This window comes from Rhincodon typus, chromosome 4 (genome assembly GCF_021869965.1).
Source record: "Rhincodon typus isolate 14 chromosome 4, sRhiTyp1.1, whole genome shotgun sequence".
Taxonomy (NCBI): Eukaryota; Metazoa; Chordata; class Chondrichthyes; order Orectolobiformes; family Rhincodontidae; genus Rhincodon; species Rhincodon typus.
The window spans coordinates 2565348-2626295 of record NC_063335.1 but is presented as its reverse complement, the minus strand read 5'-3'; the positions used below and the strand labels follow the sequence as shown (position 1 = coordinate 2626295).

At 39.6% G+C, this 60948-nt stretch overlaps 1 protein-coding gene across 1 annotated transcript; it reads left to right on the top strand.

Annotated features, from left to right (window-relative positions):
- The first annotated feature begins 495 nt into the window (after positions 1 to 495).
- On the top strand, positions 496 to 18902 carry epdr1 (ependymin related 1). Its single transcript, XM_020530586.2, has 3 exons — positions 496 to 811; positions 12618 to 12826; positions 17631 to 18902. The coding sequence occupies exons 1-3, from the start codon at positions 567 to 569 to the stop codon at positions 17837 to 17839; spliced, it is 663 nt and encodes a 220-aa protein (XP_020386175.2). The 5' UTR covers positions 496 to 566; the 3' UTR covers positions 17840 to 18902.
- Positions 18903 to 60948: the final 42046 nt, after the last annotated feature.

Sequence of the window (60948 nt, the reverse complement as noted above, 5' to 3'; positions counted from 1 at the left end):
GTAAGAACGTGTTATGAGGACTGATTGAAGAAGTTGGGACTGTTCGACTTGGAGAGAGAGAAGAAGGCTAAGAGGAGCTCTGACGAAGATTTTCAAAGTCATATGTGGGCTGGATTGAGTAGACAGGGAGAAACTTTCCCACTGTAAAAGGAAGAAGAACTAGAGGGCGTAGGAACTGCCGATGCTGGAGTCTGAGATAACAAGGTATCCAGCTCCACACCTTGTTATCAAGAACTAGAGGGCATAGATTTGAAATGACGTGCAGTAGAAGCAAGGGTAAAGTGAGAAAAACACTTGGAAATGTGGTGGAGGCAGATTCGATTGAGGCATGAGGCGATGATTTGGGGCAAAAGGGTCAAGGGTATGGGGGGGGTGAGAAATAAAGCAGGAGATGGGCACTACTCACTTGACGAGCAAGCAGCAATGGGCAGAAGAGCCTCGTTCAGCACCGGACCATTTGAGTGACCACCTGGCCCGCGCGTGGCGCTGGTCACGCGGACGGTGACGTGAGGGTCACGCGAGGCGGCGGTTAGACTCCAAATCGTGGAGAACGTCCGAGCTCGGTGATGGCACGCGCAGGTTTGGTGATGGAGCGGTTCGTGTCGCTGCTCTGCTGCCTCGGCCTGGCCCTCTGCATCCCCCGAACTGACGTGCAGCCCAAGCCGTGCCAGGCCCCGGAGCAATGGGAAGGCAGGGCCGTCGTTTACGACCACAACACGGGCAGGAACAATCGGGTACTTCTTTCATACGATGGCAAAAACCAGCGCGTCCGCGTCCTGGAGGAAAGGAAAGGCCACATCCCCTGCAAAAAGTAGGTTATCGCTTACACCATCCGCGCCAGTTTTTTTTCGGTTGTCAGGTTTCTCCCCATTTTTTTATATGTTTCGCTTGTCCAGAATTACATTCATAGCCGCCCACCCTTCCCTGTGTTCCTAAACCAGCCCACCCGAGCTTCGGAAAGCCCGAAGCGATTGAGAGGCTGATTAGAGAACCGCATTTTCCCAGTCCATGTAGGCCACAACAACTGCCCCAAGTTGACATCTATGCTTCATATGAGTTTACTGATCTCACTCGATCTCCCTTCCCTTTTCTTTTTCTCTCATGTGCTTATTCACTTTGGCCGTTTAGTGCCTTCCAACTTGCTAATACTGTCGAGTAAATGTGATTCCCCCTGGTGAATTTATTAAGGGCATCCACCCCCCCCTCCCCACCTCCTCTACATGACCATGGAGCAAAAACTTATAGTTCCTGAAGAAAGATCACTGGACCCGAAACATTAACTCTCCTTTCTCTCCACAGATGCTGTTAGATCTGCTGACTTTTTCCAGCCGTTTCTATTTTTGTTTCTGTTTCCAACATCTGCAGTTCGTTGGTTTATTGCCCATAGAGGTTGTTTGCTGCTTCACCTTGTCACAGCCTCAACAAGTCACTCCCTGAATAACTCGAGGGATGGAGAGCTATGCATCGTACTTTAGTCGTTGTACAATGACATGTAGTTTAAGGCATAACATTACAGAGATGCTAAAAGATTACTTGAATGGGTAAAGTTATGGAGTTCAGTGTGGCTTCATTCATTTGTGACTAAAAGTGGATAAAATACAAAGCTCTTAGAATGGTGGAAAAACTGATCCAAAGAAGTCTGTGACAGGTGTGCAGGTATTGAGATCATTAAAATGTCATGAACAGATATAGAAAACAAAGTTAGCAAACTGGCTCTTGTAACCAGAGGATCAGAATTCATGGAGGTCTGAGTCATGCTTTTGTTACACTTAGTCCTGGTTAAACTTTGCCTGGAGTACTGTGAGCAGTTCTGACCACCACATTTTTAAAAAGGGTGTTATGGCTTGGAGGATATTAACAGAATGTTACCTAGGCTTCTAAGGGGTTAAATTAAGTTTACACAATAAGGACTTGAAGTCAGAGGTGCTTTGAGTGAAGTTTAGATATTAAGGGGATAGATAAACTATTTTCATAGACTGCCAAGCCTAGGATTGGGGAAGGGGTATAATCACAAAAAACTGACAAACCTTTGGGGAGTTATATTAGTCAGAGTCATTTGTACAATTCTGGTTGCCTGCTATAGGAAGTTTGTTATTAAACTGGAAAGAGTGCAAAAAAGATAAAAAGGATGTTACTGAAACTGGAAGGTCTGAGTTAAATGGAGAGGCAGGAAGGGTAGGATGGGACCTTTCTACCATTAGTGTAGCAGGGTCAAGGGTGAGCTTGTAGAAATTTACAAAATCACAAGGTGTATAGATAGGGTGAATAGCCAAGGTCTTTTCCCAGGGTAGGGAAGTCTAAAACTAGAGGGCATGGGTTTAAGGTGAGAGGTTAAAGATTTAAAAGGGTCCTGAGGGGCATCTCTTTCCACAGAGGGTGGTGTGCGTATGGAATGAGCTGCCAGAGAAATTAGTAAACACTTCTTCGTTGAAGAGATATTAGAAGTTTGCCCCTCTTCAAATGACAATTGAAGCTAGATCCTTTGTTAATTTTTAAACAGATTAATGCAATTAGTTAACAGTCTGAGGCAAAGGTGAGATTGTATGAACTAGGGTTGCAAATCAATTCACTGAACAGCAGAATGGGCTCCTGAAGCCTCATGACCTATTCCTGTTGCTGTGTACTGATTCCCTCAGTAAATCTTGTAGTCTTCACATTGCATCATCCAATACTTTATTAACTAAATCTTGGATTTTTGCCCCCAGTGAGTTATTCCATACATTGATCACTAATGTGTGAGAAAGAAAACTACTTAACTGGCCATTTCAGATCAAATGTTAGTATGAAGATTGATTTTAGACAATTCATGCTAAATTATTTAATTTTCAAAAGATTACAAGAAAAAATCTGAGGACATTTGTCTATTGTTTTGAAAGTATCAGGACAGTTTATCAAAGTAGTGAATAACACTTGGAATCCTTCACCTAAAGCAGAGGTACAGAGTACAAAAGTCAGCAAAGTATCCTAATTCTGTATACAATACTAGTTCCACCCCAGTTGGTGTATTATGTCTAACTTCAATTTAGAAGGAACATGAAGGCTTTGAGAGATGGAGAAGCTAGTCTTTTTCTCCTTGGAGCAGAGAAATGCAAGAGTAAAAGGTAAAATTGCCACAGCCTTGCCAGACCATAGTCCTGACTCTCTCACTTGTGGTGGTTTAACCTGAAAATCACCATGCCTCAGGCAAGAGGAGAGTTTGAGGAGGAGAGTCCTTCATTGCAGCCTCAGCCAGTGCAGAAATTGAACTCAGGCTTTTAGTGTTACTCTGCATTGCAAACCAGCTGTTTAGCCAACTGAGCCATGAGCTAACCAACCCCATGTCCAGGAGTACGTTTGATAACAATGTTGAAAATCATGAATTGTTCAGAAGATTAAAGAAAGTGTATTTACATCAGCTGAAGAGCCAAGATTCCAAGGACAGAGATTTAAAGCATTTGACAAAAGAACCAGAGACAATATGCAGAAAAAAAAACAATTTATTAAAGTGGTTAGGATTTGGAAAGTAAGAACAGGAATTGCTGGAAAAGTTGAGCAGGTCTAGCATCTATGAAGAGAAATCAGAGTTAATGTTTCAGGTTCAGTGACCCTGCAGTTCTTTTGGTTTTTATTTTGGAAAGTACTGCCTGCAAGAGTGGAGTAAACAGATTGGGTAGTCTTCAAATGGAAATTGGATAAACTTAAGAAACATTGCCGGGTTATAGAGAAAAGTGTGAACAAATGGGACTAACTGGTTTGCCATTTGAAAGAGGCAGTTCAGACTCTGGACCAAATAGCTATCTTCCATGCTATACAAATGGTTCCATGAGTTTCTGATCTCTTGTCCTTTTCTCACAGTTGTCAAGTAATATTCTGGATTTACCATGTCCATTCCCTTAACATGCTTTCTGTGAAGATTGACAAGGAATATCTCTTCAACCTGAAAATGTTTTCCGTGAATTTCCTTAACTCATTGTCTCAACGTATGTGACTATCCTATGCCCCAAGTTATATTAGCATAGCAGAGACCTGAGTACAAAAGTGGCCCTCCTTTGAGAGACCTGATGGGTATATACTATTGAAGGATGCCTTCTTTGAAAGAAGAAAGCATTCAGTATTTCTTTTCAAACAATGTACTATTGCCAAAGTTTGGGATGATAACATAAGACAAAAGAATCTAGATTTTCTGTTCATCAGCCAAATAGCATCTCAACCTACACGATAATAACTTGTGAATCTCTGTCTGATGTCCCAAGCAGCGTTTAATTGCACGCTTCCAGGTTTCTTCCGTTTTTAATAAATTGATTTCACCAGTGAGGTTTAGCTGTGGAGTATGTATTCCAGAAGTTAGATATCCAGATGAGAGGAAGGACTTTTCAATTAATTTAGTGCCTGTAACAAAATATTCTAAGTGATTATACTAAATTAAAAAGGAAACTTTTAGGGATGTGCATATCTGCTATATTCCTAGCCTTCTGCTCTAAACTGTTTAGTTTCTTAAATTCTAAGGCTCAAGTGACTCCTTTTTTCTCCTAATAAAAAGCAACTATGTCACACTTAATTACATTCTATTTGCCATTTAAACCATCTATTGTTTGAGTCATTTACATTTTGCTGTATTTTAGTTTAGTCCTTTTGTTCTCCAAATTCAGCACTCTCTGTAGTTCCAGATTTAAAATAATTTATTTTCATGGTCTTTTTTCTTTCACTGAGGGTTGTGTCTTTGGAATTCCCTTCCTCTAAAACACAAGAAGATGCAAAATCCATGTAAATATTTTTAAGGCAGAGGTAGATAGATTTTTGATTAACAAGGGAATGAAAGATTGTTGGGATCTGCAGGAATATAGAACTGAGCTAAAATCAGATAAGCCAAATTCTTACTGAAGGGCAGAGTATGCTTGAAAGGCCCTCGTGTTCTACTCTTGTTCCTGTGTAACCCACTTTGGTGGCAGCACAGATCCTCGTACCTATTGAGAAAGTTTTAAATCCTTTTTCTGCCTCCTTTCAAACTGTTCTGCTAACTACCCATGACTACTTGCTTGCTGATCTTTGCCCTGACTCATATATATGGCACCTTTTACTATGGGTCTTCTGAAAGTCCATCACTACTGTGCCCACAGTATTGCATCTATCTACTCCCTGGAAGAAGACCTAATAAGTTTACTTAAACAAACCTTCCTATTTGAAATTCATGTTGACTACTTTTATTGCTTTTTTTTCACCACTGGGGTATGTAGACTATTGTTTTAGTTTTGTCTCCTCTTACGAAGGTGGGTGTTTAAATCTGTTGTTCTCCAATCCTTTAGCACTTTTATCCTAATATCAATAATGGATAGTAAAATTACATCTATTATAAAACAAAGAACTGTGAATACTGAAAATCTAAAATAAAAAGTTCTGAAGAAGGGTCTCTGGACCCAAAAGGTCAACTCTACTTTTTCTGTACAGAGTGCCAGACCTCCTGAATTTCCCTGGCAATTTCTGTCTTTGTTTGTACTTCTCCTATTGCTTTCTTGGTTCCTTTTTTGAATTTTTGTTGTGCAGTCCATCTGGTCCTGTGTGCTTGTCTCAAGTTTGGCTATTTCTTGAATATGCCATTTTTTATCTGTTGTAATATCTTTCTTGAATTCTGTCATCATTTCCGCTTTATTAGTCTCTTCAGCTGAAAAGTGGAACAAAGTATCTATTTCTGCCATTTTACTATCACATGCATCTATTCTATATCCCTTTTGTTTCGCTATCCTATTAGCCTGGCACATTTTTACAAATATCAAAATTTGCCATTGTCCTAATTTTAACAAAAGGATTGGAAAATGCCTGGAAAAATAGTTAACTGGGCACAAAATAAGTTTTTTTTTTTTAAAAAATGGTCTATTTCAGAAGGTCCAATGCAAATTGCTGCCGGTCAGATATTAAAAGATCTCTGAAACTCACTAATTAATTGTTGAAATAATGGTTGTGATATAAATGATAATCAAAAGCACTCCTGTCTCGCCATTTGTGTTATTTCTTGATTCAAACACCAGAATTGCCAGTTGATCCCCTCTTGAACTTCTATCCAGAAAGAAGGAGGCTTTCATCAGGTTTCTTTAATGAATTCCAAAGAATCTGTTTGTTAAAACCTAAAACATATTCTGAAAAACAAGGGAAAAACACTGGTTAAGATCTAAACTATAATCTGGAAAGATAACTGCATCTCTTTCATAATAAAAACTGATACATTCAACACAAGACACTCTGTGTAGTGTCCTTTGCCCTTTTTCAAAAAAAATACAAAACACACTTGTGTGCCAAGTGACTGAAAACAAAGGATAGAATTTGATTTCTCAGCCCATTAGTTTTATTTTAAATTTCTAATCAACTTATCCAGCAATGCCATCGCATTCTGGAGCAGGTGGGACTTGAGCCCAGGCCTCCACGCCCAGAGGTAGGGACTCCACCAGCCTTCTTGTAGACAAAGTTGAATTGCCAACAGTAGTGGATTGGTGGAAGATCTTCAGTTCAGATTGAAGTCAAGCTGGATCCAAGTCTTTGCAAAGTGGCTACAGTCACCTTTTTAAGGTAGTCAGAAATACTGATATTTGAAATCATTATCAGGTTCTTGGAGAGTGGGACGTGCTCCTGAGGTTTCCTTCTTTACGGACCTTGTGTATCTGAGAAAACCAGAAATTTAATTCCTGAAAGAATTGTTGGGCAATAACCAGCAGACAGACCCCCATGATCTTTTCAAAACCAGATTTTCCAGAAATTAAAGGCCTTTAAACGCCATCTCTTATATCACAAAGCTTTTTTCTTCTCTCAAGTCACTTTTCTTTCCGAAACAGCAGGTAGACCACAGAACACATTAAACTGTTGACTTGATTTCACAAGAAATCAGTTGTACAACCCTACCCAATTTTTGCAAAGTATTTAAACGGTTCTGTTTCTTCTACATTTCCACAATCCTTAAATATAAATGGGTATTTTCAAACACTGTGAAGATGGTACAAGAGTCTATACGTAAAGGACCAAAACAGTTTCAAGTACTATGACTAAATTGAAGATGCTAACATTATGCAAGTGTTTAGGCAATTTAAAAATTAAATTTAATAGATTTTTAATTGTGTAGGGTAATCTATAAAAACATGTTGTTAAATTTGTTTTAAAAAAACTTTCACCATTTTTAAAAAAAGACGTGGCCCTATATTGCATATTGTCTTGAAGTTGCAGAAAATACTTGAATTTACAATGGGCATTTGTTCGTCTTTGAAATCTGCAAAATTTTATTGTATAAAATATAAATATACTTAAAAAAAAAACTAATGTCTCCATTAGTTGCAATTAATTGTTCCTTTCTGTTTGTGAACACAGCACCCACACTTAAATAAAGCACTACATGATATTTTGAAGTGACCACAGGTTACAAGACAATCTACTCAGGTTTCATCCATTAATCTTATCCATCTGTTTTCCACCAGTCTTTGTTTAGTCTGTGTTTTTCATATTTAGAATTCCCTTGCCCATCTGTTTTGGACTTCCATCTTCTCTGACAGTTCAGCTAGGTCCTATAACTATACAACCTAACAATATCTAAATATTCTTGACAAAAAGAAAAATCAAAATTAATGTAGCTGTTATGGTAATTCTAAAAGATGCACTATGTATTTATTTGTCTTTTCAGCAATCAAATAGCTTAAGCTATTCATTGGAATTCAATCTAAACCTATTAGGTAAATTTGCAACTCTTAATGCAATAAGACTTGGATAAAATTGCACTTTACTTGTCTGGAATAATCTCAAGTGATGGCAGTTTCACAGTATACCTTTTATATGAATGCATGAAGAGAAGCAGTAATTGGCAATGAAGAAATACACCACAAATTGAGTGAAATGCATTCTGTGACAGCACATTAGGAGCTTGCAGTCCATCCTCATGGTTAAAACAAAATTGCTGGGTTTGCATTATAAATACAAATGAATTTTGTCACAGACATTTAAGGCTGATATCTCCTTGTAAGTACTCCATAAATTATGATCCGTGATCCTTGCATGCAATTCAACCTTGGAGGTGTAGAGAGGAAATAATAAAACCAGTGTCTCAACTCTCCACGTAGCAAAGTGCCCTTAGAGGTTTTTAATTTTGCACTTTTTTTCTTTTTCACTTTGGCATTTAGTCGATATTCCTTCGAGATCTAGGTGTTGTGTGACCGTTTTCTTTCAGTACATGGTTCCTCTTAAATTTTTCTAACTGTGCATACATGTTATTTATCAGGTTAAAGATCTCCTCTGTACTCGCCAGGCTGCTTTGCAGCCTCACTCTGCACAATTTAGTGGGAACGTTGGTCTCCATCCAATCTGTCTTTCCTTTCTGTCTTGCTTCCTATTTCTAACTTGGTTTTTAATTCACAATTTCCTTCTGTTCACTTTTATCAAAATTAAATTTATTTGGATATCTGGCCTTGCTCTCATATACAGCTAAATATGAAAGTATAAGCATTTTTTTGGCTCGGTTTATAGCCTTCACCTTTGTTCTGCACCAAAGCAACTCTAAGCTGTTACTGTTTGATATTTGATGACAGCAACCCAGTCCAAAAAGGCTGAGACACAATTTTCAAGCTTTCAAAAATCTACTCTTTGCATTATGTGACTTCACTTACCCTTACAGAATCTCTTGAAACAGCATTTGTCATGTTGCTCTTTACTGAAATGAGTAGATTATCGCGCAGCAACTAGATACATTATTGTTGGCTTGAGCATTATTTAACAACATTGCCAAAATGACCGCATGTTCTTCAAAGATGCTTATACATAATCACTTCTGTTTCTATGTAATGAATTACTGTGCCACTTGAGATGGCATTTGCGACGTCAGGGATATATTTAAATAATTCCCTGCATTTTTATATCTTTTGGATGGGCTGACTTGGTTCAAGGTATATAGTACTTTTTTGGAAGCTTCTAACTGGATTAATATTGATTGCAAATAATTAAATTGCCTATCGCCATCACAAAATTGCATGACCAAGATTTGTTTATATATTGTAGACACCAAAGGTTATAATTTGAATGGGAGAGGCCATTCACAAAAGGGTTGTGATTAAAAATATCCTTTTTGTTTCTTACCTGTTGGTTTAAAAACTTTTGACTGATTCATATCAACAACAAATGCTATACTTTATTTTTGTCGTACTTCTAGCAGCATGGGGTAATCTAAAAATGCAGTGACCTTTTTTTCCTTTGCAATGGAAAATTCTCAACAGGGACAATGTTATATTTTTGTAGCAATATTTTAAGTTGTGCCCTTCTTGGTACTGTTTTGCAACTTGTCCTTGAAAGAGAAGATAAAAAAGCATTGCCCATGTCAGTCACAAACATAGTTGAAAGCTTATTTAACAAATAGACTTCCATGAAATAGGCAAATATAGTGGATGTTTGTATGAAAGAACCAACATGTTTTTGGAGAATTTTGTCTCTAATGGCTAAAAATATTTGGTATGAATAATGTCCTAGCAGCTTCATATCAAACAACAGTTTGCATTTATCTAGCTGCTTTGAGACAATTTTCCTGCAAAGCACCTTACAGCATAATCAGACAAATAGAAACTGACTCAAAGAAGTTCTTAACTAAAGAGGTTTTTAAACAGGGCCTAAAATAAGAGAGGAACAGGGTTTTATGGAGAAATCAGAGCAATAGACTAAGGTGGCTGAAGATTTGTATAGCGTGGAAACAGACCCATCAGCCCAACTTATCCATGCTGACCAGATATGCTAAATTAATCTAGTCCCATTTGGCCCATATCCCTCTAAACCCTTCCTATTCATATACCCATCCAGATGCCTTTTAAAAGTTGTAATTGTACCAGCCTCTTCCACTTCCTCCGGCAGTGCATTCCATACAGACACCCATCCTCTGTGTGGAAGAAGTTGCCCCCTCAGGTCCTTTTAAATCTTGCCCCCTCGCCTTAAACCTATGCTCTTGAGTTTTGGACTCCCCTACCGTGGGGGAAAGGACCTTGGCTATTCACCCTATCCATGCCCCTCATGATATTATAAACCTCTATAGGTCACCCCTCACCCTCAGCTCCATGGAAAATAGCCCCAGGCTGTTCAAGTTCACCCTATAGGTCAAACTCTCAGGTCCCTATGATTGGACATATGTTGAGTGAGGAAACACACAAAATGGGAGAACAGCCTTTGTGTCGAGCCTGTCAAGTCTCTTCAAAATTTTTTATGTTTCAGGGAGATTGTTTGTTTGTTTGTTTGTTTGTTTTTGTTTGTTTGTTTCTCATTGTTCCAGTGTGAGTGCATAGGTCCAATTTCCTCAGCCTCTCATTGTAAGATGTCAGAATCTTTGTTGTTCTGCCTTAGTCTCCTTAAAAATAGATATACTAAAACTGTGCACATGTATCTGAGACAAAGTCTCTAATCCCCTTGTGATTTTTTTAAAAATGATATTTGCCTTCTGTTATGATGCCAGTCAAGTTTGAAATCTGGCTTGACAGTTCATGTTTTATTTTGGCTTTAACAAAGAAGCTTGCTGAGATCATCATGCAGTGTTGCAGATTTTATTTTAACAAAAGTTTTTTTTTGTAAAATAAATCAAACTAAAATAAACCAAAGTGTTTTGAATAGTGACTGTATAATTCCATTAATCCCAAAACACTCCTTTACTAGGTTGAGTGGGCAAAAATCTGGGAGATGGAGTATAATGTGGGAAAATGTGAAGTTCTTCACTTTGGCAGGAAGGGAAAAAACAGAATATTACTTGCATGGTGAATGACTATGGAATTTGAAAATGTAGGGGGATCTGTGTGTTCTAGTGTGAGTCACAAATAGTATGCAGATACAGCATGTAATCAAGAAAGCTAATTGGGTGCTGTCCTGAGAAATTGAACACAAAAATAAGGATGTTAATCTTCAGCTGTACAGGCCATTGGTGAGATCAGATCTCATTGTGTGCAGTTTTGGTCTCCTTATTTAAGGGATGTTCAGAGGAGATTTCCTGGAAAGAGGGAGTTGTCTTCTGACAATGGTTTGGGCAGGGTTGAGTTCAGAAGCATGAGGGGTGAGTTGATTGAACTATACAAGATTCTGAAAGATCTTGACAAGTTGTTTCCAAGGAAAAGATATTTCCACTTGGTGAGTCCAGACTACAGGTCATCCTTTTATGTCAGAGAATGGAAATCTTGTTTCGCAAGGTTGAGGCTTTGAGAGACAAGGAAAGTGGGACCATTGAATATTTTTTGACAAAACTAGATCTTGTAGGGCAATGACTTAAAGGTTATTGGGGATAAATCAGAATATGGAATTCAAAACAAACAGCAGCCATGATTTTATTGAATGCCGGAGCAGCCTTAATGGGCCAAATGACCAGCTTCTGCTCCTATTTTGTATAGACTGTAACGTCAGCTCATTTGAAATAGGTGAAGCCCCAACATTGAAACTTGCAACATTCCATTAGCTACTGCCAGCCAAACTAAAGCACTGGACTTGGATCTATATGTACAGAATTAATGAAGATGGCAAGGCAGGTTGCAAAAATACTTGTCAAGCCCAGGATCCCACATTCTTTACGTTATATTAAATCAGTGTACAGTAATGGTTCCTGTCTCAATTGAAGTATTGTGCTAAGCCCTGGGGTTTGATTTAGGTGTGTTGTTCCTTTAGAGAAATGGCACAGAATGATGGATTGAATGGCTTCAATGTACTTCAGCCATTCTACAATCCAATACTACTTTATATTTAGTAAGAACTGCCAATGCTGGAGTCTGAGATAACAGTGTGGAGCTGGAAGAACACAGCAGGCCAGGTAGCATCAGAGGAACAGGAAAGTTGACGTTTCAGGCTGGGACCCTTCTGTTCGGTAAACATTCTTCTATCCATGCCAATATTACTCCATTTTGTGGGCCCTGTGTATTATTATCAAATGCAGTTGGGCTGTGTGGAGTTTACACATTCTACCTGTGTCTGCGTGGTTTCCTCCCACAGTCCAAAGATGTGCAGGTTAGGTAGTTTGGCCATGGCAAAGAGACTAAGGGGATAGGGAGGGGAGCTGAGTCAAGGTGGAATGCTCTTTAGAGGATTAGTGTAGACTCGATGGACCAATTGGCCTCTTGCCGCACTGATTCTTCTATGATTCTACAATTACCCCTCTGTAAAATGTGAATCAGAGATAGTAGGAACTGCAGATGCTGGAGAATCCGAGACAACAAGGTGCAGACCTGGATGAACACAGCAGGCCAAGCAGCATCATAGCTGCACCTATGATGCTGCTTGGCCTGCTGTGTTCATCCAGCTCTGCACCTTGTTGCCTCTGTAAAATGTATTGACTCTGATCTAAGAGGAGAGTCGATCTTTGTCCAGGAGGATTTTAAGGATGGAGAAGCAGGGCACAAGTACAAAAGCAAAATCAAATTTGAAATTGTAACAAATATGCTGGAAAATCCCTTTAATCAGGCAGTATATTGGAGAGAAGCAGAGTCAATCAACATTTCATCAGAACTAAAGATTAAAAGTGCAGAAGTTTTAAGCTGGGGGGTGCAGGTGGGAGAACAAAAGGGAAACTCTGTATTGGTAGAATTGGCACTGCATAAATGAAATCTTTCTTTGTTACAAAGATCTAATGATATTATTTTCCACAATTTTTATTTCATTCCTTCTAGATTTTATGAATACATTTACCTATTTAAAAATCCAGTCCTTTTCAAGATTGAGCAAGTGACAAAGCAGTGCTCCAAGCTACCTCTCACTCAGCCATGGGATCCATACGATATCCCTGAGAACTCCACTTATGAAGATGAATACAGTATTGGTGGGCCAGGAGACCAGATTAAGATCCAAGAATGGTCAGACAGAAAACCTGCTCGTAAATGTAAGTAGCATTCCTTTTCTACAGTTCAGTAAAGTGTCATGATTCAGTCTCTTTGAGACACTGCAGTGTGAAAGGCACAAAAGTTATGTTAGTATAGTGGAAATGTTACAAGTAATAGCGGTGTGGAATAATGACCCAGAGTCATGAGTCCAGGTCTCACTATAGCAGCTGAGGAGTTTGTTCAGTTAGTTAAATAATTATGTACTAAAAACCAAGTATCAGTAATCCATGTGACCGGATTGTTGTAAAATCTCATCTCATTCACTGTCCTTTTTTTAAAGAAGGAAACCTGCTCTGACATGTGACTCTACCATAGAATCCCTACAGTGTGGAAACGGGCCCTTTGGCCCAACAAGTCCACACCGACCCTTGGAGCATCCCACCCAGACCCATCCCCCTAAACACTATGGGCAATTTAGCATGGCCAATCCACCTAGCCTGCACATCTTTGGACTGTGGGAGGAAACCGGAGCAAACCCACGCAGACAATGTGCGGAGTTTGCACAGACAGTCACCCGAGGCTGGAATCGAACCCGGGTCCCTGGCGCTGTGAGGCTGCAGTGCTAACCACTGAGCCACCATGCCTGCAACAACATTGTTACTCTTACTGCCCTCTGAAATATCACAGTAAGACACTTGATTGTGTTCAAAAATGCAGCTCACGATCTTTTTCTGAAAGATAAAAGATGGGCACAAATGCTAACTTACTAATGATGCACACATCCATGAATGACAGTTTAAATTGTTGCATTCTTGATTTCTTGTTTGAGGAAATGCATTGCAGCTAGTAGTCAGATCTGATTGTATTGGCTTAACACATTACCATTGTCAGTCACAACCCCTCACGGGGATGCTATTATCAGTCTTAATGTTAGAAAGTTGTGAAAATTCTCTGAAAATATTCATGTCTCATTGAGAACGCTCTTCAAAAGTATGTTTCAACAAACGGTACATATATTAGTGTAAAAGAAAATTCATAGATGGTTATAGAGCAAATTTTATTCAGAGAGCAAAACCTGATCATGTAGATGTAAACTTAGTCTGTTTCTTTCCACTAAGACAATTGATAGTGGCAAAAGTATGCTACTTCGTCTTCCAAATTGTAGAAATTTGACTGTGGTGATGGTTTTACATGAGCCATTTTTACATCACATATGCTCAAGCTCCTAGAGAAATTGTAGCAGTCACTTTGGAGTTCAGTGTATACTACCTGGTGTAAATACAGTAGATTTTTAAAACCAATAACTGCAATTCAGAGTGATTGGCATCCGTGTCTGTTTTAGTTTTGTGACTGAATTAGAATCCTAAAATTATTACTTTTTAATGCAAAATGATTGTGTTTAACATAGTTAACTAGATGTCCAGTTATCTATAGTAGTAACTTGTTGCATTGTAACATGTAGAAGTTAGCGAATAGGTGGCCTATTAAAGCTATTTTGAAGATAATCTCTTACATGTTCAGTAAAGGTTAAATATTATTTGAGACAGCCTCATTGTATAATCAGACCATAGGTTTTCAAGCCTTGAACATGCATTATTTTGCATTATATAATTTAAAACTTTATCACTGTCATAAGGTTGATTACTGGGGTGAAGTGGTACATCACAAAATGTACTGGGGCAATGTAATGTCTGAGTATACCTCAAAAGATTATGCATCTTTCAAATTCTCTATTCTGGAGAATTATGGTGGCTGTCATTGGATATATTTGTCGGTGAGATTATTGAACAATAGGGAAGTCGAGAGTTCTGCAAAATAAGCTAGAAAGTGTAGTTGAGTCCAATATAAGATCAGCTGTGAACTTATTGAATGGCTGAGCTGACTTGAGAGGCTATATTGCTTACTCCTGTTCCATTTATTACGTTAACATTCATGAGCTGAGAAACTAGGCTTCCTTGAAGATGGATGAAAATTCAAAAGAGATAACTGTCGGTGAAGTAAAAGAACTTTAAAATAATACAAATGAAAGTGTTTTGACTAAAATAGAAAAATCAGTAAATGTAGATGCTTTGCTGCAATCAATGCGTCTTCACATATCCAGTGATACTGATATTTACATGATGTACTGCAACATAATCTTTGGTATTAGAAAGTCAAATAGTTCAAATAGCGTTTTCAGAGCCAGCTTGGACTGGCAGGCTAACTAGCCGCCTAATGGTGTTGTAGCATTTCAGTACTTCCATCAATTACTTTAAATGGTAGACGTTTATAGATAAAATGTAACTGCTTCGTAGTGTGCATGTGTACGTTGACTGAAGCACCAAAATTTAAAAAATAACTTGGTCTCCATTTTATTATGTTTGAATGTAGATTTTCTATTTCTCGGTATCCTGTCTATCTCCCTCCAACTATAAGCTGACCTGAAAAAGTGCATCAGAACATAATTTGATTCAAAATGTAATAAAATGTCTTGTTTTTTAGTTGTTGGCAAGAGCCGAGACATGTCAAAGCTCATTTAGCTTTTAAAAATTGTAATTGGATGGGAAAGCTTCAGCCTCTGTAAATTCTCAAAGCGATACAAATATTTTGATATCTTTTTCTTGAAAATATTACATTATTTTTCTTGTTTTGTCATTTAAAACCTTAACCATGTCATGCATTAAGACATTGGGAGTAAAATAAGCCAGCTGTAGAACCAATGTTGGAAATGGGAACTCCCCAAAGAGAAATACCTATATTTGGAGTAAATGATGAAATGAGAAATAGTTCTATTATTAAGCTGTAGAAAAAACGTGTGATCAGTGCAGCATGTCATGACACATTTATGACTAACTCCAGGTACCTCCTATGAATTGACTGGTTGCCAAACCAAACCCTGGTTCAACTGGCAGGAAGTCTCCTGATATAGTGCTTAAGGTGTTTTTCAAATGTTCTTTAGCTATATTTTCAAGTAGTTGCTGGAATATCACTTGTTTCTGACTACATTAATTTGCTATTTATCATCTCAATTGCAGGTAATTAAATGAATATTTTGATGGTACTAACTAGCAAATTACTTAAAATACCTTGAAACAATGTGGGATTAGGAGAGCTCATTTAGGAATTGGCATGAAGTGGAGGTATCCTGTTAAAACCACAGAAAAATGTGGAGATAAATTCTTTTCTCATCTTCTAATTTGTAGATCAAATTAATTTGATACATCCTAAACATCACAAATGTTCAATGCAGAATTCTGCTTCCAAAGAAGATTTTCATTTAAAGTATAATCCAGGTTTGCCCAGCCTCACCAGAGTGCATGAAACATAGTCACTCGCATTTGAATCATAGAATCCCTGCAGTGTTTAAACAGGCCATTCGGCCCAACAAGTATACACTGACCCTCTGAAGAGCATCCCACTCAGACCCATCCCCCTACCCTATCCCTATAACCCAGCATTTCCAATGGCAAACACACCTAACCCACACATCTCTGAACACTGGGTAATATAGCATGGCCAATCCATCTAACCTCCACGTCTTTGGCGTGGTGGCCCCGTGCAGACACAGAGAGAACGTGCACACCCCTTACAAACAATTGCCTGGGAGTGGAATCGAACCCAGGTCTCTGGTACTGTGAGGTAGCAGTGCTAACTACTGAGCTACTGAGCCACCGTGCCACCATCTAAAATCAATAGTCTTCTGGTGCAGTAATCAATGTGTGGGTTGGCAGCAGAACTCTCTTCCCCCATTTGTACTCAGCATATATTCAGCACTAGTCTTATAACTATCCTTCCATCTCAAGTTAATTATAAAATTGTAAGTATCTAATAGAATCTTGTTCATTAAATCAAAACCAATGTTTGATTCAAAAGTGTCACGTTTACACTGAATTATCAACATCATCTGGTACCCATGTAAATTAATTAAGGATTATGCTGACTTTTCTAATTTGTGTGCTGTTTAGAGTGCACAAAACCAAGTGATCATGGAACCAACTGATTTTGAGCAGTTTAAGGTTTTGACTTTGTATGTATCTGAAAAATTTCCATCTGTCATCCTCAGTGTGTTACCATTGCTAAGATTTGTCTTGAGTCAGATTTCTGTGCTCAAGCCTTGCTTCAGTGTTTGTGTTGTTATTGTGGCCTAATACTTCAGTATGCTACTTTCTATTGACAATCCTAGTGATATCTAAGCCATTCTTCCTTGCCACTCTGTGCTGCATATTTTTCCTTCCTTCCTTCCATGTTAGTTTGTACCCCCAACTTGCTCTTCTCAATTCTTCAGTACTCATCTTCTATCAACTATGTGCTGCTAATCCATGTTTAAGTTATTCTGGATAAGCCTGGCTTCCCTCTACTTTTCAACATTCCCCTGTAGAATCTATTGAAGTAGTTGTCACTGGCTTCTTGCAGGAGCATTTCTCACCAGCCTTGCAGGAACACACTTGCTGTGTGTTGATCTGACTCCTCTGACTTGTCTTTGTCCTGCTAATGATGCAATTGGTGATACCATGCCTACTACTCAAGTTTATATGCAATGTGGATGCCATCAGCCCCAACCAACCAGTTTCAAACTGTGACCCTTATCACCAATAGCTAAACTTGGTCTCTTTACAACCCCTCACCCCACTCCCAACTCCTTTTGGCACCTTCTTTCAGCACCTCATCTTTGTTGATATACTCCTGCTAGCAGAGCAGGCTCAGTACTTTGCCATCAGATTTTTAGGTATTTTTTAAAAGCATGGCAAATGGCATTCTAGCATGAATTAATGTTATGTTAGAATCCACTTTAATTTTAGTGGGCAAATTCAGTAGACTTTGCAGATCATGAGAACATACTTAAATGTTTATTTCTCTGCTGATTTTTTTTTTTCCTTCCCACAGTTGAAAAATGGATTGGGGTATACACAGTTAAGGATTGCTATCCAGTGCAAGAGACATACACCAAGAGCTACAATGTAACAACATCCACTCGCTTTTTTGATCTGCAGCTAGGGATCAGTGACCCATCTGTCTTCACCCCACCAAGCACCTGCCAAGCAGCCAGCATGGAAGAGATGAGCAATGACTGTTCATTATTGGTATTAGCTTAGACAACACAGTACCATTTATCAAGTGCATCTGTCAGTTTCAACTTTTTCTGTAAAACACATCAGTTGTCAACTCCTTTTGGCAGCTGGTGTGTAAAGGTGTCTGTTCAATTCACTGTGTAGGAGTAGAACTGTTCTATACACAATTCAATCATTGACTGTGGTGTTACCAAGAAAAACTTGGATGTTTTGCTTGTAGCTTCCCTGTTTGGAGATAAACATGCTTCAGAGTAGCCTTGCATATGGGTGATCTGCATAGCTGAGCCTACCTGTGAACTAGCTGCCACCTAGTAATAGTATTGCTACAAACATATACAAGTAATTAAATGTAGTTGAAATTAAATCAACACATGAGAACTACAATTGTTAAACCCAAGTAATAGGCTAGATATAGTCCTATTTCGGTACTCAACAATGAATGTGATTGAGATTTTATTATAGCATTTGTGTGCATTATAAGCACCATTTAAAAATATTTAGAAAGGTTAATGCTTTGCTTTGAGCAACAGTATCCTTTTTGCCTCAAGGGACAGAGAATTTTTTTTATTTCACCTTTGTTGTGCTTGAGGAAGAACACATTAATTGAGTTGTTTTTCAGTATCAAATTGCTTTTGCAATGGTGCAATTAAAAGTGGGAAATTTGCTTAATACCACTTCAAGAGGTGCTATGCAGGCTTATGTCAGTTTCTGTAAGATGCAGATAGTTCTGTAGAGTATCATCTGAAATTGATGTTGAGAACAAATTTCTTCATGAGGAGTTTAACTTGGGCATCCTGAGTAGACATTAACTGTTTCTCCAGAGCAGCTGGGATGTTAACTGTCTGCTTTGCTGTCCAAAGTACTGTTCAGGCTCCCATCTTTCGTTAAGAAAAACTATCCAGTTTATTGTTTTGAAAGTGTGATTTAATGAGCTACATGGAAGAACTATTGATTACTATTGCACATTTTAAATCAGTAATTCTCTTAAAGATGTATTTGTAAATTGTGTTATTTGTGCAGTCAGTTCTTGCCATATTTAATATTTTTTTAATTATGACTAATAAAATTAAAATTAAAGTTTTCCTCAATACCATTTGGTTTGTCTATACAGACCCTTACTTTAATCTTCTACTTGCAATATAAACAAATGTCTAGAATTTAAATAATGCTGTAAACAATGATTCCGCATTTATTAAGTGGGCCAGTTTTGTTTTCAGGTGCTTCTTTGTGATTTTTGTTAACTGATTTATTAGATAGTTTAGTCACATTGTCAACATGGGTGCAGAAGGTTTTTCACAATAGAGTATTCGAACTGTCAGAAGCAGAATTAGAAGAAGTTATCAATATCCTCTTATAAACCTTCATTTAAACTTGCAGCTACAACTCAAGGAAAACATTAATTTCCTAGACACCACAGTATTTACATTGGCACAAGACTTGCATAAATTAACAACATCTTTTGTTTTCAGAATAACTGACACTTCTAAACACACAGCCATCTCCATGTTCTTCACTAAGCTGGCAAGATCACAGCTAATGTGTTTTCATCACAAACATACAAAGCTGAAATATATTTGCCTTTTAATAAGATAACAATTAAGTCACCAGGGTCTTACCAGACCATAGGGGTGCATGCTAATTAGAGAGCAGTGGATGACTGGTGGTGGTTTGACCTGAGGGTGAGGGGAAAATCCTTTATGGTAACCTCAGCTGGTGTGGGAATTAAACCCATGCTATTGCATCGCTCTGCATCACAAACCAACTGTCCAGCCAACTGAGGTAAATCAATCCATTTTTTAAAAATTGCTTTATGGATCTACGTTGAAAACTTGACGGTGTTGATTTTGATAGCATTCTTTTCATTTCCTCCAAGAATAGCTCTTGACTTTGTTTATCAAGATTCCTTGTTTTCAGATTTCATGCATTTGCAAGGAATTGGTAATCTCATTTTCCTGGCTGCTGGTTAGCAGTGTATACTTTTGATGACAGATTTAAAATTAGTGTGTCCCTCTTTCCCCCTCCTGCCCATCCTCTTCACACACTCCCCAATCCTTGCAGGCTCCTCCTCCCACCCCTCCTAACTCTGGTCAAATGGCCACAGTCATAGGGACTAGTCCTTATTGCTGCCACTTCCTTTTTCTTCCACTGCTCATTGCTCTTCCAATCACATGTCTTTCCCTTTGATTGGAGTGTTTTGACTATATTTTGTTTTCTAATTCAGCAAGTAATTACTGCTGATGAGATGAATATACCAGGTAAGCTACATTAGGGGTGGCTTTATTTATTTTATCAAATTATCCATACAAGTGTTTCTGATTATGTATTCCTCCCCAACCATCTAAAGTGACTCTGGACTCCCCTTCCTGCACCATGGTTGTCATGGCAGTCTACCATGTCTGGGCTATTTTGTGCACTTCTTCCGTCAGCACTTGCCCTCCTTCCCAGACCAATAATAGGATTCAACTTGTCTGCACTGTCCATCCCACCATCTTCCATGTTCAATGGATCATTCTCTGCTATTTTCACCACCTGTATTGTGATGCCACCACAAAACACAGCGTCTCTTTCCCCCACCCCCCACCTTTGTCATGACTTAACCTGGAAATGTCAGTAATAGTGCCACACTTACACAAGCCATCCAAAGAATGCATAAAATCCCATTTAGGCTACCAAGATGACCAATTTGCCTGATTACTATTTCAGGTCAAAAGTTATTCACGCCAGGTTTTGTCATTAATAGAAAGTAGCTCTATTTATTGTAATAAATAACAGATGGCAGGGAAAAGAGAGGATTTCCAACTTACTGTGCAAATTAAACAATACCAGTTCAAAACCCCCAAATATATATGCAGTCACAATACAGGTGGTCTGATACAATGTGGGTGGAAAAGAATATAGATAGGGTGTGCAAAATTCCAAAGCTTCAAGATTTTATGATTTGGTTTTATTCTCTCTCCTCTTGATTTGTCGCATTGATTTGCTATTATCAGTAAAATGATGGTTGTTGTTTCTGTGGACCTAGGTGTTCTTGAGTTCCTCTTACGCTTTCTTAGTCTTACTGTGCTTTCTCCTCCATGGATGGCGAGGGTTGCTTCAGATGTTTGGCTACCCTTGCACTTCCAACTTTAGTCAAACTTTTTCAGTTTGTTACAGTCTTCAAACAGAATTTCGTCAACTCAAGTCTGTCTGTGCACTCTGTTTCAATGTTCTTCACTGCGAAAACAGAATGTGGATGTTACCTGTGCCCGTGCCCCTAACCACCCCTCCTCCTTCCTCCCCTCCCCGTCTCCCCCTCTCCCACTTCCTCCCCGTCCTCCCTCCCTCCCCTCCTTCCTCCAATTGTAGAGCAGGGTAGGCGATGGCCTAGTGGTATTGTCACTGGACTATTAATCTAGAGACCCAGGCAATGTTCTGAGGACCTGGGTTCAAATCCTGCTATGGCAGATGGAATATGAATTCAATAAATATCTGGAATTAAGAGTCTAATGATGACCATGAAACCATTGTTGATTGTTAGGGGGAAAAAACCATCTGGTTCATTAATGTCCTTTGGGGAAGGAAATCTGCCATTCTTACCTGGTCTGGCCTACATGTGACTCCAGATCCACAGCAATATGGTTGACTCTTAATTGCCCTCTGTGCAATTAGGGATGGGCAATAAATGTTGGTCCCGCCAGTGATGCCCACATTCCATGAATGAAATTGGAAAAAAAAAGCTCCTCCTGGTATTCTAGCTCTTGAGCTGTCAAACTTCAGTTTCATTTTATGGTCCTAAAAAGAAAAACGTGGTCTCTTATACTTTTCAGCATTCCAAGTGAACCATTTTGTCTGCAGCACTCAAATCCTGAGTCATGTTGACACCACCTGTTTCTGTGAAAGTGCAGTATATGAAGCAACCTTTATCACCTTCCTTTTTATCCAAGGCCCTGAACACACCACCTGGGTCAAACAGCACTTTACTTGCATGTTCAGTTTAATGTATTTGTTACAAACCATCATCTTCAAAAACTCCCATATATGCAATTCAGAATGAAGCATCATCAGACAATAAGAGAAGGACCTATATACAGGCAGACAACACATGACATGACTTGCTGCTCATAATCTTCTCTTCTATAGTGGGAAACCAAATGCAAATAAATGACAGCTTTGCTTTGCTGAACACGTTCATTTCACAAATCAAACCCCAAGCTTCTAGTCACTTGTAATTTTAATTCTCTACTTTGCTTCCCCCTCTGATTTTTCTGTACTCCAGATGCTCCAGTGTTTCATTGAAAATGAATCCAAGCTTAAATAACCGCATACAACAAGGTGCAGGGCTGGATGAACGCAGCAGGCCAAGCAGCAGCATAGGAGCAGAGAGGCTGACGTTTCGGGCCTAGACCCTTCATCAGAAAAGGGGGAGGGGAAGGGGGTTTTGAAATAAATAGGGAGAGAGTGGGAGGGAGAGAGTGGGAGGCAGATAGAAGAGGGATAGAGGAGATTACGAGAGAGTTGCAATGGGAGAGAGATCCCTTGAGGTTTGTCCAGAGGGAGGAGGGTAACTTCTTCAGGTTAGGCATCCTTAGAAGAGGCTTCGCAGTGGGGTTAAAATTGAATCAGAGATAGTAGGAACTGCAGATGCTGTCTCCCACTGCAACTCTCTTGTAATCTCCTCTATCCCTCTTCTATCCGCCTCCCACTCTCTCCCTATTTATTTCAAAACCCCCTTCCCCTCCCCTTTTCTGATGAAGGGTCTAGGCCTGAAACGTCAGCCTCTCTGCTCCTATGATGCTGCTTGGCCTGCTGTGTTCATCCAGCCCTGCACCTTGTTGTCTCGGATTCTCCAGTATCTGCAGTTCCTACTATCTCTAAATAACCGCATATTATGTTTTGCCTGGACGTCAAGCAGTCACACACGCGCGCTCTTGCTGCCCTGCTGTTGCCCTCCCTCATAAATCTATGGGATGAATTTGTATTTACAGATACATTGTTTTGTTCACAAAGCCCACAAATTATAGAGAGTCAGTCAATGTTGTGATTTATAAATTCCTACTTTAGAAATAAAACCAGTCTGACTCCAAACCAAAACACAAACAGATTCTAAACAATGCCACACATCTAACATGCATTGTCTGACCTAAAATGTCACCTCTTCGCTACATTGATAAAACCTTTATTTCTCTCAGGGCAGTGCCTTAAAAGGAATTTGGGGATTTACATATACATATTAATCAATTAAAACCACTTAACAGATTAAAGATTTAAGAGCATCTTGGGTTTGTTTAATACATCCTCATCAGTTGTGTGACTCTTTGATCTTGTACTTATGAATTCTGTGTCTGATACCATCTCTCCCACTAACACCTGAAGAAGGATCGAAACTCTGAAAGCTTGTGTTTTCAAATAAACCTGTTGGACTATAACCTGGTGTTGTGTGATTTCTGACCTCCACTACTAGGGTCAACATTTGAGCTTAGCACTTTTAGATTGTAACCTCTGTCCATATTCCTATCTCCTGCTGATAGATGTCTTGTTTCTCATCTCTTTACCATACCTTTTGGCCTTGCATTCTGAAATGATTTGTCATTTAATTTCACCTGCCGTTCATCCTATCACAGACTTTCCTTCCATCATTCCTGTGATGTTTCCCCTTTCGCTTCTCCCAGTTCTGATGAAAAGTCAGACACGAGATATTAGCTTTGTTTCTTTCTCTACAGATACTGCCATCCTGCTGGAATATTTCTAACATCTAGTTTCACAATACCGTCAGTGTTTTAAGTGGAAAGAACTGGTTATCTCTTCTATTCTTCTTTCTTCCATCCCCCCGCCCACTGTCCTGAACACTTGCACTTCAGTGGCTTTAGCTTCCAGAAACAATGAACTGAAACCTAGGCCCTTATTCAATTAAGTGCATTAGATTCATTGGCTTTAATTAAGATTAACTGCAGAAAAACTATCAATGTGCTGGATGTCCGTAATAGTATCTTCCATGAAGGAGGAGATGTGCACAGTGCCAGATAATAAAAGTATTTATTGACGGTTGTTGTTTTTATTTACTAATGTGTAATATGTAAAAGTAAGGAAAACGAGATGCCAAAAGGAGTACAATCAAGCAGCAGCTTGCAGTTACAACATTTTTTTAAAATTATAGATTTTACGTAAGATGCTCTGCTGAGGCATACTTGGACAAAACTAGAAACTGAATGAAAGGAGTAGCCCTTCATTCAGGGATTTACTGAAAAAGAAAAAAGGTGAGGTTCACAAGAAAATTCCAGAGATGGTTCAATGCGCAGTGGCTAATGGTGGGGTGAAAGGGAGAAGTGTGTAAGAGTATATTTGGGGCCAGTGTCCAAAGAACAGAGAGGCTTCTAAGGCCAAATGGGGTGAGATAAAGGAGGAATTTAAATAGAAGGACGAGAGTCTTACATTTGGGGGATTGGCTATGAATGTTAGTTAGCTAGGACAGGGTGTTTGTTGTAGAATAGGATGCAAGTTTGTCGAGGTTTGGATGAGTTGAAGTTTACAAAACATGGCTGACTGAACAAGAGAGCACTGGAATAGTTGAGTTTGAAGCCAGTGAAGATTTGAATGAGAGTTCAAACAACACAGGGATTGAAGTGGGTGCTGTTACATTGGTGGAAGTATAGTCCTTGTACTGGAATTGTTATTGAGTTGAAAACTCAGTTTGGGCAGGAATAGGATGCTGAAATATGGCAGTCTGATTTTCACCTGAGATGTTATATGGAAATAGTATTAAGCAATATATCCTCTAATGTCTTTTTTCTGTGCATGGTCTGCCTGTGTGGTACCATTTAAGGAAGGTTGCCTCTGTGTAATATGTTCCAGCCATTGTGCACCCAAGCAGCTGAGAAAATATATGAGAGGTGAGGATACACATTTTGCAGTGGAAACTGAAATTAATGAAATAGTTAAATCCCAAACTTATTCAGGAGTAGAACTGTGGATATAATAATTAACTGTACTGTGTATAATCCAATTAGTATTGGAGGAAATAATGGGATAGTAATTTCTCAATGAATATGATGATTAGGTCTGATTGAATTCAATCAGCTATTAGTACTGATCAGTTACATACCTGTACAGCAAAACAATGGCATAATCACACATACTTCCCAGAGATATTGCTGGCTTATACCATATTCTTAAAACATATTAAATAAAATAATCTATGGCACTATTCCATTAGGTGAGGAAAACCTACATGAAAGCAAAAATAATCAGTTGGAAAGGTACCTTTTTCAAAAAAAACACAATATAGAACTTAATGTTATTTTGCCTGACTTTTCTTAAACAAATAAATGACTTGTGGAGTTTGTAAATAGAATAATAAACAATTCGCAGGAAGTGCTGAGGGCATAATTTAAATGAATCTTGGAGTCAATTTGAGAGAACAGCTCAAATGACTATGAAGTTGATTTCAAATGCAAGATTCAACAGCAACATTATATGAACTTACAAAGACGTTCTTTTCTCATAATATGTGCAACATGTATCTTGTTGACCAGAAACGTGTTGCGCTATTACGAACCAATATGAAAGTACAGTTAAGTGTTTAAATTTATTATTACAGCAAAACATTATGCTATAGTTTTAACAAAAAGCTTCATGAGGACAATCAGAGCTTAGATACAAAAAACTAAATCATTTAATAGAAAGATGTTTTTTGTTCCCTAGAAGAAATTAATAATGGAATATTGAGAGAGTTGAATTAATTCTATATCAAGTTATAGCTTGTATATTGATTAATTGGTGAATTTAATACAGGATTGTGTTGAAATTAGTTCTATGAAAATTACTGTAATTTGGCAGCAGTCTTCAAGTTTGTAATTAGTGAATAGTTTAATTTACACTTATTTCTTTGCATCAGCTCATACTCTATATCCTGTGGAAACAGGGCAAAACCTTAGCATGAAAAAGAATGAGCTCACACCATCTGTAGAGCATTCTCCATGGGAATAGGCAAAGTGTTTAACCAAGGAAGACTCCTGCTGTGATAACACTAGTTCAAATAAAAAGTCTTCTATTAAAAGAGCCATTAAACTGGGTGTTTATAAGGATGATGACTATTACACTTTCTGATTACTGTTCCAGAATTCATTTCAAAGAAATACTGAAATAGAAATAAATTTCATCAGATGGAGAGTGTCATACTTTCTTGTGCCAACAACTTCTTTTAGCCCAGATGTATTTTAGCAAGAAAATGGTCATGTAACAGAACCAAAATTTGAAACAACAAGGCATTTGAGCCTGATGCAGAAAATAAAACCTGACCTGTGGGACAATTCCCATCTTAGAATTCTTCATATAAGAGAGACCTGGAAACTGTTTTCTGTCTACTGGTGCAAGCGTGCTGGAGCAGGAATTTCATGTTCCTAGGATCCCCAGATCAATGTAAAGATATGAATCCCACCAGCAATCAGGTAGTTCAGCCAGGAAGCCCAAAAAATATTGAGGAAGGCAAAATAGAGGTAGAGCCTAATGGCAGTCTGCTTCAGGAATTAAGCCTCAGTATCTCTTGAAGTAGAACTAAGATATAGCAATTTGAAAGGATGGATAAAGAATGTAACCAAGAAGAGATCGTTCTCAAAGAGTACTATAAATAAGCACAAAGGGGGAATATGGAAGTGTGGGAATGGGTAATTGAGGGCTGCTGGTACAACAATCAGGATCCTGTGACTGAAAGTGGCATAGGAAGTGAAAACACTCAATTCCCCAGGTCTACTCCTCAATAACAGATGAGGCTTAACAACAAAGATGTAAGGTGGTGTCAATATAAGTTTCAGACTGTAGACCTAAAACATACTTAAAAATTGAAACCACTATCTGCATGGAGCACTTCAATTGAATGTATGCAGTATCTGGACATACATGCATGCTTTTTGAAGCCATTGTACTTTTCTAAAATTATGCGGACCTCCAAATTGCTGGCAAAATTAAACCCATCTGACTGATAATGTTTCTGTCATAAGGACATAAGAAATGGTGATAGACCATACAGCCCCTAGAATATTCTCCAGCAGTCAGTAAGATCATGGATAATCACCTGCATCGACTCCACTTTCCCAATTCTCAGTATCCCTTCATTCTCAGTAAAATGCTCATTGACTGAACATACAAAGCCTTCTAGTCTAGGGAAAAGAACTCCAAAAACTCATACCCTCTGGTTAGAGAAGTATCTTCTCATCTTATCCTAATTACTAATGACTACCATACAGTCCTTTCTGGAGATAAAGTCCAATCTGCACACTATGGATACCATTGTTTTGTGTGGCACTATACTACTATCATGCTAAATGGGACAGACTTTGAACAGATCTAGCAACTCAAAACTGAGACTCATGAGGACTGTGGCCCATCAGCAGCAGCAGAATTGTATTTAACTACAGTCATGGCCTGGTATAGCTCCTACACTACAATTACTATCACATTAGGAGATCAGTCCTGGTACAATAAAAAGTGCAGGAAGATATGCTAAGACCCTCACCAGAAATACCTAAAAATGGGGTGTCAGCCCGCTAAAGCTACAACACAGGACCACTTACATGCCAAATGGTGGAATTGACAGGGATTAATGAGTATCTCACAAGTATCAGATCAGATCTAAGCTCTGCAGTCCTGCTATATCCAGTCTGGAATGATGGTGGACAGGTAAGCAATGAACAGAAAATGCAGGCTGCATTGTCACAGAGGGAACACTTCTTTTAGAATGTTATGGGGAGGTGGGGGGAGATAATGTGGTTCCAAACAGAATCACAAGTGTGACAAATGTCCAGTGAGGGAGCCGAGTCTTTAAGTATTGTCAGCTGGTATATTTTAGAGAATATTGTAAGTTAACAGTGCCTTTATCTCCTCAAGAACAGAGAAATGGTCCTGCAAAAGGAATGTGCCCACAGAAAATGAAATCATGCAACAGGGAAGAAGGTCAAGAAGTTAATGATACAGAACAAAAGGTGAAGACAACATTCCTTGGGGAGATCAAACAGAGTGAACACTGATTCTGGACTGAAACGTCAGCTTCCCTGCTCCTCTGATGCTGCTTGGCCTGCTGTGTTCATCCAGCTCTACACCTTGTTATCTCTGATTCTGGACCATCAGTTTGAAGATAGAAGGCTTTGAAACAGAAGTTAAACTTAATACAAGAGAAGCAGTTTCAATACTGGCAGATAGCTTGCCATGGTTGAAGTTTGAGAGAATCAAATTAGTTAATATGAATCTCCAAGATCCAGGAGGCACCGATTTTTGGGTGCATAGTCAAATGAGTACAAAGCTTTGTTGCAGAGGACAAAACCTCAGTGAAACATTGTATACATGGAAGAATCAGAATGCCTCAGAGTTGAGCATAAGTTCATGTGCTCATCTAAGTCTGTTAGAGCGAAATGAATATGAGAGAGAATTTTCAAGTCTATTAAAAGATTTCAGCAAATGAAAGCAGAAGGATCGCATTACTCTGCAAGAAGATATAAACCTATCTGCTTGTATATTCCAAGTAAAATTCTTCATCCTCTGTTGGGAAAGGTAAAATCACAATTAGGCAGCATGATTGAAAACAGTTCATATCAATGTCCAAACTAACACAGCAGTGCTGCAAGCTACTAACTGTTCCCAAGATAAATGAAGAACTAAGATTGTGTGTGGATCTTACTTAATTAAACACAGGCGTTACATAGGAAATTTGGCAAAATTAGCAACAAGCTAATTTTTCACAATACTAGATGCCAATAGTAGGTTCTGGCAGATACCTTTAAACTAATCAAGATTGCTGACTCCATCTAGGTGCTATGGCTTCAACTCGTCACTATTTGGGATCTCATCTGCACCACAGATTTTCCACAGGGCGATGTCTAGGATCCTAGAAGGGAAACTGGGAACCATTTGCCATATGGAAAATATCCTAGTGCATGTTAAAACAAACAATAAACACAACCACATGGCCAGGGACATGTTAAAGGCATTACGAGAATGCAGGCTTTACGCAAAGTGAGAAATGCCAATTCTCTTACATGAAGATTATATTTGTAGAACAAATTAACCAAGAATGAGGCATCTGAGTGTATCCAAGAGAGTCAAGAGTCAGTGAATTTCTTAAGATGGAGTGCATAAATTGGTGTACAACATTTCTTAGGCACAGTGAATCAAGTGGGAAGGTTTATCCCCAACCTAGCCATGCTCAGTCAAACCCATAAGAAAGTTATGGCACAATACAATCCAAGTTTACTCACTAAAATAGCTATATATGCATTTTCCACAGGACGAAGAGCAGTCCTTTTTTAAGTGCAAAATGATGGTACAGAAGAACTATTCTATTTTTCATTGACAGTTTGACCATCACTGAATGGAGACAGAAGTGTAAGGAGTTAAATGAGGCCAGTGGCAGAATGGATAGTGTGTCTGATTATGGATCAGAAGATTGTGGGTTTGACTCTACTTTTAGAAAGCAGCTGTTCCCTTAGTCAAAGGGTCAAGAACAAGGGGACACTTTAAAGTGAGAGGCAGGAAGTTTAGAGGGGATTTGAGGAAAACATTTATTAACCACCAGAGATGGTGGGGATCTGGAATGCATTGCCCGGGAGAGTCATTGAGACAGGTAACCTCACAACTTTTAAAAAGAACTTAGATAAACACTTTAAGTATCATAACATTCAATGCAAAGGGCCTAGTGCAGGAAAGTGGGACTAGTGTAGGTAGTTGCATATTTTTGGCACTACAGACTAGATGGGCCAAAGAGCCTCTTCTGTACTATATGATTCTATGAGAAAGGAAGGTGGTTGTGGTTTTGGAAGTATGTTCCTCAGGATTGTGTCCAAGGCCCAACTGTGTTCAGCTGATTCACCAATGGCCTTCCTTCCAGCATATGGTCAAAAGTCAGAATATTCACTGATGGCTGCATAATATTCAGCGCCATTTATGACTCCTCAGCTACTGAAGCAGTCTTTGTTCATATGCAGCAAGATCTGGACAATATCCAGACTTGGGCTTAAAAATTTCAAGAAACATTTGTGCCATCAAGTGCCAGGCAGTGACCATTTCCAACAAGACAGAATCTAACTTTAACATTTCATGGCATTGCCATTGCAGGATCCCCAACTATCAATATTCTAGGGGCTATTATTGATCCTAAACTAAATTGAACTAACCATTTAAATACTGTAGCCGCAAGAGCATGTCATAGGCTAGGAATTCTGTGATGAGTAACACCATCTGTCTCCCCAAAGCCTGTCCATCATCTCCAAGGCGCAAGTGAGGATTGTGTCAGAATACTCTTCACTTACCTGGATGAGTACTCAAGAAGCTCAACAATCCAATAGCCCTTGATTTCTTTAGTATCCTAAAATTTATCAACCCTGAACATGCTCACATACTCAAATACTGAGTCTGAATTATAATTGGGAGTGAAGGATTCCAAAGATTAATAACAAAATTAGTCAGCTATATCATAAACTGTATAACTTGTATTCACCAGGCTAGGTGGATTAACTCAGAGTAACACATTTTTCTTACATCTACAAGTTCAAAACAACCAAAAACCAAAAGAACCGTGGATGCTATAAATCAGGAACAAAAACAGAAGTTGCTGGAAAAGCTCAGCAGGTCTGGCAGCATCTGTGAGGAAAAATCAGAGTTAATGTTTCAGGTCAGAACATGAGGAAGGGTCACTGGACCCAAAATGTTAATTTTTAAAGTGACTTGTATTCCATAAATCCATATTTTAACTCTTATGGGAGTTGATATCATGATAATTTTATACCATAAATGACAACTTTAAAAGTACATGATATGACAGAGTCCTGTTACCTAGTACTATTGAGGATACAATATTGTATCAACAAGAGGTTGAAAGGAAATGAAAGCTTTCAATGCCTTCATATCCTACAGTGCAATTTTCCTGCTGATCATGAAGATTAAAATAAAAAAAGAAGTTTCTTTATTATGATATCTTTTACTTAGATTGTCATGTTCATAATTTTTTGAAAAATATTCTGAATATTAATTTAAGAAAATTCCAACTAACTCAATACAGAATGGTTATCAAATATGAAAGAAAGAAACACATGCATTTATGTATTTTAGCTTCCTCAAGATCTCCCAAAATGCTGTACAATGAGTGTAGCTTATTAGTAACATGTCAGGTACAACAGTAGGCTATCCAGCAAGATGCTTAAGAGATATACGCAGCATTGTGTCACTGCATTCCATCCATTCCTCCCCCCATCCACAATCACCACCACCAGACAGCAGCTGTTACTCAGCCTTTAACCCTTTAGTAACACAAGTGTCGACAACAAGTTCCTATAATAATGGTCCAAAGGTTACATCTAGAAAAGCGCTAGGATCTGTGCCAGAAAGGTATGTGTAGTTACCTAGGGAAAGACAGTGAATATTGCTCTGTTCACTTTTAACCTGCTTGCGTTAAAAGAGAACCTGCCTTCATGTTGTGCCATGTTATTCATAAAAGTTAGTCACAGAGAGAAGAATAGATTTATTCTGTTCCAACTACTTTAGTCATATGATTAAGACTTGCATGGTTATATTGAGGCAAAATTTTTTTATATATTTCATGTACTTTGATGGGACCAAATTGAAAGATTTCTCATCTACCTCCATTCAATTTTTTATTACTACACAATGAAAACAGACAAATATTGCATATTTGGAATAAATACTTAACACATCAAACATATCATGGATTGTTTTAATATAATCACTTACAAGTTAGGACACGATTGTATGATATTAGTACTTTTGCACATAACAATTGAATTGTTAACATAGGTGGATGAAATGGATTCTACAATCAGAATGTGAACTGATAACCTCCTGTACACAATCGCAAACAATCTTTTCCAGAATTGTGTATTTTATTTTAACTGATGAGATTTCTTTGTTTACTATAGAAGAAAGATAGCATTTCCACACTCTACCCTTCACCCCCTTCTCCTTAATTCAGATTGGCAGCACTGCATTTGACACTTCTTATGGAAAGTACATTATTGTGTTAGCAATTGTAACACTAACCTGATAGCGCAAGAGGATTCTGATCACAAGCTAAATTATTGTTATTTTAGTTTATTGATGATTTTTGGGGGTTACTGGCTGGCCTGCACTTATTGGCCATCTTCAATTGCCCTTGGAAAGCTGGTGTTGAGCTAGTTTCTTAAACTGCTGCACTCCTAGGGGCATAGATACAATTAGCATGCTGTTAGGAAGGGAAGTCCAGGATCTTGACCTAGCAACAGTGAAGGAATGAAGTTATTGTTACAAGTCAGAATGATATGTGACTTAGGGCAGAACTTGCAGCTGCTGGTGTTCCCATACATCTACTTCCACAGGATATGGATTTAGAAGATGCTGTCGAAAGAGCCTTTGTGAGTTACTGCAGTGCAATCTGTAGATAGTACACACTGTTACCATTGTGCGTTGGTGGTGGAGCATGTTTAAGGTGGTGGATGGGTGCCAATCAAGTGGACTGCTTTTTTCTTGGATTGTGTTCACCTTCTTGAGTGTTGTTGGAGCTACACCCATCCAGGCAAGCATAGCGTATTCTATCACACTCCTGACTTATACCTTGTAGATGGTGGATAGTTCACATCTATTGTGTACTTTTTAAAGGTCTTGCGGCATAATCCCACCCTCTGGACCAGAATGTGTGTGTCCAAATCCTATCTGCCCCAGACATACGTCATAGACATGTTTCAGCGCCCCGGTGCTCTGAGGATATGGGTTTTGGTCTGGCAATTGTTAAAAAGTAAATTCAATTAATACGCCTAGAGTAAACGAACTAATTTTAGCAATAGTGACCATGAAGCCTTTGTCAATTAAAAATATCATCTGGTTCACTAATGTCCTTTCAGGAAAGAAATCTACATGTGACTACAGACACACAGACTCACAGGCGAATGAAAGCAACCCCAACCTATCCATTTTTTTTCCCCTCACAGGTCAGATTCTCTAACATTGGCAGCATCTTGATAAATTTTTTTTACATCCTTCCTAATACAGTCACATAGAACCATCATAGAATCATAGAATCCCTACAGTGTGGAAGCAGGCCATTCAGCCCAACAAGTCCACACTGCCCCTCCGACGAGCATCCTACCCAGATTCATTCCCCTACCCTTTCCCTATAACCCAGCATTTCTCATATCTAATCCACCTAACTTACACACCCCTAGACACTATGGGCAATTTAGCATGGCCAATCCACCTAACCTGCATTATCTTTGGACTGTGGGAGGAAACCGGAGCACCCAGAGGAAACCCACACAGACATGGGGAGAATGTGCAAACTCCACCTTTCCTGTAACCGCACATCTTTCCTATAACTGCACACAGTAGTCCAATTGTGGCCTGACCAGCATTTAAACAGTCCCAGCATTACCTCCTTGCTCATGGATTCTGTGTTTCAGCTAATAAAAGCAACTATGTTGGATGACTTTTTAACAATCTCATCTACCTGCCCTGCTGCCTTCAGGGATCTGTGAATATATGCACCAAGGTCCCTCAAATCTTCATTACTTTTCAGAGTCCTGCCATTCATAGAAAGAAAAGCACAGAAAGAGGCCATTCAACCTGTCAATTTGTGCTGACCATTTATAAAAGCAATTCAGACAGTCCAATATCCCACTTGATAGATTCATAGAATTAAGGAAAGACCAAGAGAAGTGTGCCAGGTGAATCTCCTCACTTTCCCATTATATACAGTACAATGGATTTTTTTTTCTCCCTAACTTTTCAATGTTGTTTCTTATCTATTTAAAACAGGAATGCTCAAAGCATTGTAAATAAATAGTTTTCATAGTTATTTCATCATTCTTTACTCCTGTAAGATTCAAGTCCTGCACTTACTTGAAATTATTGAAAAGAAGTTGTATTTGAGGTCAACAGCACCCTTGATAGCTCCTCTTAATGGAAGCAACTCAGTCTCTTGCTCCAGATATTTGGGAATTTAATAGTCAGCCTGTAAGCAGGTGTTGTTGAATAAAAGGAGAAAACTTGTATTTAAGAAAATATTTGGTTTGGCTATCTCTGATCAATTTCTAGTTGGCTAGGGTACAGACTGTAACGGTGACATCGTCCTAATATTTCTTTCTGCCCTTTTAAAAAAGATTCCTCTAGGTATTATTGAATCAGTAAAACATGCATCAAAAAAAGTAGAATGTATATGAGATTAAATAACCAATTCTTGATCCATTATGGTAAACACTCAGCAGGATAAATGTTTAGTTTCGTTAACCTATGGTCATTTTAATCCTCAGTCAATATGACATTAAAGTGAAAAAAAGGTGTAATGGAAAAAATGAGATCTTTCTGCACCAGTTAGCAAAATATTCAGTGCTATTGCAAGTTTCCTTTAAAATAATCAATATTTTTAAACCCATCTGTATTAATGAAATTGTCATACATTAATTCTGAGCTGAACATGTTACTAACAAGAAGCAAGAAGGAGCATAGGCAAACCTCATCTTGAGTAGAGTAGAAGAGTAATTAAAAACTGAGCTCTTCACTTGTGTTATTTTGGGAGAAGCTAGGGCTGGTCCCTCAGTGGTTAGCAGTGCTGCCTCACAGTGCCAGGGACTTGGGTTCAATTCCACTGTCAGGTCACTGTCTGTACAGAGTTTGCACATTCAGTGTCTGCATGGGTTTCATCTGGGTGTTCTAGTTTCCTCACACAGTACGGAGATGTGCAAGTTAGGTGGATTGGCTATACTAAATTGCCCATAGTGTCCAGGGATGTATATGCTTGGTGGATTAGCCATGGCAAATGCAGGTTTATAGAGATAGGGTAGGCAGTGGATCTGATGGGATGCTCTTCAGAGGGTCAGTGTGGACTGAATGGCCTGCTTCCATAATGTAGGAATTCTATGATATGATTCTTGAGTAAAGAAGACAAGCATCAAAATGCCAATGTTTTAGTTTCCTCTTATTAAGTTAAATGTTTTCCTCTGAACTCAGCATGGTACTGAACAAGTTGACACTTCTCAGAAAATAAAAACCTTGACCAGGCTCCATATATGTATTAAACTTTATTATTTCACATTCAAAGCATGGGGTTTGGATATTTTTACTGGAACATATTATCTGACCACTGACTAATGAGCTGTGACGCCTGATCAGCAGCATACAATTCCACATTGATAAAGATATTGCAGCTAGCCTACAGTGCACCTGCGCTACCCGTCACCAGGGGCCATGTCCATATAAAAAACATGAGTTCTAAAATAGCCTTTGCATTTTGTAATGCAAGCTCTAACAGATTTTCAAGTGAAACAACAAATGCTATTAAATTTTCAAATCCTGTAGAACCTGAATATGTTTACTATCAGGATGATAAAAGGATACTAAAATCTTTAGTTAGGAAGCAGATCCAATTAATTAATCTGCAAAAAATTGTATTTTAAGGTTAATGTCTAACTACCCAGTCCATAATTTAAACACCTGACATTGGCTCAACTCGGTCCATTATTGAAATCTCCACTAGAGACATCCAATATAAACATGATATAATTACACAATCTTGTTTGAACAGATACATGGAATATTTTTCAACATGGATCTTATCATAGAATCCCTATAGTGTGGAAGCAGGCCATTCAACCAATCGAGTCCACATGGACCCTCTGAAGAGCATCCCAACCCAGACTCATTCCCCTAACCTATCTCTGTAACACTATCTCCCCTGGTTAATCCACCTAGCCTGCACATCCCTGAGCACTACGAGCAATTTAGCATGGCCAACCCACCTAACCTGCACATCTTGGGACTGTAGGAGGAAACTGGAGCACTTGGTGGGAACTCACGCAGACATGGGGAGAATGTGCAAAGTCCACACAGGCTGCTCCTCTGATGCTGCCTGGCCTGCTGTGTTCATCCAGCTCCACACCTTGTTATCTCAGACTCCAGCATCGGCAGTTCCTACTATCTCTGTGTGAAACCCTGGTGCTGTGAGGCAGCAGTGCTAACCACTGAGCACTCATTTGCAGAGGATTAAAAATATTACACTGGTAAAAATTGAGTCCAATGCACAGATAAATTCTAACATATTAACAGCATGAGTGGCTAAATTTATATTATATACCTATTTGTTCAGTGTAGTTACTTACTAAAAACCTTTTCTGCTTTTAATTCACTGTTGCTGAAACATGACTATTTTAAAATACTTCAAAGTCCACAGGATTATCATCAACGGTGTTATCACTGACCTGATTGACTGATGAGGATTAATGGTAATGCACCAAACTATTTTGAAGCCATGGCATTCAGCAATATATTTTAAAAATCATGCAGAACTTTCTCAATATGCAAAAAAAACTTTATTTTCAATGGTATTGTCTCCTCCTGTATTTCACACACCAGTATTCATATGTTGAATTAGGCAGCAAAAGACTTTCAGAGATTTACAAAGGTTTTATTGTAAATCTGTGGCTAGTACAAACATCAGTTTCCACCTTTCAGTCTGCACCCTTTCCTTGTCCAGAAGTCAATGCCCCTCTTGGGAAAAACTCAACTTTTTTTTTGGATGTTTCAATAAATTTATTTGTGTAATTATTTATTTCTATAAATTCCATCGATTTTACCTTAGAGTGTTGTCTTCTTCCAAATGAAGGTCGAAAAATCAGTTTCATGAAACATTTTATCCCAATAGCTAAGTTGTTCCAGTGCTTTTATAATTGCTTCATCAGGTACTATACTAATTAAGGCCTCTGCCCATTCTATCACACCGAAAGCAGATGACAATTCAACATTCCGGTTAGCCTTTGCAGCAGTTATGTCTAATTCAGCCAAGAACCGCTGAGTCTGCATTCACTGTCACAAAACATAAAATATTTCATCTATGCACCCTCGTCATCAAACACTGTTACTGTTCTAGGTTTTAGCCCCTGTAGTGTTGGTACATGGGCAGAGAGAATAACCAAAGTTTCCCCTGGAGCATGATGGGACTTGAGTCCAGGCCTTCTGGTCTAGAGTTCGGGACACTACCACTGTACCACAAGCATTCCATTAACTCAGCTTTTTATAAATCTGGAATATCCACTGCCTGAAAGGGCAATGGGCACTTCAGCTGTTTTTTTTCCAATTAAACCACTACCAAATCACCCAAATAAACAAATAACAAACCCTGCCAACCAGACGCAGCACAATAGTAACAAAATAGGGAGGGTACGAAGATGGGGAGGGGACACTGAGTTGGGGAGGGAAATAATACACTCCAGCCCTGTGGTGTCCACCTCTTTCTAAATCCCTCAAGGGTGTTGGTGATAACCTCAGTTCTTATATTTTATACCCACCACCAAATCACCCATTTGACCAAATGAATAATTAACAAATAACAACACTACCCACCAAGGGGAGTGCAAAACAGTGGGGAAGGGTAGGAAGAGGGAGAGGGGATGAATTTAAAATGGAGTTAGACAGGGAGATAATGTACTCTAGTCTCCATGGTGCGCACCTTTCTCTTAATTGCTCAAGAGTATTGGTGAACACCACATGCTCACTTTCTAAGGCCACCCAACCATAAACATAGCCAAAGAGGACAGGCAGATAATCAGAATCTATAACCCCCAACATGGCTCACTACCTGTTGATGGCTACTTTATCCAAGCCCAGGAGAAGGTAGAACCTCAAACCTGTTTTTGTTTACTTTTCTATATTCAGAAGTGTTCTTAAGCACAACCAAATGTTTTCTTTTCCCCACCATCAACTCACCTGTGTTGTTTCTTTTGCATTTATTAATCACCACCAGTAAATCACCCGTCTTTTCCAGTTAAATAATTTATGTGCAAAGAGCCTGTTAAGGACAGTGCAAACCATCAAAAGTGAGGATGAGGTAGGGAGAGTGGTAGAGCACCCGGAACGTCAGTGGTTAAATGCAAAGTCCAATGAAAACTACCTGCTCACAATCAACTTTTAGAGTTGATCTGTTCAGGACCTTCAAAACAAATAGATCTGTTTGGGACAAACAAATTATCTAACCTTGGGCGTAAGTGCCAGAGTTCAGAGCTTCTGGTGACACAGTAAATCCAGAGAATGATATGTGCTATTAGAATCTATTAGAATGTCTGAGAAACTAGGTTACACCACAAGGTATTGTCCTAGCCTCTTCATGATAAAAACATATTTTGTTCAGTCATCCCAGTTGATTAAACTCTTTCTCATTCATCATTATACACTAATTAGAACTTGCTAACTATTAATGCATTGATGTTAAAATGAAGTGCTACTTTTAGTGCCCTTTAATAGTAGTAAAATGTAAAATACCTTCCTCTTATTGCCAAGCATATTAAGTATGGTACTGAAGGTGAAGTATTTGCTTTTACATTCTAGGAGGGCTATAAAATTGAAATTCAATTTGGAAAGAACTTTGTAATAACTATAGCAGCAAGATCAGACCTCCCTTCATTGAATTACCATCATATAATTCCTTCCTGAATGTCAGTAACTCCATATATCATTACCTCATATATACAAGGTGACAGAAGAAACCTTTCCAATATCCACATGTAGAAGCAAAAGAAAAGATGTGTAATGAACTGCCATCTGATTGAAAACTTGAGTTGTTTTCACTGTTAAACACTTAATATTTGATGGTATCCACAGACACATTTCAATATACTCTCACGAGCCCATTACTATTCCTTTCTAAGATAGTACAGTCTTTCAGGAGCCACACCCAGCTATTCCCGACATTGTTATCATGACAAATCTGCCCTGGAAATGCCATGCATCTGAGAAGGAACCAGGTCTTGCTAATGGAGCAGTGCAAAATGACAGAGTCAGAGACCATTTATACTTGATATTCATTTCTGCCAATGCACACAAGTTGCTCCCGTCTGTTCTGACAGAAGCCTCATTCAGATTCACAAACGTGGATGCAATGTTTTGCATGACATTTTCTGGCATTTGTGTATGCAACTGTTATTTATGTTCTTCTCAATTAAGGTGCTATACAATGTGGTATACAAAACCAAGGATTAGAGATGGAATGCATTTTTTTGCGTCTCTAATAATTTTTCACACATCTTTTTCCTCAACCTATCAGTCATTGTAATTATTCTTTGTTGTTCCAATCCCAATAGTAGATTGCTTAATGTCCCAATGGGAATTTCCCTGCCCATTTTTTGCAAAATAAGAAGGACCAATAGAGGGATGGGAGGTAGATTACACTCTGTAACCCAGTTGTTGTTTCCCCTATCTACAGAAAGGTTGGCATATCCCCTATTTTGATAGAGGATTCATGCACATAGAAACTGGTTGTTCTTTAGCAGGAAACCTGATGCTGTATTAGTGGGTCATAATATTGGATGTTTCTGAGAAGTTCCCCAATCACATTGGGCTGGATATTACATGCCCTGCTGAGGTATGATGCTTTTTATAGGAGGGGCAATGTGTGAGACAATACCATCTAATATAGATTGTGTACCTAGACCATCTTCTTCTTACCAATTCCCATGCTCACCTACCAAATACAGAAGGTGAGAAGGCACTGAAATTAGCAACCCACCCATGTGATATAAATAAATAATTAAAGGTCATTCGAACTGGTTAAAGCTAAAATGACCTCATGTCATAAACTTGCTTAGGCATTTGAGCAGGAAAAGGCACATCATGTATTTCAAAGTGTTTAAAGTGGTGAGAAGGAAGTGGACTGCCTTCACTGGAAGGTGCAACTTGCCCATTGGAGAAACCACCAAGAAGACAGTTTTTCCCATCCTTCCTACTCACCCATGGTACGAAACCTATTCCCCATAATCTTCACTCTCTAAATAAGGTGCTGAAAGCCCCCTATCTAAAGTCCCCAGCCTTTCTTGCTTCTGGGTTCTATGAGGTCTTCCTGCTGGCCTGACGCTAATGCTAGAAGTGCCCACTATAGAGATCTGGTGCTGGCCAAATCTTCTGGTAGCTCCTGAGGACGGGGCTTCCTTGCATTTGGGGGTAGAAGTCTTACTAGGATTTCATTTAGCCCACCCTCAATTCTTTATATCTGCACAGTGGGCTTTTAACTGGCCTGCCTGCTGACCACCAACTTTTCTTCCAGAGAAGATGCCATGGTCCACCCCTATTCCTCCACCCATAATTTCCTGCCCACAGTGTCTCTTCATAAGCACTGCACCAAATTTTTGACACTGCATGCGGAGAAAGATAAATTGGCTTTGGGGCAGGTGCAAAGAATCAGTACAGATTCACTAGATTTATACTGGGTTTTGGAGGAATCAATTATGGGGCCAGGTTGCATAAACAAAATTTGTATTCCCTTGCAATTAGAAGTGGGACCAGCTCTGGAGCAGGTAGGAGTTATACTAACTGGACAGGTTGCACCTTATCAGGACTGTGATTGATATCCTCACAGGAAGATTTACACAAGAACATAAGAAATAGGAGCAGGAGTAGGACATTTGGCCCCTCAAGCCTTCCTTGCCATTCAACAGGATCATGATTAATCTGCACTTGGTCTCAACTCCACTTTTGTGCCAGCTTAGCAGAGCCGTCAACCCCCTGATGTTTCAAAAATCTCTCCAACTCATTTTTAAATACTTTCAGAACAGCCTATTTGCTTAATAAGCATTCCACCATCTTAAACATTCAATCCTTTCACTACCAATGTACATCATCCTGACAATAGTATCAAGGGATATGGAACTAAGGTAAGTACGTGAAGAGCACATCTGCCATGAATTAGTAGAATGGTGGAGCAAGCTTAATGTTTTGTTTCCCACATACCCATTCATTACCTCTGCTTATGAAAGGATGTCTGTTGATTATTCTGCTGCCTTTTTAAATGAGAGTTAACTGAGCTCATAGTATATGTTTTGGGTCTCTAAGCCTGCGAAGGATTCTAACTTCAGTTTTCTTTCATAAATGAAATTTGAGCAAAATAACTATTTACAAACAGGTACAACCCATTGCAGAAAATACTAGACCCCTATCTAATTCTAATTGGAATGCATCACCAGTTCAAACCATAAATTATTTATTGAATGATGAATGTTTTAAGTTCGTTTACAACCCTGAGTGATGTCCTGACAGCAATGGACAAATAGCTGTGACCAAAATTAATTACACATCAAATACACATTCCTCTGCTTTCTTACTTGTTCTTAAATCCTGGAAATGTGCTACTTGTGGCTAAATTTGTTTCATAAATGTGATTTTATCTCACCAGGCACGTTGTATCAGATGCTGAACATTGCCAAGTTTCACAAAAGCTCCAAGAAATCCTGTGCCTGTAATATAAACATTCTGTGTTTAACAACACACCATATAAGCCCCAGTGATGATACAATTGTTATTATTCTGTGTATTGAGGAACTTTGTTTTCGCATATGATTTTTAGTATTCTCTACTGTACCACACAATGCTTGAATTTTGCAGTTTATAGTGTCTATTGAAACCCTTTAATTTTATTGCTTTGTAGTCTGTGCCAGGATTCCATTTTTATCACAATGTTTTTATTTTTTTATATATCATAGTATAAAACTGGTATCAATTGGAAAATAATGCAGCCAATATTCTAACTCATGATAACCCATCAACTTTCCCTGTAATCGTTGACTTGTCTTGGCTCCAAATCTTAAGGATAGTCATTCTCTTATGGCCTTACCTGGATGCTTGTGGAATTTCCCAAGTTTAGAGACAGACACAACCTTTAATCTCTATTCACACACACTGGGCTGCAGGGTAAATCACTCAAACCCCCACATACTTCCATTTTCTTTCAGGAGACAGCCTGAAGGAGGACAAGCAAGGACCAGATCTTGGCCAATATCAGGGCTCTGATCTCCTTGGAGGAGAAAGCCCTCTTGTCACAGAGGCACATAATGTGATTCCATCTGACATGTTTTAGTGGATGTCAGTACATAAAATAGGTCATACGGCAAAGCCACCACTACCTCACTCATTCTGACCTCAACCCTATACTGTGAGGTTGGACAGGTACCAAAATCAAATACTTGAATAAATAACTAAAGACCACTTCAGCCTGATAGTTGCGTATAGTAATGTCACTGCCCTAGTAATTCAGCTAGGGATGGGCAATAATGCAGGCCCAGCCAACCGCACCTGTGTCCCATAAGTGAATAACCTCTGGATGAGGCGCTCATCAAACGTCTGCTCTCCCTCAACAGAGACTTTTGTTGGAGCTGCATGCATTCAGATAAGTGGAGATTATTCCATCATTCACCTGACCTGCGCCTTGTGGATGGTGGAAAATGTTTGGAAAGTCATGAAATGATTTTTAGCAGAATTTCCAGTCTCTGGTTTTCTCTTCATATAGAGAGTATTTATATGGGGGCCCAGTTAAAACTCAGGTCAGTTGTAGCCCCAGGATGTTGATAGTGATGGTATGCCATTGAATGTCGAGGGGAGATGGCTAGATTTTCTTTTGTTCAGGAAGGTCATTGTCCGACACTTGCCTGTTGGGAATGTTACTTACTACTTAAAAGTCCAAGTCTCAGATGATGCAGATTTTGCTGCATTTAGGCACAAATGGCTTTTGTATTTGAGGAGTTGTAAATGGTGTTGAACATTATGCAGTCATCAGCAAACATCCCCAATTCTGATTTTATGAAAAAGGGAAGGTCATTGATGAAACAGCTGAAGGTGCTTGGGCACAGGACTTTACCCTGAGGAACCTATAAAGTGACGTCTCTGGACAAAATGATTGGCCTCCGAAAACCACAAATGTGTTCCCTTGAGCTAGGTATGACTCCAATCATTGGAGAGTTCTCTCTGGTTCCCTTTAGATATTTCAGATACCCAGCTCACAGACCTATGAATCAGCACTAGGTTTGTCACAGGTCTCACTGATTATGCTTCTGCCACTAAGACATTGGGGGAAGACTTTTAGAGGACAGCCTCTCCCAAACAGGACACAAATGGCAAACAGATGAGGCAGAGGTTCTGCAGGACACTCTTGTACCTGAATCTACAATTACTATGTACCACAGACTTTTAATAAACAGTGTCCTCCAGCAGTTACATGACAGCAAAGTTGTTTTTATCATACTGACTCTTGCAGTAACAGATCAAGCACAGCACTGAGCCAGCCTGTCAAGCGCTGGGTTGCGATAAGGCAAAGTGTTCATGCAGCCCATTCACGCTGCTTTAGTTACAGCTGGTTCTTTGCAGGTATCAATAACCAGAGAAGATGGTTCCACTGACCAAAGGTTCTATCTGACAGTCCACAAACACCTTGAACATTCTGCAGCTCAAGATTAAACAAAAGTGGCACGCAGTATTTTGGTAGAAATATATTCCGTGGGCAGCATGGTGGCTCAGTGGTTAGCACTGCTGCCTCACAGTGCCAGCAACCTGGGTTCAATCCCACCCTCAGGCAACTGTCTGTGTGGAGTTTGCACACTCTCCCAGCGTCTGCGTGGGTTTCGTCCAGGTGCTCCGGTTTCCTCCCACAGTCCAAAGATGTGCAGGCTAGGTGGATTGGCCATGCCACATTGCCCATAGTGCCCAGTGATGTTTAGGTTAAGTGGGTTAGACATGGGAAATGCAGGGGTAGGGGGAATGGGTCTGGGTGGATGTTCTTTGGAGGGGTGGTGTGGACATGTTGGGCCAAATTGCCTATTTCCACACAGTAGGGATTCTATGATTCTTTCTATGAAATATATGATATTTGGTCCAGGTATTGAAGGCAGGAGGTGCATTTCTCAGATTTGCAGAATACAATGCTTATACTTCTGTCTGTACTCCTATCTGGATGTAAGATGTGGTACAGGGAGTTATGTACTTTGCGCGTAATGTAGAAGATTATAGGAAGTGAATGAATACATTAAAATTAAAATATTAAGGTGTAGGGAGAGGATAGCGAAATAAGGCAAAGGAAGAGTAGAGGAATAAGAAACCTTTTTATTGTCATAAACTTCATGACTCCATTTGTGCTGTTATATTCTAAAATTCTACAATTATACTTTTATACTTCACTCAACTTTGTAGAAGTGAAGCTGCAACTTGTTTTAGTTTCAGACCAAGAAAGACAAGAATTAGCAAATCAGTAACAAAATCCACGATGTCCCAGCATGTCATTGAACTTCCCTAATTGATTTGGGTCTTCTACAAACATGCTGTATTGATCCAAAATTGGCAGCAGCCTTTATCCAATGCCTATCCTGAATAGCAATTACCTAGCATAATTGAAAAATATAAAGCTGTGTGAGTTATGGTGACAGTATCTTGGAGAAAATTGATTTTCCCTTTTTTGGGGTGAGGTTGATTACTGGAGACCTGTGGTAATGAATATATCACTCATTCTATAGCAGCAATTGATCTGCACTGGATTTATATCTAGTTTTGCAATTAGTGATAATCACTCAATGTGCAGACAGAATTATGTGCAACAAATAACAACTCATCAAGGACACAGGGAGTCCTCAATAGAAATCAGTTAGTGCTGGATGCTGTTCCTCAAAAGGGTCGGATTCACAATTGAGCAAATCTACTGGGCCACTGGGAGAGATACATGAGTGCTTAGAATTCCCAGGCATTACCATAAAGCTGTAATGAGTCTGTCTGGACAGATTATATATAGCAAAATGAATCCCTGACACTTGGAGTTACTGATTCATTTTGTGCTGATGAGCTGTGATAGATTTAACAGTTATTCTAAATTATTCTTATGGCATGATTGGAGACAGGTTCTCATTTTGGATTGTGCTGCATCTTCGTCATTTAAGCAAAGCCCAGATTTATTTTTAAAACAGCCTAGGGAAACAAGTTGGAGCTGTGATGGAGGGACAATGGTTGATGAAGTTGGAGGAAGCAATCAGAGGGAATCAGGACAGAGAATGGGTGGTGTTTTGAGGGTTGTAATGAGCTGGGTACAATCAGAAGTGATTGGGTAGTTTCTTTAAGGCCACTAAATAGACAACATTTGGATTAGTTTTACTAAGTGCCACCAAAGACCTTATAAGTATGTTTGGCCTGTCAGTACCATACATGAAGGGCTTAAATCGGTTTCACCATGTATACTGCACAGCAATTCTTTGTTAATAAGGTATGTACAATTCCTACATACTGTAATGTCAATTTAATAGGCTGCTTAGGATCTGAAAAAAGGCAGAGGCTGGACAGTAAATGTACTACAACCTATTCTGTTGACAATCACATAAGAAATAGTGATTGTGCATGCTTTTAAGTCCATGATTTCATACTCTAAAATTTCATTTGATTAGGACACCTGCTTTAACTCTGCTTGCAAACAACTTGGTGGAACTGAAAAGTCTCATTATGAGTCATATTGTCAAGCTGGTGGGCATATTAAGATATGAAATTATACTTTTCATTTACAGAAGGAAAAAACATACAAATATTGAATATAGGAAAGGAGTGGGTGTCCAGTACTTTGAGTCTGCTCCACTATTCAATATGATTATAACTGATCATCCAACTCAGTACCCTGTTCCTGCTTTCTCCCTGTACCTTTGGATCCCCTCAGCCGTCAGAACAATAATTAACACCTTTTTGAAAACATTCAATGTTTTGGCAACTGTGTTCTGTGGCAGAGAATTCCACAGTCTGTCTTCACTTTCTCATTTCAGCCCTAAATAGCCTACCCAATATCCTTAGACTATAACCGCTAGCTCTGGACTCCCCAATCCTTTTATGCATTTACCCTCTCTAATTCTGTTGACAATCACATAACAAATAGTGGTTGTGCATGCTTTTAAGTCAATGATTTCATACTCTAAAATTTAATTTGATAAGGACACCTGCTTTAACTCTGCTTGCAAACAACTTGGTGGAACTGAAAAGTCTCATTATGAGTCATATTGTCATGCTGGTTTCTTGGGTTTCTATGAGACCCAATCTCATTCTTCTAAACTCCAGTGACTATAAACCCAGCTAATCTAGTTTCTCTTCACAAGTCAGTCCCACCATCCCAGAATCTGTCTGGTAAACCTTTGTTACTCTGTGAATAGCTAGAACATACTCAGATATTGAGACCAAAACTGCACACAACACTCCAACTGTGATCTCACCAAGGCTCTGTACAATTGCAGCAAAATATCCCTGTTCCTGTACTGGAATCCTTTTACTCTGGAAGCCAACATAACATTTGCCATCTTCACCAACAGCTGCACCCCTGCATATCAACTTTCAGTGGACTGCTATACAAGAACAACAGGTCTTTCCTGTTCCCAATTTATTGTAATTTAGATAATTTTTCTTCCTGCTTTTGCTACCAAAGTAGATAAGCTCACATTTATCCACATTATTTTTCCTCCAACATGCATTTACCCACTCACTCAACTTCTCAAATGGTCCAATGAGATCTAGCAAGCTCCTGTTTACCCAACCTGCAGTTGGGCCATCTAAGCAACTGTGCATTGAATCATTTCTGAGATCATGGTCCAAACTTCGCAAATACATGCTTAATCTCAAAGTCCACACCTCACCTCTGAGATCCCAATCCTAAACTCCACCAACCCATTTACTGTACCAACTAGCCACCCCTTCCTGCTTTTAACACAATATAGAGCTTGAAAGATAATTTCATATTTGTTTGGCATCCAACATAAGCAAAATTTTACAAATATGGAAATAGTTTTGATACCAATTATTTGTTAAGTGCACCACATGTTCATTTTATCATGTGAGATGTTGACCAATAAATTTTCTGACCATACATTTTATTTAACAAGCTGGTAAATCAGATGCTTCAGTTCTCGGTTATGCAACCAATGATCCTGATGACATCACTCTGGTGTACTCCCTTGATGTATCAACACTTATATTTATTTCCTGTATTTCTGAGGCTAATAAGCCCAATCTGAACATCAGTGCTTGTAAAATTACATCAAAGAGGATCCATTCCATACATCAATCTCTACAATTTCATAATGAAACTGAGGTTTGTAAGGAGCAACAAATATTGGCCAGCACATCATGAGAATTTTCCCTTTGTACTTTTAACAATGTCATAGGATTTTTAACATTCATCTGATAGAGCAAATGGGTCATTAAGGTAACCTTGCATCTGAAAGCAATTAGCTGTTTCCTTTTCGTTGATTTTCTTTAGCTTAATCCACAGTAAGGGATAAACATAATTAATAACAAATACAATGCTCACTAAAATTAGCAACGAAAGAAATTGTAACACCCAAAATTTAATATGTAATTTGGAAGTTGACATTTTCTCAGTCCTTATACAGAATCAATTTTATCAAGCCACACTCTAAGCTCTGAGTAAGGGTATTGTCGCTCAATCCTGCCCCGTGTCCTATTCAGTTTTAGATTTAGCAAAAATAATTAATGCTGGGATCAAATATATATCAATAAAATTCCAACTTTAATAGCTAAGATAGTATTTTGAAAACCTCAGTGAATCTCAAATTGACTGTAATTTAATTGCATACTTAGACCCTTGTGCTCAGAACAAACTGTTCCCAATTACACATTTTAATCTTAGCCATCACCAATATGTTGCAATTCACAAGTGTGTGCATACTGGGTGTAAGCCACCTATTACTAACTTGTGTCTATTTCTGACTGTGCACACCAATGTAGCAACACAGAATATAGAGAAACAAGATCCAAAAGTTACTGTTCATTTAGACTTAAACAACAATGTTTCAATTGATTAAAAGAACATAGTTCTAAGGCAATCAAAGATATACATTGTGCACAATTAAAGGAAATAAGGCCATTGTTACAATCCCCAAATCATCACTGAACAATGCATCAATTGTAACGCTGAAAGCTTGGGGTGGTTGCTTTCCCTGCAACCGCAGGAAGTGCTACACTTGCCCTTATACTTACCCCCGCCTCACCTCCATCCAAGGCACCAAACAAACCTTTCACATCAGACAAAGGTTCACCTGCACATCCGTCAATGTGGTCTATTGCATCCGCTGCTACCGATGTGGCCTCCTCTACATCAGGGAGACCAAGTGGAGGCTCAGAGATGGCTTTGTAGAGTACCTGCTCTCTGTACGTGACGAATGACAACACCTTCCGGTTGCAAACCATTTCGACTCCCAATCCCAATCCCAATCCCAATCCCTGGGTGACATGTCCATCCTGGGCCTCCTCCAGTGTCCCACCACCCAGAAACTTGAGGAACAACACCTCATATTTCCGCCTTGGGAGCCTACAACCCAATGGTCTCAATGTGGGCATTATCAGTTTTGAAATCTCCCCCACCCCCGGCCTCATCACATGACCAACCCTCCCTCTCATCTGCACCTCCTTGACCTGACACAACCTGTCCATCTTCTCTCCAACCTCACTGACCAATCCCCACCACTGCTTACCTGCACTCATCTATCACCATCCCACCTACCTTCCCCAGCCCCATCCCTCTTCTCTCTATTTATTTTGGAGCTACCTTCCCCCTCCCCCATTTCTGAAGAAGGGTCCTGAATAGAAATAGGCAATTAGTTTTACCTCAGTAATACGGAAGACTTGTAAAAGGGATTGTTAAAGATGCTTTAGATTAATTGTTTATTAATTGTTTTTAATGGTATGCAATGGTGGGAATCACCTAGGAATCCACTTGTGTCCCTATGAATAGGAACAGACTGATATCGTGTGGGCTTAGATTGGAGGTGCAAAGGATACCTCTGTCAATAAATATTTCTAAAAAAATGTAAAGATTGGCTCCTGTTCTAACCTTTTATAAGTAGCGTTTTTCTTACCCTAAAGCTGGGGAATATGTAATTAACAAAAGCTTTTTGGAATATAGTACCATGTATATCATAGACAACAAATGAACATCCACATGTCATGTCTTACTAACATGACTGAATTTGTTTGAAAAAGCTATTGTGTTAGTGGATGGAAGTTTCTCCAAAGACATTGTTTGCCTGGATATTTAGAAAGCTTGGCTAAGGGCCTTTAACATAGAGTTTTCCACAAAGCATAATTATATAAATTAATGGAAGCTGAAAAATGTTATCAATGCTATGGATGTGCCTGGGGCTGGTGAGCAGTGTTTAGGGCCTTTGCTCCTTGCAGGATACTTTAATGACCTAGATAAAAGTGTTGGGGAATGATTTGCAGGTTTGTTGTACTCCTACTGCAAAGAGTAGAGTGGAACTTGCTCATTCCACAACCCATGTGATTGTTAATGCCTAGGTATTTCATCTAGTAAGCAATGTGCTTTGCTCTTTGAATACCTGAGGGGAGAGGTTGAAAATTACCCCCAACATCTGTCTTTTTCTACATGTATTCACTGACAAATGATAAATGGCTAAATACAGTTAAGGTTTCTCCTTTAAAACCAGCAACACTGGTCTAGCAGCTTTCTGCTTTGCTATTAGAGTGAGAACAAGGTATATGTGGCTCAGTAGAGGTAGGTGTAAAATTACTTGATATTGAAGAAAACATTTGCAGTTATTGCTAGTGTTTTTCTTACCCTAAAGCTGGGAGAACGTGTAATTTCCAAAAAGGTGTGGCTCATTGAAAAATAACAACTCAATCTCCTATCCTCAACATCAATGTGGTTGACGTCCCTTCACCCTGCATTTAAATCACTCTGATGGTGTCATATGCAGAAATCTCAATAGTTGCTGAAGGATTATTGACAGTAGGTCTGACATCATTGGCTGTGATTTACTGCATAACTGCACAGAGCAATGATTATTGCTGGTGCGTAATGTGTAACTGTTCCAGTCTCACTGGAAAAGTGAATTAGGTGAAGCAGATGCTGGAGTGGGCACCAACAGATTCTTTTCTTTCTGATTTGACAGATTTAACTAGTTTATTACAGTGGATCGTAAAACTATAGTTTCTTCATGACTTAGCTGTAAAACAAAAGTAAAATACTGGAATTCTGAACAGGTAAAACAAAACCCATAAAATGCTGGAAATACTTAGCATGTCTGACAGTATTTATAAAGAAAGAAACAAAATGAGTATTTCAGGTCAGGAAGCTTTCCAATTACACTAAAAAGCACAAATATAACCAATAGCTATAAAAGATTTATGTCAAAGTATACCCAAAATTACAGCTTCTACACCTAACTCACCTCAGCAGCTAACTTCTTAAAATATAAGTGTTGTGGCTCCTACAGTAGATCATGAATCCTGAGGTGAGTAATTGACCTTCTGTCTAGCATCTTCAAGGTACAAGGCAAGAGTGTGATGAAATACTCTCTACATACCTGGATATGAGCAGTTCTAACAACACTCAAGAGGGTTAATACCATGCCCAGTACAAAGCAACTCATTGCAATGATGAAGGGTCTAGGCCCGAAACGTCAGCCTCTCTGCTCCTATGATGCTGCTTGGCCTGCTGTGTTCATCCAGCCCTGCACCTTGTTGTCTCATTGCAATGGCATCCTGTCCACAACCTTAAATATTCATTCCCTTCACCATTAACATGCACTGGCAGCACTGTATGTAATAAGGTTCTTGTGCTGTCCTAGCATAACGAAAATGAAGTATGTAGATTCCACTTACTCAAAGATCTCTAGTGGGCTATGTTTGAAACTAAAAAAGGTGAAGTCGCCATAGTCCCACTGGACCATGGCTGCTTTCTCATTGTAGAGAGACGAATGGTAGTGTTTAACCTGAGGGTCACCATGCCTCAGGCAAGGGGAGAGGTCGAGAAGGAGAGCCCTTCATGGCAATATGCACCAGCATGGGAAACGAACATATGCTGTTGGCATCACTCAGCATTTCAATCTAGCAATTCAGCAAAGTAAGCTTAAATTAATACAGAAATTCCAGAAAAATCGCTAGACTCAGCCTGTGTCCATAATGCTACAATACAGCGCCCGTGGCCTTTGATCACATGATCACATCCCCATACAGATTTGCCTCCATTTTAAGTTTCTTAAAGGGACATCACTCTTAAAGCAATATCAAGTTTCCTTTTTACTTTCCAAATGCCCTCTAAACATGATCTCTGCTGGTGATAGGTAACCCCATATCCAGAGATGCAGTTGTGAGTTGTACCATGGCAACATGAAACTCTTGTTTCATTGTTCCACACTTCAGGATGAGTGATTTGACAATACAAACTATTCACTTGATGTTTGATCTGGGATAATGTGGTAAAGATGCCCCCCATGAAATATCCAGTTTCTGAGGTGGTCCACATGATGAATGACTATTGCATTCCATGTCATCCAGTTTGCATTTAAGCTTTTCTTGTATGTAAACACTGAACTTACTGATAATAATCTCACTTCTGACACCATGTATGAATATTTTTGTGCTATCAAAATGTAACATAAATAGGGTACATGGATTCCATTTATTGAAAGATCTCTGGTGGGTTTATTTGCAGCTAAACGAGTACAAAAGAGATCTGTTGACAGAGTATGCGTCCAGGTACTGCCCACTCTCTCCTGCCTTGTTTGTGTGTTGTATAGAGTCTTTTACTGATTCCAGGGGTCTCTATACCAGGTAATGGAGGCTAGCAAGTCAAGGCCTCTGTGTAAATGGATGACAGCACCATTTTCTGCTCAGATCTGCTGTCAGTACACAGACTCATGAGCATCTGCCACTGCACAATGCTCTTGAAGTGGCTGTGGAGGTTTAGAGACTGTCATACACTTCCTTCTGGAATGTGCCTTTGCAAAGGAAGTCTGTAGAAAGATGCAGTGGGTTTTGTCAAAGTTCACCCCGAGCAGCTGCATGATGTGGACTGTTCCCCAGGATGCACACTGAGACAAACATCGACTGCGCCTGGAGGACCATCAATTCAGTGAAAGACGCTCTTTGCTGTGCACAAAATTTGTTGGTCTTCCTGAACAAGGAGTTGACCTCGATCAAGTGTTGCTGACTGGCACACTTGTCCAGGAATATTTGTTGAGGGATGCATTAAATGTTGGGGCAGCTGCCGCCAAGGAGCAGTGAGGAAAGACCACTGTCTGAGGTCTTTCTAGCGAAGTTAAATGGTGATCTGTTCAGTTATCGGACACACCCGTGCCTCAAATGCATGTAAATATAGTCTTGTACAAGTAACAAATGCCTTTGTTTGTTTTTTGGACAGAGTCAAGCTCCAATGTTTATTTAAAAACCTAAAGAACTGCGGATGCTGTAAATCGGAATCAAAAACAGAAACTGCTGGAAAAACTCAGCAAGTCTGTACGGTTCTGAGTAAGGGTCACTGGATCCAAAACATTAACTCTGATTTCTCTCCACAGATGCTACCAGACCTGCTGAGTTTTTCCAGCAGTTTCTGTTTTTGATTCTGATTTACAGCATCCGCAGTTCTTTCAGTTTTTAAACAAACATTGCAGCTTGACTCTGTCCAAAAAACAAACGCAAGGCATTTATTACTTGTACAAGACCTGCTTTTCAAGCATTTTTTTTTGATTGCAATGTTTGTTTGTTCCTTCATATGCTACCATACAGAACTAAGCTGCATTTGTGACTACTTATGTATATAAAGTTTTTTTTATGAATAAAGTATATTTTTGAAATAAAAACACAGGGTTATCTGCAAGTTTGGTTTCTTAAAGGGATATCACTTACTAACTACAAGGTATACTGCAGTAACTCAGGAAGGGTGTTTCAACAGCACCTTCCAAGCCCATGAGCTCTAACACCTAGAAAGATAGGGCAGCAAAAGCATTAAATACCACTGCCTGCAGCTTCCCTCCAAGCCACACACAATCCTGACTTTAAACTATATCGCTGCTTCTTCATTGTTGCTGGGTCAAAATCCTGCAACTCCCTTTCTAACAGCATTGTGTGTGGACATCATGTGGACTGCAATGGTTAAAGGAGGCAGCTCATCACCACTTTTGCAAGATCAGTTAGGAATCCCCAGAAACATTTGGCCTTTTAAATTGCTGCAATAATGTCTTGACCTGTACAGGACAGTACAGGCACAGTACAGGCCCTTCGGCCCACGATGTTGTGTCGAACTTTTACCCTAAACCTAAGGTCTATCTAACCTCCACCCCTACCTTATACTATCATCCATATGCCTATCTAATAGCCGCTTAAATGCCCCTAATGAGGTCGACTCCACTACCCTCTCCGGCAATGCATTCCATGCCTCGACCGCTCTCTGAGTAAAGAACTACCTCTGACGTCTCCTCTATATCTACCTCCACTAAACTATGTCCCCTTGTAATAGCTACCTCCACCCTAGGAAAATGTGTCTGGCTGTCCACTCTATCTATACCTCTGATTATTTTGTATCAAAGGATGAATTCTTTAACGAGTTCTATCTGTATTTAGAATTCTATCAGAATGTGTTTATTTCTACCACAACTCAGAAAATCCATACAGTTGCTGTAATGTCCCAGTCAATGATGTAGCAGTGAGGGGCCTGCGTAAAAAAAGTGTCCCAAATGCTTTAAATTAATTTAAATCCTGGAATCACAATTTGCTCACTGCCCAGTTCAAACACTTGTCTGCTTCACTGCACCCCTCACTGAGTCCCTCTCACTCACCACCTGCTTCCTCACAAGGCGGGTGAGTGGGAAAGAGGCAGTGAGGGTTCGGAACAGAGCTGCAGGGGGGATAGCCAAGTGGGCAGGGTACTAAATGGAGAAAAGGGGAATGCCATGTGAAGGGGGGTGGTGGGGAAATGGGAGAAGCTAAGCAGAGTGGCAGCAAGAGAGCTGGGTGCTGAGATATACCAAAAGAAACAAGAGAGAGGGATGTCAAGCAGAGATGCAAGTGGACTGAAGGTAACAAGGATTCCTTGGGCACCAGTGACACTAGACAGACACATTTGGGTGGAGTTGGTACCAGATGCATATCCTAACAATGTCACACACAGGTGCTGACTTTGCCAGTGTGGAGATATTCCTTTCATATTAGTAGTTAATGCAAATCGTATGGCAGCAGTTTCCCAGTCAGTGGTAAGGTGGATATCTACAATGTCTTGGAATATCTAGCATGAGCTAGAATGCTCTGGGATTTTCAACACAGTCTTAATCTGGAATCTTCTGGAATATTTTGCATGGGTAAAACCCCACCTAGAGACGTATATTTACAATTCACTACATGAAATCTGTTCTTCTTATCATCAATCTGAAAATTCTTTACACATTTACTAGTTTATTACTGCTGGAAAATGAACTGCAGAGAGATACCTACATTTGAATGCAATAAGCAATGTGCTTGATTAAACTATTTACAGTAGAAAGCAGTGTGGGAACCTCTCTCTCATATAGGACACCAGCCTGTGCTGCCCTCCGGTGGTTCATCAGGATGGCTCAGAAAAAAATGACATTATTACCTTTGATTGGCATTTGATAAACAGAAATCAAGATAATCTTGTCCAATAGATTGGGTCCACAAATATACTGATTCAAGCAGTGTTACAGATTTATCTTGGTCAATTCAGCACACTTTCTTACAACTTAGCATTAAAGATTCTTTCTTCACCAAAATCAATAAGGTCCATTGTTCAAGAAGGGAGAAAGGGATAAATCAGGAAACTTACACGCCAATCAGTCTAAAGTTGAAAGCAATTCTGAAGGACAGAATTAATTTGCATTTGGAGAGGCAGGGATTAATCAAAACAGTTAGCATGGTTTTATTAAGGGGAGATCATGTCTGACCAACTTGATTGAATTTTTCTAACAGATGACCTGGATGTAGGTGAAGGCAATGTTTTTGATGTAGTCTACTTGGACTTCAGCAAGGCTTATAAAAATATCCTGCATAGGAGACTGACAGCAAAGGTAAGAGCCCATAGGATCCAAGGAAATTTAATAAGTTGGGTCCACAATTGGCTGAGTGGCAGGAAACAGAGGGTGATGTTTGAGGTGTGCTTTTCTGATTGGATGTGTGTGACTAGTAGGTCACATGGGGTCAGTGTTGGTCATGTTGCTGTTTGTGTTTTATATTAATGATTTAGATTTGACTGTAGGAGCGTTGATCAACAAGTTTGCAGGTGACACAAAAATTAGTGGATTGGTAAATAGCGAGGAGGATAGCTTTAGGTAACAAGAAGATATAGACAAGCTGGTCAGATGGGCTCATCAGTGGCAAATGGAATTCAATCCAGATAAATGTGAAGTGATGCACTTGGGCAGGACAAACAAGGCAAGGGAATAAATGATGAGCAGTAGCACCCTGGGAAGCACTGAGGATCAGAGGGACCTTGGTGTGCATGTTCACCAGTCCCTTAAGGAACTGGGACAAGTGGATAAAGTGATTGAGAAGGCATATGGTATATTTGCCTTTAGTCAGGGTATAGAATGTAAGAGCAGAACCATTGTGCTGGAACTATATAAAAGGTTGGTTAGGTCACGACCAGAGTATTGTGTGCAGTTCTGGAATCCACATTATAGGACTGAGACAACAAGGTGTAGAGCTGGATGAACACAGCAGGCCAAGCAGCATCAGAGGAGCAGGAAAGCTGACGTTTCGGGCCTAGACCCTTCTTCAGAAATCCTCAGTCCTTCCCAGGGTCCTACTGCTCATCATTTATTCCCTTGCCTTGTTTGTCCTGCCCAAGTGCATCACTTCACATTTATCTGGATTGAATTCCATTTGCCACTGATGACCCCATCTAACCAGCTTGTCTATATCTTCTTGTTACCTAAAGCTTTCCTCCTCACTATTTACCACCCCACTAATTTTTGTGTCATCTGCAAACTTGCTGATCAACACTCCTACAGTCAAATCTAAATCATTAATTTCTGAAGAAGGGTCTAGGCCCGAAACATCAGCTTTCCTGCTCCTCTGATGCTGCTTGGCCTGCTGTGTTCATCCAGCTCTACACCTTGTTTTCTCAGATTCTCCAGCATCTGCAGTTCCTACTATCCATAAATTTAAGGTAACGGACAGAAGATTTAAACAGGATGTGAGGGATAACTTTTTTACTCAGAAGGTGGTGGGAATTTGGAAATCACTGCCTGTAAGGGTGGTATAGGCTGTGGAGTATATTGAAAATTGTTTTGGGAAGATATCACGGAACAAGTTAACAGAAGTACTGACCCTTTTTTGCAGTTTTAGGGAGGATAGGAAAAAATGTAAAGGACACATCAATAAAGCTGTTACTGCAGAGTTCTCAACTGACAACTTTGTAATCAATATATAAGAAGAAATAAAGCTGGATATTTGAAACAATTGTGGACTCATTCCTTATTTCTTAGGAACCCAACAAGGCAGAAACCCTCATATCATTTAGGAAGCATTTAGACATACATTTGTGATGTCAAGGCATAGAAGTCTATGGGCCAAGTGCTGGAAAATGAGATTAGAATAAATAGGTAGATTCATATGGAAATGATGGGTGGAAGAGCCTTTTTCTGCACTGTAGGTCTCAATGACTCTGTGACTCCACCATTATAGCTTTAGCTCTCATTCTCATCTTTGAATCTTTCTACATACTTGCCCTTCATGACATCATGACAAGCTGGCAGTAAGTAAGAAGTATTCGGGCCCATATACTCCCACTCCTGCTCACTTGGCTGGCCGCATTCTTCTTTGCCTTTTTTTTCGCTTTTGTTCTTCATTTCTTCATTTCTCTTTGCGTCGGGTCCGTCTCTCCTTGCTATGGAGATGATGCAGTGGCTTCGGTGTCAGCTTTGGCACTGGCAGGCCTGGTCTGGAAATCCTTGCTTTGGTGGTCTCAGTGGGGGCTTCGGCGATGGTGTTCTGTAGCTACTCCATAAACCCAGATTGCCTTGGAGGGAAAAAACAACGACCAAACTTAGGATCATAGAATCCCTGCAGTGTGGAAGCAAGTCAGTCAACCCATTGAGTACACACCAACCCTCCAAAGAGCATCCCACCCAAACCCATTCCCCCTACCCTATCCCTGTAACCCTGCATTCCCCATGGCTAATCCACATAGCCTGCATGTCCCAGGACACTCCGGGGCAATTTAGCACAGCCACTCCACCTAACCTGCACATCTTTGGACCGGAGCACCCGGAGGAAACCCAAGCAGATATGGGGAGAACATGAAATCTCCAGGACTCTGGCGTTGTGAGGCAGCATTGCTAACCCTTGAGTCATCCTGCCACCTAAACTTTGTCCCAACATTTTTTTGAATAATTTCCGGAATTAAATGGTGCCAAATTGTGGTGGCTTATGCGCATCTCACTGTATTTTCATGAATGCAAGTGACAATGAATTGTTATTCTATTTTGATCTATTCTATACGATAAGGTCCTGTGGGGTGTTGCCAAACAAAGGGATGTAGGGGTGCAGGTTCATAGTTTCTTGAAGGTGGAGTCACAGGTAGACAGGGTAGTGAAGAAGATGTTTGGTACACTTGCCTTCATTGGCCAGAGCAAGGGATTGTACGTCCATGGTAAAGAAGAGGCAGCTGGATCCCGCAAACTGGAAATTCTGAAACAGACATAAAGTGCTAGAAGCATTGTGGGTGTAAGTGGGAAGGAACTGAACAAGGGGAGAAAAAATCAACTCAAGGCAGGAAGAAATAAGTTCTGTGGGGCAGGAAATGGGAGAAATAATGAGCCTGCTGGGCAGTTCTGTTTGTGGAATTTGTAAAGGAGGTAGAAGTGGGCTTTACATTGTTGGGGGTCTATGAGCTGGGAAGCTGTTGCGTTATTGTTAGCAGCTAGGAAAAAATGGTGTTTATGCTGAAGCCAAAGTTGGGGGAGATGGGGGGATGTGAGGGAGAAGAGGCTTTTTGTTTTCTTTCAGGCATTAAGCAACATCCTAGAGGTACCCACCGGAATATTCCTGTTCTCCCTGCCCTTCTGACTCCATCCCCTCTCCCATCTCTAGGTTCTGTCATGTGTTTACTATCCTTTCTGACCTTCCATTATCTGAGTACTTTCTATAATCAGCAAAGGTCTTAGCTTTATACCTCTGCACCCCCACCTCAATGATGTTGAACTCGTCTTCCATAACCTTCATTTCTGTGCCCATTTCTTTGGAAAAGATCCCTCTCCCTGTCCCACAGACCCCTTCATCCATCTCCAACACTCTTCCTCCACCTGGACCCCTCCCTCTGGCCTTTTACCCGCACTCAACCTGTTAATTGAGAACTGTCAATGTGATATTGGTCACCTTAATTTCTCTGCACACTCTCCCCTTACCCATTCAAAACTGTCTTTCTCTGAACTGACTGCACTCCATGCTCTCAGATCCAAACCTGACTTTGTAATTAAACTTGCTGACAAGGTTGGTGTTGTTGTTGTTGTCTGGTGGACTAACCTCTACAGAGGCAGACTGACCATTGCAGAGGCTGAGTGTCAGTTCTCAGTTACCTCCTCCTCTCCCTGGACCACCATTGAACATCAGCCAATGTGTCTACAATGGTCACTAATCTCATTTCATCTGGTGAAGTCCCCAAGCCTCCAAGCTCATAGAACCCCAACCCCATAAAGCCTACTTCTACCTTCTCCCCAAAATCCACAAACAGGACTGCCTGGGCAGACCCATTATTTCTGCCTGTTCCTACCCCAAGAAACTTATTTCTTCCTACAACAACTCTACTTTATCTACCCTCCGCACTTCGGATGCTTTACATCAGTTTCAGAATTCCCTGTTCCCGGGCTCCAGCTGCTTCGTCTTCACCATGGACGTGCAATCCTTTTACACATCCATCACCCATCAGGATGGTCTTAGAGCTCTTGCTTCTTCTGGGAAAGAAGTTCTGAACTGCCCCCATCGATGAACATCCTCCTCTGCTTGGCCAAGCTCGTCCTCACTTTGAACAACTTCTCCTTTATCTTTCTTCCAATCAAAGGTGTGGCCTTTGGGTATGTGTTGATTCCGAAATAGCCTAGTAAGGCACTTAGTTGCAACAAAACTACTGCAGAGAAGAAGGAATAAAACTGAATTCACCAACTGTCATTGATTGAGATACTGGAAATACTAGAGCGCACTTTCCCAGATGATGATACAAAGTTCTCTTCACTTCATCTGTGGTTTCTTTGAGGATCGAACTAATACTGTAGATAAAGGGGATCCACTTGATGTAGTATGCTTGAATTTCAAAAATAATTCAATTAGAAGCCACACAATAGATTAACACACAGAATATGTGCTCATGTAGTTGTGGGTAATATATTAGTATTGGCAGAGGATTATTTAACAGACATTTGGCGATAATGCAAAGCTGGAAGGGAATGTGAGCTGTGAGGAGGACACAGAGTCCACAAAGAGTTTTGGAAAGGTTAAGTGCATGCACAAGAAATTATCAGATACAGTATTGTTACAAAGCAGAAGTTGACCCCACCCCTCCTCTGAGAACTAAAACCGAAACACCCAAAGAGGTGTACCTTGCCCCATAATCTATAAAAGGAGTGCGAAAAGTGGTGTAACCTGCTTTTCAGCAGCTTCTAGTGGTTAAATAAAATAAATCCCTGACACTCTAAAATCAACAAGTAATAATTTTATTCATCTAATTCTAACAGTGAACAAATTAACTAAACTATTAACAAACCAAATAAATCCCTTCTAACTACTAACTATTCCTGAATAAAACAAGATTCTAATGGTATGCTGTTCCAATAAATACAAATCCCACTTATACATAAAAAAAAAGAATTTAGTCTCTCGAAATTGCAGCCAGGTTATGTGTCTTCTGGAATGTTCTGTGCCTTCTCTGTCAGTTCTTCTGTCAGAAATGCCTACTCCATCAATTCTTCTGTCAGAAATATTAACTAGTTGTGCTGCTGTTGTTTATATGGTGCTTTCTCTAAGACATAGAGGAGGCTGTGAGAGGCAGCGATTCTCTCTTGAGAGCTGAGGGCCATTAGTTCTGGTGGATGGCAGCTGGCTCTGGCGTCTTTGTCTAACTGCCCCCTTCTTTTTATACCCTTGATGACATATCAATATTTAGAATCATGGAATCATAGCATCCCTACATTATGGAAACAGGCCATTCGCCCCAACAGGTCCACACCGCCCCTCTGAAGAGCATCTCAGCCAGACCCATTCCCCTAATTTCCCTACCTAACCTAAACATCCCTGAACAGTATGGGCAATTTAGCATGGCCAATCCACCTAGCCTGCACATCTTTGGACTGTGGGAGGAAACTGGAGCACCTGGAGGAAACCCACGCAGACACAGGGAGAATGTGCAAACTCCACAGAGTTTCTTACAATAGGATTGGTCCTATGTTGTCAAAACCATCAGACTTAAATTTAATATGTTTTGGTATCTAAGTACCTGGTTCAAGTTAATTGGCTAAATTCAACAGCCTATTGTCTTGGTAAAAAACTGCTGCTTGGCCGGCTAACCGTACGGCCTTTTGATACAAATTTTCCAATTCGGGTACTCTCTATGTACTTGCAAACTTTCAAGCTGCTGCTCATAGACATCCAATTTATATCTCTAAGCAAAGAAAGAGCACATGATCTTTTAAAGGGACCATGCAATGGTTTCCCCGCTTAACATTTTACAAACATCAAATTCTAACTCCCTGCCTCCCAATCTACAAGTACTCTACTCAACTTTGCAACAGTATAAATGGGTTAATGTGAGATTATTCACGTTCGTCATAAGAATAGTACATAGGATGGCTGAAGGGCTGAATTTGTTGATGATATTCAACAGCTGCATGACTTTGAATGAGTCCTGTGAACATTCCTGTAAGTGCCAAAGTCAGCACAATCAATATGTTTTTCTGTAGTTGTTTTTTCTGTGCCTGGCTGTTTGTTACACAGTATAAGAGAGAGAGTTTTGTTCCAAGTCACTGGACTTCGCCTTGGACTGGGATTGCAAATGGTGCCAGGAACAAGCTCAGCTTCCAGACCAGCCTTCGATCGAGGGGTCCCCAACAGGCAGAAGGTGTGTGGCTTTTTGTTTCTTTCCTCGCTTTTTCATTCTTTTTATTTACTTAATAAATGTTCTATTCTTTTTTCATCTTTACTCAATAAATGCTCACATTTAAGCAAATTACTGTTGTCGAGCCTTCTCTTAACTACATTTAACCAAATCCAAAAAGAACCATTTGGATACACCCTGTGATCCAAAACATTTTTGGCAATGAGAATGCAAATTGGGAAAATGTGTAAGAGAAGGGAAAAGCAACCTGATGCTCCAGAGATCTTCCTGGAGTGGAATGTAGCAGAGTCTGGATTCAGGTGTGTAGCTAATATGTTTGCATAATTAGGACCCCTGAAAGGATTGGGGACAGTTATAACTGGAAAAAGAGAGAACTGGAGGCCAGGTTTCTGCACTGTGCAAGTGCACTGAACCTTGTAGAAGTGTTAGCTGTTTCTGGTCTAGTTTGAATGCATCTTTGTTTGTTGGCTGCTAAATGTCATCCTGCACAATT

Coding starts and splice junctions, on each gene's coding strand:
- epdr1 (XM_020530586.2), top strand. CDS start 567: ATGGCACGCGCAGGTTTGGTGATGGAGCGGTTCGTGTCGCTGCTCTGC. Junction 812..12,617: donor GGCCACATCCCCTGCAAAAA/GTAGGTTATCGC, acceptor CATTCCTTCTAG/ATTTTATGAATACATTTACC. Junction 12,827..17,630: donor CAGAAAACCTGCTCGTAAAT/GTAAGTAGCATT, acceptor TCCTTCCCACAG/TTGAAAAATGGATTGGGGTA.